The sequence below is a fragment of the Xiphophorus hellerii genome, chromosome 23 (assembly GCF_003331165.1).
Source record: "Xiphophorus hellerii strain 12219 chromosome 23, Xiphophorus_hellerii-4.1, whole genome shotgun sequence".
Classification (NCBI taxonomy): domain Eukaryota; kingdom Metazoa; phylum Chordata; class Actinopteri; order Cyprinodontiformes; family Poeciliidae; genus Xiphophorus; species Xiphophorus hellerii.
The window spans coordinates 28,527,054-28,599,142 of record NC_045694.1 but is presented as its reverse complement, the minus strand read 5'-3'; the positions used below and the strand labels follow the sequence as shown (position 1 = coordinate 28,599,142).

Here is a 72,089-nt window from a genome sequence, read left to right as displayed (position 1 = left end):
TGAATGGGTGTATAACTGGTTTGCTTTGAACAAAGATAAACTGTGAAAATTGTATTGCAATTTTGATTGGCAAAAAATATGCTCATATTTTTCTGGTGCTTTTAGTAGCCGTCAGCACGACATCACTTAGTCATTTACTCCCTGAATTTTTCCAGATTTCTATAGGGCTCAAAATTTCCAAGTTTCAAATTCCTTTTATTAGCCTTCAATTTCCCAGGCAGTGCTACTGAAAGCACATTAATACGAGTTACACTTCTCAGTGGCCACCGCAGCGGATAACTTCTATCAGTCGCAGACATTCCTCGAGCTTCTTTCAGAGGCAGCCGGTGTGTAGCATCAGCGGCGCAGCTAGGGAGTTGGGGAACGTGTTCAATGTCACCTTGTCGGCATTAAGGAAAGCAGAGGAGCATTACTCACCCCGTCTGTGCCGACACTTTCTTTCCTGTTGGCCTGAGCTTTTAAAATTCGGGGCCCAAGGGTTCTAGATCTCGCATAAGCAAATACACCCGGCGTGCATCGGCCGACTCATGCCGCCAAACCCAGCGACACAGACAAAAGCAAGCTCAGAAAAATAGCAAATTTCAGTGTGAGCAACAGTGTTTTGAATGGAAGTGACAAATGGAGCCCTGAATTCGATCGGCGTATTGTTGCACCCACACTGCCGACAGGACACAGAGAGAAAATGGCTTTTGTGATATCAGGGTTTGTATTTTCAATACGACCACGAGCCGTCTACGCTGACTCAAAGCTCTTATCTACAACACCACACTGGATCTGTTTTTATGAGAAAGCTTTGTAGCCAGAGCAATAATCACGGAAACTTCAGCATGCTTATTATGTTTAATATGTGTCATTTTGCAATGATGAGTTGCAAAAGATGAACAAACCTTATGTTTTATAGAGTAGATTTTAAAACTGAAAAAATTCTAGAAATTTATTTTTTTTAAATTTACTGTTCATGTAAAGATTTTTGACTTTGATATTTCTCTTTCACCTTTTATAATGTGTTCAAACATCAAACCCAATCATTGTTTTATCAAAACGTCTACTAGCTCCATTAATTTGCCATGAACAGACATTTCACTGTAATCTTCCTCCAGAATCACGGAGTTTAGTTCTTCTCAAATACTGAGGTTTCTGCTCCGTCTTAACCCAAAATTGAAATCAGTAACTAATTATAATGAGAAGGAAACTGTCTAGAATATGTTCTCAAGTTCTGAAATTATGTGGGTTGGGACTCATTAGATTTCAACACTTGAGTGTTTAGTACTTTGCTGAAAGTTCCAGATCTCTGCACCACGGGAGTTTTCAACCTTTGCGTCAAAAGTGCTTTACACTTCAGTGGTAATTGAAAGGCGACACACACACACACATGCCACACAATTACTGGTTTCTGTGGGAAAGTGGGGACTAACTTTCTCCTCATCATTTGTGGGGACCCTTTCATGGTTCCACAGATTCTTTAAAAAAAAACATGTTAAATATTTAAAGCTGTATTACCCTATACACAACTTGGAGAAACAGAATTTCAAAAGTCGGGTCATGAACTTGTCTAGACCATTCTTCATGAGGACTTGTTAACTTTCTGAAAACAACATGACGGATGGGGACCAGAGTTCCTTCCAACTCTTGAGATACTCAGTCAGCCACGTTAGATTTTATTTTATTAGGTTTATCTGATAGGGACATACACAAATTAACATACAAACTGAATAAATCAGCAGTCCCATGCTTGCATTATAGTGCTTCTAGCATGAGCTAATATTGCAGCACTTGTCCCTAGACTTAAAGCAAATCATGAATAACTTAGCTCTAATATATCAAAAAGAGCTAGTAAAACAAAACCATGCTACCTAAAATTTCCAGAGAGCATTTGACTAAAGATGCTTGGAAAAATGTCCTTGCTTATCTGTAAATTAACGACTTTGCAGTTTCTTTTTGTTTGTGGTTATGCTGTTGTGAACATAGAATTTGACATTTTTCCATGTTCTGTTTTTTCAAAGCACAAGGTCCAGCCTTTAAACACTTTTCACAATCACACAGTCCTGGTACAATGAAAGATTTGATGAAATTATACAGGTGCCTTTCCACAGTCTGCAAGTCTTCTGAGTCCATTCAGTTCTCTTCAGCGGCACATCACCTTAAAATGTTCAGATAAGCAAACTAAGAATCCAAAGTACCAATTTATTTTAATAATAAATACATTTATGAATATTGTGATATTAGAGAGCACAGAAAATTCTATTAATTGACAGTAATATTTTTTTTAAACTTAAAATGACTTTTTAATCCATAATATTCAGAAAACATTTTTAAATGTAGTTAATTAATGATGCAAAATACTCAGCAACACACCCAAAAACAAGTGTTTTCTGAAAAATGTTTCAAATGTGACATTTATTTTATGTATTTTATTTACCAACCTATTATTTCATCCTTATCTGCCAGTAGAATTAGTACTTTTTTATTATCAATATTAAGTAATATTGATATTATTGATTAAACAAAGTAAACATTTCTTGATGAAAAGTTACTTTTAAGTTAGTTTTGTCTTATTTTAATTGCACAAGATATTTGGAGTAGAAACTAGACAGAAAATATTTGGTAAAATTATAATTTTTTTGGTCTAGGGCTTGAAACCCACAGGTGGCTGCTTGCAGTTATTATTATTATTGTTGTTTGCAAAAAATAGACTAGAAAAGTGGGAAGTACATCCAGGCCCTTTTAATCCAATTTACTTAAATAAAATACAGTACTACAAACAGACTTCAGGCCACACCTAATTGGAAAACAGAGTCCATCTCTGTGTTTCAGCAGAAATCCAGATGTTTGGTGAAAGGACAATATTTGACTTGGACAGATCTAGCCTTTTATGGAAGAGGGTTAAGGAGAAAGCTTTTGCTGAAATGAAACAGAAAGTTGGCTAAAGTTGGTAGGACATAGCAATAATGTGGTAGGACCTGTGGTTAGATGGAAACCTGATGGCGCGCTTCACCCTGAATACACCACCTGTGACACGGTGTTGGTGGAACGGTGGAGCTAAAAACAAGGCAATCCTGGAAGAAAGAAACCTTCTGGCCAAATTCTGACCATGAACTATGAAGCTATGAACTATGAACTGGAAGGCAGTTTTACACCTGCAGATCCACCTCATCCTGCTGATTCTCACGCTACTTATTTTTTCTCCATCACACACATTATCTTCCCCATCTTGTGATAATGAATGGCAGCAGCCATCATGAAATGAACCATATGTTTATTTCTGCTCTGTAAATATTTCCTCACTTTTTTGTTCCTTTCTGGCCATTTGGGCCACAGGAGAAATGTAATAAAGATTATCGAATACTGTAGAAGAAGGGAGTTGAAGATGAGTGCTGGGAGCAAGGGAAGGGTATTTTAATTGTTTTCTTTCTTGTATTTCCTCAGGGAAAGCAAAAATTAGGCTAGGAAAGCAGACATAAAAGGTAAAGAGAGAAAAAAGAAAGAAAGAAAAGAGGAGTCAAGGGGAAAATGCCAGAACAACTTCTGTTGAACACAAATGGGGGAAGAGTGCCGATGGGGCTTCGGGGCTGCCGGGATAACCAATACAGCAAAATCCTGAGACCAATATCACAATGTTGTCCACACTGACAAACACACGGCAGAGAAAACTGCAGACATTTACTAGACTGAAAGTTCTAGAGGCAAGAGTGGAGAAGATGCGAGTTTGGATGTAGATCCAGGTGGACAGGAACTCAGGCAGTTGGCTTAAAAAAACTTCCCTTTACGTCACACTCCTATCGGCTAAAACAGCTCGGTGAAGCGTTGCATCTTCAATTCTCTTTTTATTCATTGCTATTCTTGCAGGATTATGGATCTTTACAGAGATGGACATCAGATGTGAGCAAAGGCCTCCATGGTCAGGCCAAACTGACTAAATCAGTTCTCATCTCAATTGCATGTTGATGAAAGTATATCTCAGTCTGGAGCGTTTTCTATGTGATTGGGCTCGTCTTTTTGTTTCCAGCCTGCCTCAAAACAATCCATCAACTTTAATCAGTTTATTTCTGTTAAATGAGAAAAGACTTTCCTATGAGACCCTGAAATTGTAAACATTAAGTAATCTGTAAGTTCAACTAAATAGCTTCTGCCACTGGGATCCTGTAGATGCTTGTGTGAATATGGTCAGCCTCACTGTGGTGCCGACACCACCTTCTCATAGGTGGGTGTGATCATTCTGGTCACACACAGTCCACAAAGCATGGGGCTATGGAGTTTGGTCTGATTCATACATATAAAGCAGACCCCACGGTTGAGCGAATGCAGAAACTGGCTCTGCTGATAGAAGTTACCCTGCGTGGCGTTAGCGGATGTGCCAGATAAGCAGACTGATCCATTTATACATACAGAACACAAGCAACTTATCTTTCACCTCTGACTCCATCAAAAGTAAAGATTCAGACTTTGCATCAAGCCACAACCTTGTGCTTTTCCTATTCTGGTAGTGAAGAGCTTAATTCTGGACTGCTGAAAGCAAAAGCCCAGAGTTATTTGGCCAAGAAAAATCTGTAAACTGTAGTTGATTTACATTGTCAAAAAAAAAGCTAAAAAATAGGGTTTGGTTGTTACCCTGCTACTCACATTTTTTCACAGTTACTGCAGTATTATCTGCAAAATAACTATTATTGATAATATTCCCACAGAGTCTCACTTTCACTTCAAAAAAGTCCAAGTTATTCAAGTAAATTGTAAATATGTTGGTGGTAAGCCATTTTTATTGGTGCAGTGAAAGAAAAAACTCTTAAAGCAAAGGATTCGTTCTATTGGGTGTTTGTGGAAAGATGTTAACTTAGGTCCGTCTAACATTTTGTCAGAGTGAAGCCTCTCACTGCAGATAGATCTCTGCTGCCTAAAACAACTTAAACTCTCAATGCCGACTTACCTCTACAGGTTAAATTTAAGTTTCAAGCATAATTAGTGATGACATGCCTGTGTGGTTTACTTTAAAGGTTTAAATCTATGCTTTAAGTTTGTGTTTATTTGAATACTAATTATGTATTGTAATTTTGTTTTTACTTTGCTTACAGTTTAACCGGCACGTCTACGTAACGCACATGGCAATAAGTAATAGTAACAAGAACAACGACTACCATATGTTCTTTGTAATAATCAGTTCGAAGTCAGGACTCTATAACATTAACTTTACTTTCAACCTAAGTCTTCCAGAGATGTGAATAATGTGGAGCTTAGCTGTATGTGGTTGGCTGTTTAATGGTGCTTCACCCAATTCTTGTCCAACCAGTAGCGGGTAAACCAGAACCTTGGCCCTAGGATCTGTTGTAGTGATAAAACAGAGTTTGATATTTAAAGAACAGAAACACTTTGGGTCAGGCATTCCCACCAGAGAAATCAAGTAATTGTAGAAGAGTGTTCAATGACTTTGCCTCTGGCTTTCCCCAGCAGTTGTTTTCCTCAATTCACCACGCGCAGCACGGGGTAGAGATTGGACGACCTTGAGACGTCTTCACGTAATATGAGGCATTAATCCTGACCCCATCCGCTCCGCATTGCACACAGCCAGAGCTCCATGGCGGCTCCACATTAGTAAAAGAACTAACATGTCAGAAAGGTTAGATTAAAGGCGATCTCTCCTAATAATCTCATTAGCGGTGACGAGGTAGATTTCCGTGGAGGTCTGGCAGCCTCAGGTTTACTGCCCACGGGGCGCGGCACTGCACACGCCGATAAGCTCAGGAAGAAAGACGGCTAACTTCAAGGCGCCACTTGTAACGTAAGAACATGTGAATTGTACATGAGAAAACTCAGTAATTAGATTATTTTTCATAAGGCTTAGAGAGTTTGTGCTCTTTGATCAATACGTGTGTACAGTTATTTGATGTATTCTTTGTCCTGCTGTTGCCACTCCGTTTCTATTTCATCCTTTTGTGATTCTCCATACATGTGGAATAAGTAATGATCGCATGGCACATGTGCTTTGTTTTCTATGTGGTCTTCACTTTTCAGTCTTGTGAAGATTGCGCAACATTTCCCAGATCCTGCATACAATCTTTTAACCCGTTTGCTCTCTTTTTGTTTCTTTCCGAGGTTGAAATTGCTACAACTTTACATCAGAAGCAGACAGGAAACAATATTATGATATCTTGTTTACAGCTGTCAACATTAATGCATGCGATTAATCGGAGAGTTTTGATGCACTAATGGAACATAAAGCAGATTTATCAAAAGCCGATCTTCCTGGAGAGGGTTATGTAGGTCACAGCAGCGAGTTATAGGAACGACAAACGACAGTGAAAGGTACAAGTTCTATCTGTTTAACAAAAGTTGAACATTTTTCAACTTTCTTGTGTCACGTCTGTGCACATCTACATGCACATGCTTGCAATTTCACATGCATGACTTAGTCCGGTTGCTCGGATGGATGAGGACAAGCGCCAGCCACAGGTACCAAAGGAATCGAATGAAAAAGTGACATTTCTAAATTAACATGTAAAGCAAAATGATTTCTTTTAAACCTTAACGAATATAAAAAACTGGAAGACTGAGATTCTTCAGACATGTTTGGTTTGAGACAATAAACCATTTTCGAAGGACTTTTTCGAAACATTAATATGGTGACGGTTTCTGTTATGGGCTATCTGGATCTAAACGAGACGTTTCGCTAAACCTGAACCTAAACGAGAAATTGTTTTGATTTCATAGAAATATACTGACCTTACATCAGAATACTGAAGCATTATCTATTAAATGATGTCCAAGACACGGGAATTTTTCACTCCACAACTTGGATTCATTGCTAAAAAACAACAAACACGACCTCCAGTTATTTTTAGAAATAAATCTGCATGCAATTATCCACAAATGAGCTGCGTCTAAAGGACCGAGGGGTTTGGCCGAAGGGGCCGGTTGTTTTTTCCAGGTAAGTTACTTTTCTAGGACATTTCCTGTTTGTTAGAAATGTAACATTTATGTATGTCCTCTGCCGATTATGCAGACAAACACGGGAGGTTTCTGCAAATCGTGCTATGATCCATTTTTAAAACAAGCCTCGTGTTTCATCACCGCTGCCATCCTGGAGTTCGGAGACAATGTGCAACAACAGTGTGTCGAGCCAGCACTAATTAGATAAGATGGAGGCTAATAACGCTTTTGTTTCTGCAACCAAATTGCATGGAAAGCAGAGCGGATGTGCATTCATCAGTACAGCGTCTGGGTGTTGCTCTGCCTTGGCTTCATTTCTTTGGAGGGAATAAAAGTGAATCCCTGAAAACAGCCCAAGGTCAGCAAAAAGCTGGAAGTAAACAAAGTAAACGTACGATTCGTTTACTGCAGAGGCACCAGGGAGCTGTGCATTTGCTAACAGTGCTGCCACTCGGGAAAATAATAAGAAAGCAATAAGGAAGGCATTCCTAAGCCCTATGATGTGAAAAGTTTCAAACAATTGTGTCTTCTTTTCTCATTAAAGCACATTGGTTGTATTCATCCCTGCAGAGAGAACCAATGGGGGTCATTTGGAAGCAACTCATTAAGTTTAAAAGTGCTAGTCTTTGCTTCATAAAATCAATATGGTCAGTTTTAAGGACTCACATGAGTTGGTTTGGCAGGACATACTGCTGACCGGGGTAAGTATTGTGTCCAACTATGAATTTAGAAAGACATTGCTTCTTATTCACGCTCAACATCTGTTTGTTGCTTTTTTGTGCAATAATAAAACATTGAAACACATTTAGAGGCATTTTATCAATACATCCCAAGATCCCATTTGTACTGATAGCATGCACTTTCAACTACTTAAACCTTTCCCTATTTTCATAAATAGGATAATAGGTAGTAATCAACAGCGTGTGACGATTTTAGATGTATCCATGGACGTTTTTTGTCGTTTAGGTTGTGCGTCCACACGGAGTTAAGAGTCTCTACAGACCAGAAATGCTCGTTTCTGGTCTCCGGAGTGGATAAAGTTCAGAAAGCCTGTTTTAACATTTTTGTGTTTTTGCTTATTGGGACTTCAAAAGGACTTGCACTGCAAAAACACAAAATCTTACTAAGCACCTTTGTCTACTTTATGGTACACATATTTTACTACACCCAATTTAAGACAAAACTAACTGAAAAGTAAGTTTTCAGCAAGGAGCTTGTTTTAAGTCAATAATTCCTTAATGTTGACGAAAATGCTTTTCCACTGACAGATTATTTCACATATAACATTTTTTCCCCGCTGTATGTTAGCCCAGTGGAACTAGTACTTTTCCCATCAACATTAAAGAATGGTTGACTTAAACCAAGCTCTTACTTTTGTTGAAGTTACTCGTAGGTTAATTTTGTTGTATTTCAGGTGTACTAAGATATTTGTATTGGAAACTAGAATAGGGTTTGGTTGTTACCCTGCTATGGGTTTCTAGAAACTTCTTACACAACTAAATAATCTTTTTGCAATGTGACTCTTAGAACACTGCCAGACTTGCTTTTTGTTTTTGTTTTTTGTTTTTTTGTGGCGCCATATTTTAACTCGGAACAACAAAATACGACATTGCAGCCAAAAGGCTTTGCTGCAACAAATAAAAAAACTGCTTTTGTTTGTCTGAAAGACCAAGAAAGTGGATACCCCAAACCAAACCAAATTTCTCTTATATGTGACATACTTTCCAGAATAAGGGATTTAAAAAAAACATTTTTTTGGTCAAATTTAACATTCCAGACCTGCACTACATCTGGAATTCATTGTCTGAAAGCGTCAGGTCATGCTGAAGGGGACCAGAAAGCGTTCAGGTTTCTGAAGCCAATATGTTCCATTTGGGCTCCACTGGGTTGGAGTGTACGGCAGTATGGAGGCAGGGAGATGGAAAGGAAGCAGAGGGCAGAGAATAAGCAACTGAGTAAATTCTATCTCCCATCTCGGAAACGGGCTCAGTGATAAGAGTCGTGTCTGGATTCAAACCGGGCAAATTTACACATCCTCTTGTGGACAAACCCTAAAGAACATCCGACAGGAGCAGAAACATCAGGTGCTTGCATTATCTCGGAGCGGGGGAGAAAGGAAATCAAAATGAGAAGTGACGTTATTTAAACGGCGAGTGCGATTTGGTGTATTTTACAGACGCTTGAGTTTTGGGAGTTAAACACTGATGAACAGTAATAGTCTATCAGGCGAGCAGTAGGAGGCAGAACTTCTTATTTTCTCTCTGGGACTTTGTTTGTATGCGAGCCTCAGACAACAACAAGCTCCTGAACATTCACTCCATTTTTCTGAGTATGCTGAGACACCAGGCGCTGGTGTTTAACGCGTCCCCTAGGGAAACTAACAGAGGTGTACAGATCACTGCTTGTTCAAAAACTTTCCTTCCTTTCCACTCACACACGCACACGCCTGTGTTCGTGTGTGTGACTCATGCTATTTGTGAACCAACGTGGAAGTGTTGCCACAGGTGTGTTTATAGTTTCTTTACCTACAGCATATATCAACCACCTGCTAGGAGCTTTTTTTTTTTTTTAAGTGTGTGTTTTCAGACTGAATATATTGTTTGCTTGCGTGCGTCTGTGGTTAGAACAGCCTGTGGCCCAGCGTGTGTGTGTGTGTGTGTGTGTAAAGAGAGGCATGTTTCGCCCCAGAGAGTGTTCCTGTGACTTCCTACTGATATGAACTCTTAGCGACACTCGTCCCCTTCCGGCTCCACTCCTCACTCCTCCACTCTCCCATCCAGTCGTTTCTCATCTCTACAATGAGTCATTTCTCAAGGTTGGCCTCTGTCCTGTATTGGTGTTAAAGCTATTTGCACAAATGGACATTCTAACATGTTGTTTTATGTCATGTGTTCATTAGATGCATGTCTCACTAATTTAATATTTGGTGTCTGTTTAGTTTGAATAGAACTTTAAAAAAAAAACACATTTACCAACTAATTTCTCAGATGTTCACCATGGAGAAAGACCCAAAGCTTTACATTTCCTTTGTTAGCTACTAAGCTAACAATGACTTATTGTCTTTTTTTCCAGTTTGGTAGTTTTTTTCAGTTTGTTCATTTTATATTACTAATTAGTCAAATAATTAAATAACCTAATAAAATAAATAACCTTAGTCTTAAGGTTATTTTTTAGTTTTCCCCTCCCTTTATTAAAATACACTAGTTAATTGATTTTATTTTTGATTTTTAACCCTTTCCTCCATAGTGGTCACTGCAGCAGACAGCTATCTACAAACCATTTTCTTCTGTTTCTTGTAGATTTTTATGTTATAAATGCACACATACCTCTGAAGTGGGCACTAATGCGTCATACAATACACTGCCAACTACTGGCCATCCACTGCAAGTGCATGACATTTTTTGTTAAATCCAATGTGGCAGACGGACGAAAAAGCAACTCAGGAATATCCAGTCCCTCCTTCTACTGTAGACGACTCTTGCAGGTAAAAAAAAAAAAAATAGCGACATCAAGTAATCCCCAAGGACTAATAATATTGATGTATTTTACAAATAAGTAGATTTGGAGAAAATTACAACTGATCACCTTTTTCACACATTTGTTTTCCCAAAGGAAGTGAAAGAAAATCCTTAAGAAAATCAAAAACACCTTGGAAATAAATGCTGGCATAAAGAATCATACTTCATGCATGAAAGGGTTAATTGTCTGTGGACCAGTTGATAAACTGCATAATTAATAGTTCTGGTATGGGAGATATTGGTTGAATATTTTGACTGAACGTTAATCTGTATTCTCATGTTTATGACAGAATTTATTTAAGTAAGTGTGCAGTGTTGATGATCCAGTGAGGCTGAATTTATTCCTTTTTGAGAGACATTTGGCTAACAAATCCTGATTCTCCAATAATGCCATGACTTCTTTTTTTTTACAAAAAGAAATCAAATAATAATGAATTCTTAATCATAATTATTATTAGTTACATAAGCCAAACATTGACGCAACCCCTGTTCCACAGAGCAACTTGGGTGTCAGTGCAGTTCATTTATACACTGAAAAATGAAAACAAGTGATCCAACCGAGGGGGAAAAAATTATTGTTAATTTGCTACAAGCAATCATGTTAAGTTTACTCAAGTAAAGATATTAAGCTTATGAAGTTGTGTCGGAAAGAGCAGACGCTTCTTAAAGAGACAGAGGCCCAAGTTCATGGTGTCAAATTACAAAGTCAAACCTTTTTAAGTCATGTTTGATATACACATCACTTTTATAACAACTGAATGTAACATAGTTGCTTCATTGTGATGTAAAATGGCACTATGTGCCTACAAAATGTGTAACGCTGCTTCTTTCCGCTGTTTTTATCCAAATGAAAAGAAATACAAGATTGAAATTTATCATTCTGTCTGAAATGAGTTTCTATTATGAGTTTCACTTTTTGATACACTCTAATTTACCCAGATGGATCTGCAGCTGTTCTCTCTATGAAATAGTTTGGATGCAATCACCTTCTTTTGATTGACTGAAGCGAGCAATCTTAATAAATGTTCTGTCTGTCCTGAAATAAATTTCCTGAGCACCTTTGAATCAGAAATGCTGTCATCAGAAATAACCAAGGATTGTGGCATTGTCTTATCTATAAGGAGACTTACTGTGTGTGTGTGCGTAGGGGTGGGGGCGTGTGTATCTGTGTGTGTGTGGCCTACTCTCAGCGGGTGGTCCTGTGGATCACTTTGGGCAAATTTAAGACAGCAAAGCAGACTTCTGCATTATTCATCAAAGTCTCGCTCCCTTCCCTCTTGGCCTTCTTTGTATTTTTTTTCTCTGCTGCTCATATTCACTGTTTTCTTCTCATTCTCTTTCACCTCCTTTCTCTCATTTCCTATATAGCTGCCCTTCATCCCCTTAACGCCGAATGTTTCTGGTTATTGAAACAACATGGCTAATTTTAGCGAGACAAACAAGAGGGGTGGGGATGAACTCTTGAGTTTTGACACACGTTTCCCAGTTCTGATCTCAGCTCTGCTCAGAATGAGTCGGCAGGTTGGCGCGCGACGCTTTCCAAATGACAAATCCCCCCCTGCATGAATTTTGTTATCAGTGATGTCATAAATTCTTCCCCTCGTCTTTGTAACAAGATTACTGGAATCCAATTTTGTGGGAGCCATTATGAAATGCAAATGCGAGCGGCCGGTGAACTACCTCAGATTTTTTATTTTTTATTTTTTGGCTCGGCCTTTCGTTTTTAGAGAATAATGTATGAGTGGGTCAAGCGCTGATTTGTTGGAGGTTGGCGGGAATCTGTTCAGATAATGGAAATGACGAGAAGAATGTAAATGAGAAATGCAGACAAATGTGAGCCTATAATTCTGAGAGAAGCCTTACACTGGTAATACCTTATAATGTCTATAAAACGTTCTCCTCCCCCTAGACGTTTTACCCTTTTTGGGGGAATTTTACAAGTCAATGATGTCTAAAATCAAAAGTGAAAGTGTTTCCTTTGCAGTTTTGATACGGCTGAAGAAAAAAAAGACACCTCTCCCAAGCACCAAAACATTTCATAAAATTTTTTTAGCGAAATTGCCATGTTTTGATTAAGCAAATTTATTTTCGAAATATCAGATTGCACAATGGAAACACAGCTACTGTCAGCTCCGTAGATGATAGGCCACAGCGCCAGGCCTTTGGAGTTGTGGGAATGAGACACATGGGGGTGTGATTTAAAAAAAAGAAAAAAAAAAAATTGGTTGTGAGCTGAAGCTTACACCCTCAGTCTCTTTCTCTCCAGAGGACGGTTTATTTATAGGCGGGAATATGTCAGGAGAAAGGCAGAGAATGGATGAGAGCACGGTGAACTGCCGAAAAGTTTTATTTTTATTGAAACTATGTAGCTGCGGAAGAAAAATAGGATTTTATTCCTAACGTTCAACAATGCTAGTAAGATTGTAACTTGCCTGAAATGAGAGTAAACCTTCAGCAGCCAGACAATCGTCTTGTAGTGACCAACCGGATGCCTGTGTGGTCCTCTGGCTCTCACCGACTGAAACGTTTCAACATTTTCATTGGTTTATCTTTCTGTTCATATCTCATGGTCCAGTGTGGGAGCCTCGCTAAAGGCTTTTCAGGGAAGGAGCATTTTTGTCAACCAATTTCAACTAATTTCATGTTTTCAGGTTTGTAAGCAGATTTTTTTTTTTTCATTTAAAAAAAAAAAAGAGAAATAAAAAGGTGTGTATCACCACCATGGATTGTGGGAGCCATTATAAAATGTGGTATGTTATTTACAATTTCATATTCTCAAATCTGTTGGACGAGTTTTTTACATGATCTATTGTTGTTCCAACGTTAGTGCAAACCAGTACACACAGCAAGGACCTCACCAGTATAGATGAGTAAGCTGGAAGTTTAAGAACTTGACACCTTCTGGTTGAATTGGAGCGAAGATTGTGAACAATGCCTTCTTGTCCAACATCAGTGTATTTCCTCACAAACACACTAATGGAAGAATGGTCAGAAATTGTCATAAGCACAGTCATAAACCTTGTGTGGTACAATAACCTGATGAACTGAAGTGACATCCCGAACTTAATCCATGTGTGAGTGACAACCAGTGTTGTATAGTAACGAAGTAAAAATACTTCACTACTTTACTTAAGTATATTTTGGAGTACTTCATACTTTCCTCGAGTATGAAAATTTTTGATAACTTTCACTTTTACTTCACTATATTTCCGATCTTAATTGCATACTTTTACTGCGATACATTTTCAATGTGTGGTTTAGTTACTCGTTACAAAAAAGCGAGAGAGAAACGCAAGTGTTTTGACCCCACCTACTGATTAGCAAGTAGCAAGTAGGCTACCGAACAAAGTCGGTAGCCTACTTGCCTGGGCTTGTTCATCACCACCAATAGGATACACCTGTTTCGCTTCTCCCATTAAACACAAAGCAAGTCTCGCAATCAGCAGCAGCCACATGGAGGAGGAGACGGAGACCACAACGACTGCAACTACGTCGGACACGGCTCCAGGGGAACCACCAGCTGGTGATGAGAGCCCATGGCCTTATTTAAACACAATACACTCTTTCGTGGGTGTTAAAGATTCGTCGTACCGCATGCAGTGTATGTTATTCCTGCCCGAAGATGTGGAAATTCTATCTTACAAAAACTCCCCGTCCAACTTGAAGAAACACATCGAGGTAACTTCTTATGAAATGGTTATAATCCTCCTGTTTCAGTAACTATAGCTTGGTCACTAGACACTACTGTATTGTGAAACGTTGACCATAAATGAACTTTGTTTGGCATTGTTTCAGTTCCACACATGGTGTATTTAGCTTAGGCCTAATGTTGACTGTAGCAGGCTACCTAGACTCCTCTGTTCAAGGGGGGACAGAAGCCATAGCGATAGCAATTTAGACTAAATTTAACGAATATAGGAAAGGCATGCAAGTTCAAAACCAGGTTTACAGATGCCAATAAGCTGCATTTCCCTCCCAATTCTTTTTTTCTTTTGCATAATGACCAGTTGTGTGCACCACCTACTGACTGTAGGATTGACTGATTCAGTGATTTGTGAAGTAGAGTAATCGTAACAGCTCTTTTTCTTCATGTTGGCCGCATTTTCTGTACTATTTATTTTTCTCATTTTCAGCACTGACCTTACTTGAAGGGAAAACTTAAGGCTTACAAAATCTTTGTATTTTCTGTCCTGGAGGGTATACTAAGAAGCTGGTTCAGTTGTAAAGCAGGTTAAGTTAACCTTGTGCTATAGGTAAAGCACCTAATTTTCTTAACTAAATGATGCCTGCAGGTATATCTATTAGCAGGTTTAATTTTGCCTGCACTTGGTTGGGTACATTATTTTAAGTGTATTTGACAAGTTTACCAAAATATAAAAAATGTCATTCAAACTGCATTTGCCTTGTTTTACTTTTTACTTGTACTTTTCATTACATTACTTGAGTACATCCATTTTTACAGTAATTTCCATACTTAAGTACAAGAAGTTTCAGATACTTTAAGACTTTAACTCAAGTAACATTTCAGTCAGTGACTTGGACTTTTACCAAAGTCATATTTTGGAGAGGTACTTATACTCTTACTTGACTCTGAGATTTCAGTACTTTATACAACACTGGTGACAACAGTCAGCAAGTGAAGACTTTGGAAAGTTCAACCGAGGTCTTTTCAGCCACCGTGTTTGACAAGCTTGAAATGCTCAAAGGAAGCAGAGGTTTTATTTTTTGAATAATCTGTGGAAATGCTTTCATATTAAACCATGAGAGTATAAATCCCATCATTGCCCCTGAATTTATGCAATATTAGTGCTCAGCTACAGCGTAAAGTCCTCAGCAAATGAATGATTTCATCTTTTATCACCACTTTTCTTTCAACAGTCTGAAGCGGGATGAAATAAACTATATATATATATATATATATATATAAAGTTGAAAAAAACCTAAGTATTTTTTTCAACGGGGGCATGTGTTCAAACACAGATTATTCACTGATCATTTTACTTTGGAGCAGAGAAACCTTTAAGAAACGTATTAGAATTGTGGGCCACACTGAAGGAAAGCTTCATTTCCAAGCCTAATTAATCCTGGCACATATTTATAACCACTGTGACAGATTCTCTGCCAATTTTAATTTGTTTTTAAATAGGTCATTTTTCTTTTCTTTTTTTTTGTAATTTTTCCTTATCGAGTTCATCGAACAGACTAGGGTTGTCCTGGCCTCATTTGCATGGCAGGAGTTGGTAAACTGGGTGAATAAAGTAAATATTAGCCTCTGTTTTTCATAGAACTTAAAATCTATTGGGAAAAGCAATAAGCAGTGTTAGAGTTTCCCTGATGTTGGACAGTTGTTGGAATTATGTCTTCAAAGTTACAGGATTGCACTGTACTCTTACTTCCTCTCCAAGTCCAAAATTTGTGTTGTTTTTTTTTTTTTCAAATCAAGCTGTGAGACTATTCTCTATCTTTCCAGGTGTGCTATGGAATTGAAAAACAAATGTTGAATAGGTCTATATTTGGGGAAATCAAAGGAATATTTCTGAACATTTAGTCTTTCCACATGTTTGAAGTATTGCCATTAAACTTCTCTTTCTGAAAAGTGTGGGTGCATAAGTATCAAGGGTGTGGACTTCAGTGTTCTGCTGTCTGAAGATGAGGTCACATTGGGTTTGCTAAAATGTCAGTCTTATTTTATGTTTTTTTATTCATATATAGTGTTCATACAATAAACAATACACTGAATGTCTAAGGACTTATTTGTCCGTAAGTGGTCGGAAACTTCTAAAAGGAAATATTCAGAAAGTGAGTTGAGTCTCATTTTCACTGATCGTTTCAAGCATCTGGCATCCTGAGGAGAGCGACTTTTCATGAATGAAAAATACCACTATGCAGCATCAGCCTTTGTAATGGTATTATTATCATCTGGGGCATTAAGTTTCAAAAGTCGTTTTAAGAAGATGCTGTGGGGAGACTGGAAACAGGCAAGAAACCCATCAAACATCTCAGATTTGAAAGTGAGGATTGGGGTAAACATTCCTCAGACTGATGCTGCGTTCCAGTTACATTGGAAGTCACAGATGGGTTTGACTTCACACGGACTTATTTGTCCTTAAGTGGTCGGAAAATTCTAAAAAGAAATAACAGCGTTCCGGTTAACATAGTCAGAGTAGTTGGGATTTCAACATGGCGACGCCCAAGAACCCTTTGTGCATGTTTGAGAAATCTTTTAATCTCCGTGGCAACCATTCAGCTGCACCAAAGACCTGGTTGGACCTAGCTCTGTTGTTTGCAGAACCTGGTGTTCTAGGCTGTACTTTCCGTAAGCACCACCACTTTTAATTTGTTCAGTTTATAGTTGCAGGTGCTGCACCTTACATTGATTTTCAACGCAGTCTTACAGGTGTAAAATAAACGTGTTTCCACAACTACTGTTGATGAGAGGAGTATGGAAATGTAAAGTCGGCCTTAAAAATCCTGACTTGGGGGTCGTTGGAGTTTCTCCGACGTTCCAAGCGAGAAGTCTGACGCAGGATTCAGTGGCGTTCCAGTTGATTTTTATCCAAATGGAAACTCAGAATTTGAGTTTCTACTACAAATTGAAGGCAGCATAAAGTCAGAGACTGATAGATGGATACAGGAAGTTATGTCACTGATCCGTTTTTGTTTGTATTTTGTGTTTGATCAGTAAAACAAGATACATCTTGGATGAAAATGGCACCCATTTGGTGGAAGCAACCATATATTTTGTTGTTTGATTGCAAGTAAATCACCTTAGAACTACATAAAACAAAGAAGATCCTTCATCAACGTGTGAACATTTCTTTAAAAAGAGCTGAAGAGTGGAGAAGTGACTTCAGGATCTCATTCTGCTGGTTTGTCAGTAGAATAAGGAACAACAATGGTGAGATAAACGATCAGGACTAATGAAAGGCTGCAATAAAGAGGAGTTAGATTAACAAGTTGAAAAAGCAACATACCTTCATATAACATGTATATAAGTGGGAGTATTTGCATAGGGGGAGCCTAACAGCATGCCAGAGTCACTTTCTCCTTTTATTTTCCTGCTGTGCTAAAAATAGCCACACCCAAATCACATTACGTACAGAAACAGACTCCATCACACCTCTTCGCCTCTGATTTAAGACCTACGACTGTTTGACAGCTTGGCCAGAGGGTCATTTTTCACCCTGAGTTTGCCATGTTGGGATATATATGCAAGTTTTTTTAGCAAAAGCTCAACTGCGTGACACACACGCTATATTCAGCAATATCTACCGTGATACAGAAATATTTTTTCCTTTTTGAGGGCGAGATTGTCTGTAACTGAAGACAAACACACACACACACACCCGCACACACGCCCACACACAAAAAAATCTCTTTCTCCCATTTGTAAATGTTTGATCGTACGTCTTGCAGAGGTATTCCCAGTCTTCCCATTAAACCCGGAAGGGAATCACAACCCAGTCCTAATGAGCAGCAGGAATAACATCCAAACAGCTGAGAGAAAAAGAGAGTCTGCCCCAGCAACAGACTTGACATCCTACATCTCTGGGAAGTAAACAGTTGTGTGGGAGGCAGAGACACCGACGGGAGGTTTAGTTCTTACAGTCTTAGACCCTTGATTTTGTTTTTTTTTTCCCATTTCAAGAAAATGCAAGTAATTTTCTCTAATGGGACATGTGGTTTGAGGCGAGATGAGCTACACAATAAACTCTGAATCTGTTCAGTGAAACATACAAGCTACATGAAAGAAAACTCCCCTTTATGGGCGAGCGGAGCTTTTAGTCTCTACTCCACAGTGAAATTACTGAAGCAGCGATCGTAATAAACTTTCTTGCTTTCACTCTCATTGGTGGCTCATTGGTGCTTTTGTTAAAATATGATTTGGCCTTTCAATGAAGCTGGAGCTGCTGCAGAGTGGATAGGCAAAACTCAGCATAAAGAAAATTGTTCCACAATTTTTTTTTTTCCATTAGAAAAACAAAGTTATTATTATCTAAGCTATTGGGATTTTATGTGATAGACGGATACAAAGTATAGCAGACCTCCTTACTATGAAGTCCACTTGCGGGTATGAAGATGTTCTCTGAAGGCCTCAGCGGTTCGGTAGAGAACAAACAGCATCATGAAGACCAAGAAACTCAGCAGAAAGGTCAGGGAGAAAGTTGTGGAGACGTATAGCATAATAATCTTAAAAACAACCAAGAGTCCTTCTGTAAACCTGAAGGAAGAAGAAAAAATATCCATAACTCAGGAGGGGGAATCTGTTCTCAGGACCTTGTGAAAGAAAAGCAAGAAGAAACCTGCTCTGGTTAGATTATACTAATATTATCCTTTTTGGAAAATATGCAAAATGAAGAAGTTTGTGGTGGAAAACTACAATTAAAACAGAACATCACACTGAAGAGAACAACCCTGTCATAAAATATGGCCTTTCTACTGTCCCACTTTCAAGTCTGTAACAGCCTTTCTTTCTGTTTAACTCTTAATGATTTTCTTTTCACAAAGCTGAAATTTAAAGGGGCAGTAATATATAAAATCAACTCCTTTTTTTTTTTTTTTAAAGCTTTACGTCGTTAGAATGTTGTTCCATCATCAAAAACATACCTGGAGTGTTGCCTTGATTTCTTTGTGCATGTTTGAGAAATCTTTTAATCTCCGTGGCAACCGTTCAGCTGCACCAAAGACCTGGTTGGACCCAGCTTTGCCTTTGAGGACGAAACGTGTTTCTATTAAACTTTTTGAGTCATACTGAATGAAGTATTGCACTTTGTGCTGAGTTACACAGCTTCTTTCCAGAAGAAGTTGGTTTTACAAGTCCTCCACCTGAATTTATCATTCTGCAGGAGCGTGGCCAGAGAGTAGTAGTTATGATTAATTGATCATGGGGCTTCTCTCCGCTCGCTGCCAGCTGTAGGTGGAGTCCATCTGCATGTAGAGATTGTGCCCTGAGCGACAGCAAGGCGCCAGCTGGCCGGGACTCACATGCAGCCCTGGACATCGCCCAGCAGCAGGAGAAGGAAGGGCCGCGCCGGGTGGTTGCATAGGCAAGCTCCTGATTTATGTGTTCATCGGTACGACTCACAAACCATCACTGTCACATTCACACGCGCTCCGTCTTGGGTCAGCTCTTAATACCTGGTTTTATGTAAGCCACCTATACTGGCACTACGGCCGTCTGAGAGCAGCCGGTTTGATTTGGATGTGTTGTGTTTGACAGCGCGCCTTGGACGCAGCTGGCTTTGCGGCGTTGTTTTGTTGGTCCACAAGGGCCGTAACTGTGGAATTACAGACCTTCCAGTGTCTTACATGGATCAGCACTTTTGTTTCTCACCTCATCTAATTTCGAATGATCCGACTCCCAACAAACCTCACAGCTACACATTTCCACAACGTGATAAGGGAATTCTTCTGAATAGTTTTACTCAAATCCAGCAACAACATACAGTCAGATCAGAACATTAATAATGTTTTTTTTTTTAATGAAAAGCAAGAGCAGGAGCAGTGTGAGGCTGAGTCCATATTTATCTCTAGGAGTTTAAAAAATTCCAAGAGAATGCTGTGAATGCCAAGTAGAGGAGCTAAACTTGCTGAATTCAGAGCAAACTTTGGGGCCAATGCCATTGATTTTTTTTTGCCACTGTTTTAGAATTGTGGGGCGCTTATGCAGGGTTGTAGTTTGACAACAGCAGCGGAGAAAGTGAATGAAAAGGTTCGGTCCACGTTGGCAACGCTCCCAAATATCAAGCAATTAAAGTCGCAGCAAGAGGAATGCTTAGCAGGTTTTACTGCTGGCAACGATGTGGTGGCCTTACTCTCAACGGGGTTCTTTATAGCGCACGCCATTTCTGGTAAACTTCACAGTGTGGCTTCCTTCACAGTCTAGCCGGCGTATTAAATATGTCACTGCCAAACGTTATTGATTGGGTAAAATCAGATCTAGTCATTTCTAACTCCTACAAAGCAATCGTTTCTCAATAGCAAAGCATAGTACAAGGGCTACTACTGTCCCTGGGATAATAGTGTAGTGACTGAGCGTGTGTGTATGGCGTTCATCCTTGTGTGTCTTTACGTTGGGTGTGTGGATGTGATTGTCTGTGTGTGCATGACGGTGGGAACGTTTGGTTATTTTCCTTCAGCTTTACACCTATGCAAATATACTGTGTCGATCTTTTACATAATCGATTTGATAGTCTCAACTCGGCAGAAGGGTAGGGTGTACATGTACAGCAGAGTCTGTGTGGGCTTTGATAGGTTTAGCTCGCTGTGAGTAAAGCAGCTGCGTAAGGAGAGCTGTCAGGGTTGTCAATCAGCCTAACCTCATTGAATTCATTAAGAAGTAATGAAGTAATTTGGGCATGAAGCCCTTGAGCAACACATCCAGCAACAAAGTGATGGCCCAATGGAACATCAGCGCATTGTGAAGCAGCTGACAGATGCTAATATGAAGCTGTCTTCTCATTTGAAATCAAATAAGCTAAAAAATGTGTGTTTTATGTAATATATGCCAAGTTCTTGCATGTTGGGTTTATGCTGATTAGCCAGTAACCAGATAACTACCTGAAATCTTTGTGATCATGTCGACTGGAATTATTAGTCCATGTTTGGACAAATTCTTGCACATAGCCAAAGTCCATCAATGGCTGATACCTGGGCATTGTGTCTGCTTTTCCATCACTTTTTACTGTTGAAAAAATTTGGTTGATAAACCTATGCTAAGGAAACCAACCTGTCGGCACTATCTTGTAAACCAAAAGTTAAAGGAAATTGTGGTTGAATGTTGTGGTGGAAATAAGCAGGTAAATTTGATCAACCCAAAAGTCACAGCAGCAGTCTGAACATGAGATCAGGATTTGGTTTCTACAAGTGACCAGTAGGGGGAAGTAGTGTGCCTGAGTGGCTGCTGGACTGCTTTAAAAATTCCTCCATCATCAAAAGCTGTAAAGCAAATGGAAGAACAAAGTTAAAGGCTGTTTCCAAAAACAAAACCAATCGGAAATGGGAAAACGTGAGTTGGCAGACTAGTTTGTTTTTTAAAGCAACTTGTTACTGTTTCAGGGAATTTTTTTCTCTTTGGAGTATCAGTGGGTGCTGGCCACGTTACCCTCTTCTATTGCCGATGATTTTAAAGTAATTTTCTACCATTTATACATGCATGTGGTAAGGAAATGTGTTTATTTGAGCAGAGAGTTCTGGGAAGTGTTGTTGCTAGATTAGTGGCAGGTGTAGTAAACTCTAATGACTCAGAGTCTGTAGGAAGAGGAAATGACAGAACAAAATAATCAAAATATCTTCAAAATAACAGTCAAAAACTAAATACAATGTAAAATTTATTAATCCTTTACATGTATATGAGTTGGCTTCTTCAGAGTTCTGCATACCTAATCATATATAACATGGTTACTTAGTTCTTGTGGTCTGGTCTCCACTAATACTTATGTTGATATTTTCCTGTGTAGAAAAGAAAAGAGAAAAACTTCAAATAACTGCATCATGGGAAAGGCTTCATGTTGCTGCTTGTTCCTGAAGCAGAAATATATTTGTACATTAACCTTGCTCTGAAGTGTAATTTGTTTCAGCTCGCCCCTTCCAAGCAGGACTGTTGAGTTGCACTTCACAGGCAGAATCACACACACTCACCCCGCTCACACGCCCACACACACCCCCACACACACACACACTATAGATCACTTTCTCTGGAGCAGTTGCTGGGTTTGCATCTTATTTTCCTTTGGTATTGAGCTCTCGCCTGGCACGGCGCCCCGCTCCTCCCTCGCCACGATGCCCACTCTGCCCCTGGACGAGGCAGGAAACCAACCAGCACAACTATTAGATCGGAGATTCTTTCTGTCCGGAACAAACAGGAGCTGGTTGGTTACCTAAAGCTGATGAAAATGTTCAAACAAACTGAAACCTTCCCTGTTTGCCCCCAATGTTTCTCCTCTTTCTCTGGACATTCTCTGGACTAACAAAACAAACAACACACCCTGTTTTGGTGGGAACTGAGCAGCATTAGAATCATAGAAATTAAATCCAGTCACATGTACACTGAGAAGGCCTCTGGTTACGGATTCTGAGCTGTTGCAGGCAGCACTGTGTGAAACGTCCCAGGGGTAATTGCGGTGAAAACAACATGCTGGTGTTTTACACACACTGTAAATAAAAGAACAAACGCCAAAACTTGGCTTGCTGCTGAACAATCCACAGAATGTTACGGGCTGTGTTTGTCTACAAATATAAAATCAATCATAAGGCCATTTTAATATTTTGAAATGCACATTTGAGCAGCACACAACAATAATGAGAGGCATATTCTCACATTATTTTGCTATTCAAAGCAGGTTTATTCAGTAAGTGTTTACCATTGATGTGTTTTTCCATTGCACAATACTTTTACTGCAGCTTGTAACAGTCACCACAAGAATAAATGTAATATCTGTCATTTCTACTGGCTATAGTTTTACTAAGCTCACCTTAATTCAAGAGTGCTACTTAAAAACTACCTACGGCAGTAGTTGTAATTGAATGGCTGGTTTTACCCCTTCCCCATTAGTAAGATATGGATGGCGGTTTTTCTTCAAAAAGATATTCCGTAATGATACCTAGAGTCCTACAATTGTTATTTGATCTCACCAAAGGTTGCTTCATTACCCAGAGAAAGAATCATCTAACCCTGAAGGCTTCACTGAGTGAAGCAGGATTTCTGTTTTTTTTTAATCAGCTCAGCAGTTATTTCTGTCTGTTAACAGCCAGGAGTAAAAAAAATTTTTTTTTTTTCCTTCGGTGTTCAATCATACCTATGTGAAAATGCATACAGTGAAATGTGTAATTACATATTCGGGAATGTATTATCACACAAGAGCTGCAATTAACTGCCAGGACCCACGTTGTCACTCGGCCGTCTGTCACAATGAGAACGCCTGAAGGTGGGCAGCCTGTCTCTGTTCACACATCCACCGTCTTCTTACTGGAGCAGGTAGAGAACTCCTCTGAAAGCAGCTACAACTGCCTATTTTAATAGCTCAAACACCAAATATTGCCTCATGTGCATTGATGCGCGCAGTGGAAGTTGTCATAGCTGAAAACAAATACAACTTCATGCAGAAGACAAGTTTGGATGTGTTGTTGAGAGTTATTATCAGATCATAAACAAGGTAATAGGCATAAATAAATACAATCAGTTTTACTGTTGATCAGAATTTTACTCGAACTTTGAGTCGGTGCAAACATCTTTTTTGTAAATGAACTGTGTGTCTTTGCACAAGTAATTGCATGTTTCTTTAGGTGATTATATTTTAAAATTTACTCGTTAATAAAAACTAAACAGTAATAGCTAATGGAGCAGCTTAATTTCACTGTTTTATGGACGTGCAGCTGCTAGCAGCTAGCTCATAGCTTCTGAAAAACACACAAATCAAAAGCACACAACTGCAAAAGGGGTTATTTTTGTTGTGAACATAGAAGAAAGTAAAAAAAGTATATATAAGCAATTTAAATGAATAATTAATGAATATTGATTTTCTAATAAAATACACCATAAACAAACATTATCAGCATAAACAGTTCCAACATGTCGCTTTCAGAACAGCTATTTATGGTTTACAGGCCGTAAATATGAACAACTTTTATCTCCGTCTGTTATTTGCTGCTTCCTTTAAAGAGAGCCGTCTGGACTCATCTTCATTTGTGCGGCTGATTGAAAATCTTTATTTAATCACTTTTGTATTTACTCTTCCTCCCCTGTGATATGTGCCAGCTGACAAAAGTCTAATTAGCTGAGTGGAGCAAGCAGTAATTGTTCTTTTTTTCCCATTCTAACCTTAATAAAGATAAAGGGGCTTATAATGCGTTGAGACAAATGAACAACAAGTGCAGCGGATCAAACTAATTGGTATGAAGTTTTCTCTGCTGTATTGACTCAGAATTTCAGCTATGACCACTTCAGCAGTGTGTTAGCTTTCTTCTGACATTGTTGAAACCATAGTTCAGCCAATCAGAGGAGCAGTTGGCATCTTCTTCAAGCCTTGGCGCAACAAGCCTGAAGCATGTGTAGCCATTGGGAGTGGCTACGTCTTGGAGGAAACTGCAGTCGGCCACTTTACAGAAGAGCTGGATTCAACACATTCGAATGACACACAACTTTTTATGAGCTGTGACGCGGTGAGAGCTCTGGTGGAGCCAGAGGCACATCGTCCAAAACAGACAAAAACAAACCATCATACTCCTAACACTTCCTGTAGTCTTCTTTGGCGTTTCATCCAGTAGTAACATCCGGCTGTTGATGGCGTGACTTGTGTGATGTGAAAACAGTTTTGCAGTTGCAGTTTTGAGAGATGCATCCATTTTGATGAGGCTGAAAAACCACTTCATCCTGGCGCAGAAAACTTTTCATAAGTTTTTTTCAAAATTGGGAATTTATTTTCATAGCTCCAATTTGCGCAATTCTGTGGTTAACGGAAATTCAGCTGCTAACAGTTATGGCAATTCGTGACACTTCAACCTGAATCCATGTGAACTTAACCCTGATATGAATTTATTCTCGTAACAATCTTATAGCTCAACTCCTGGGTAGAGAACCAACCTCCTTCCTGCTGGACAGCAGAAAGGATTTTCACTTTACTGGAGCTGTTTCTTCATTATATTAGGATATAACTGGGAACTCTGAATTCAGACACGTCTAATTAAAACATGCATGAGCTCCAGAGGGTTTTGAACTGTAAACATGCTTCTGGTATTCAAAGATTCTTACTGAACCGGCCCTACATGTCTGTGGGTGGCGCTTTGTGAGAAACGTGAACCCATTGTTATGGGACATGCGTTCTCACGAGAGGCAACAAAGCAAGAAATTAAAGAAAGTCAGGCGTCAGTGTGAGTTCAGGGCTGGGATGAAACGTCCAGCTGTCACGACGACACGAGACGGAACAGAGACAGAGTAGGAGGGACAAGAGGCATCGGCGCAGACCCAACTAAAACACCGGGGCTCGGGAGACTTCACGCAGGGAAGAATTAAAGACGGCTCTGTTGCTCAAGTCAGAATTCAAAGTATGATGGAAGGCCTGCCATTTTGTCCTTTTACTCCATCTTGTTCCTGCTTAGGATGTACTTACAGGAGGCCAATGAGGAGAGTCCTTAACCCTACAAAAGCCTTTTTTTAGTCCCCACTTATTTTTAGCTCTGTCTATCATTGAACCCCTTGTGACACATGCCTCCCGAGGTTTTATGAAATCTATTTCTTGCGGTAACCTGGTGACAGTGAAACAAGATGAAAGAATTGTGACCGTGTGCAGCCTGAGCCACAGGGGGATTATTTATACCTAATCCTTTGCTGCCTAACAGCAAACTTTGGATTTTCACCTGGCTTGTCGTCCTCCTCGCTGCGTGGGGTGCCAAGTTATTCTTGGGTCTCCGTCCAGCTTTGTTCCAATTGTTTTAACCTTTTTAAGGTATTGCTGCAGCTGCGGACATGGGCAAAGTTAAGAACGGCTTAAACAGGTGCCGTCATTTTCGTCCATGTGTTCATTTTGTTAGATTGAGTGTTGAACCACAGTTCAGCAGCAATGTCTGATTTTCATTGGTTAATTTTCAGTAAATCTTAACTTCTCTTGTTGGTTTCAAATTATTTCAGTGATCTATATGGGGTTTTTTTTTGCATCATTAAAGGGGCAGTATTTTTTAAAATCCGTTTTTTTGCGCTTTACATCATGTGATTCCCTCATCAAATGCATACCTGATGCGTTGCTTTGATTCTTTCATGCATGTTTCAGAAATCCTATAAACTCCTGTGGCAACCGTTCAGCTGTGCAAAACCTCAGAGCAGCCTGTCCCCGCCACTCCCCCACTCAGCTCCTCCAGACTAGCCAGCAGCAATTAGCAAACACCTGGTGAAACTGCACATCTGCTGAGCTCATTATAGGAGCTACTTTTCAATGCAACACTGGTCAAAACATTGTTTAACAATGATAATGGGCTCTTTGCACCTCAGCTTCCGCGTTCGGGGAAAAGCAGCTCAATCTTTTCCAATCTATTGAAAAAGGCTCTTTACACTGGGTGTTTGCAGGGCTTCCTCTGCAGGGGAAGACCTGCTCTTCTAGCAGTTGTCACTGTGTCCATCAGCACCAAGAGGTACTTCTCACCTCTCTTTCCTGTTGTCCCCATTGGCTCTGCTACATCCATGCAGACTGAACCCCATGGGACTGTGCTCTTGATGAACAAACCTTCCATCCGCTGCCCTCGGCGACCTGCGTTGTATTGACCACACACTTCACAGTCCCTCAGCACGCGTTGGACTTGTTTCACTGGGATCCAAAGATCTTGCTCCTCCAGCTCCTTACGGGTAGGTCGCACGCCTGCATGTCCAAGGGCCTCATGCACGCTCCGCACGACCTCGACCACGTACTCTTCTGGGACCTCCCGTCCTCTGGGAGTACTGTCCCACTTCTCGGTACCGACAAAGACGATCTTCCTTTGTTGGACATAACAGTCCACTTCATCATTTCCACGCCAATGAGCTCCCTCATGCGTGTGTGCTCTTTGATGCTCAACTTCGTGCCCCACGTTGGGCGCCACTTGTTGTTGCGCAACACCCCCCCCCTCCTTTCTGTCTCTACTGTCTCACTCTCTGCTTCCTCTTCTGAGAGGGGAGATGTGCTACCAGCTCTCCTTCTAACGGGTTAATTGAGTTTCCTAAATCTGCCGGGATTTACCCTGCCCAGAACTGAAGTAAACTCTGTTTAAGCTGGTTTCGAGAAACGATTCGCCTGGTTATCTGACGGCCTACATCCAGGTGTCCCACCCTTCTTCCCCCTGTGAATTAGCCAGACTGAGCAGCCTACAGCCAACTAGTTTCACAGAGCACACCTGTTAACGGTCGCTCGTTCTCTATTTTACAACTTGCATTTGTTATTGAACCAGGTAGGTTTTAGTGACTCGGGCGAGTCCCAAGGATGACGTTTTAAATTTGGGCTACCAGCAACCTAAAAACATTTTAAACTTTTTCCTCTCCAGAATCAAACATCACAGCTATTTTACAACCATCAAAGAACTTTAAGGTGACTCATTAACTGAATGTCCACAACATCTTTTAGATTTTCTTTATGCTAAATATTTTATTAGTAAGGCAGTTTTGCAAGGGTCAGTACAGCTTAATTCAGTAGCAGAAATAATCAAATAAGTAAAATCAATCATCTAGTCTGTCTTTCCCTACTGCTGATACTAAGAACTAAAAAAAGGAACCTTTGAGAGAGACGGACGGAGTTTGACGTTTCGAACCCCAGACCTGGCTTGATGATGAAGAAGGTGCTGCAGCAGGAGGAAGATGTTGATCAGCGAAGGCAGGAATCTCTGTGATGATTGAAGATGAAGAAGGTGCTGCAGCAGGAGGAAGATGTTGATCGGCGAAGGCAGGAATCTCTGTAGGTCTGATGAGCTTCTTCTCCGCATGGATGGTGAGGTCACACAGGACTTGGTGCTGGCAGGAAAAAAGGCACCAGTTCTTCTTCTTTGTCTTTGCCTTTGTCTTTATCTTCATCTTTGTCTTTGGGGTCTGAACCCAGCCGATGAGAGAAGTGCGATTTGAAGCCACAGGTTGTGGGCCTGACGGGTTGGTCTCCATGAGAAGGACAGTCTTCGGCTCTGTGGCCCCGGCTCTTCTTCAGCTGCAGAGTTCTTTGTCCATCTCTTGGCTCGAAGCTGCCCGGAGGATCCAACGAAAGGTTCCTCTTTTGCACCCACCTTATATAGGGTTTATCCACCCTTTTGGTGCGTTTTCATTGGCTGTCTGCTTAGACAGATGACCTCACATCCATCACTGTCCTTCAGACATTATGTCCTGATGTCTGTGCTAATGTCTCAGAGTTGCTCAACCTCCTGTCCATTGCCTGCACAACCTTTTACCTAAATAAGGCGTTGATCATCTCTGCTCTCCTGTTAGTTCCTTGCCTTTCACCTTTCACCTACTCTCTACCTCCAACATATCAGTGATGTTTAATTGCATTTACACCTTTTACACCATTTCAAGTTCAATGTCAAAATCACATTTATATCACATTTATTTTCTTCAGCTTCTCTGATTTAGCATTCATTTATGATTTTATAACCATAACTTATTAATTATACTTATTATAATCCTAATGTGAGTTATTACAGATGTTTTTCTGAAAAGAAACCAAGAATAATCCATGATTCTAATTATTTGATACTAAAGTTACAGTTACTTGTTTTTCTTATAAGTGTTCTCACAAATGTTCGTGTAAATATTATTACAAGTAAACCATTATTAATATAAGTATTTTACTTTGAATCTTATCAAATTACTCAAAATGTTTAGATTTAATTCTTTAAAACTTTCATGCTTTAAAATAAGGAATAGTCTCAGCTATTTTTATAAATCTGCAGGCTGGAAACTTACTTCCTCTTTTTCCAGGAAACCTGCTTTTCCTGTTTAATGACTCTCTCTGACTGACTATGATTTCTTATGATTAGATAGAAAAAAGTAGAATTAAAGCAAAGTTTGCTTTAGACAAAAACAACACACACAACCAGATTTATTTTATTGACACTTAAGTCTACTGTTGGGCCTTGATGTCACTTGAGTGATTCATTTTAAAGATAACTTTATTTATTATTACTGTTAAACTAACTTTATTGACACTTAAGTCTACTGCTGGGCCCTGATGTCACTTGAGTGATTCATTTTAAAGATAACTTTATTTATTATTACTGTTAAACTAAAATCTCCAGCATGGGGAAGTGGGATGAGCTCGGATTTTCTTGACACAATTAATGATGTACATCGATCCGAAGCCCCGACAATAAGCTGGAGAAAGGTTTTAAGATGTTCGCCTCATTATACACAGATATGAAGGTGAGTTTTACTTTCTTTAAACTTTGTGGCTAACATTAGCTTTAGCTTATGCTAGACATTTTTCTTGTAAAAACGTGCTATTTAAGTATCTAAACATTTTTCATCCATTCTAACGGACAATGTTTTTACCTTGTTCTAAAGTATATTACATGCGTTTATTGTCGTTGGTGTCAGAGACCAAGTAACGGGGGATTTTACGGTTCAGGCTTTTTGCTTCTGAAGCCTGAGGAACAACAAGCCCATAGCTTAACAGTAGAGCAGCTCTGGTGTCAGAGTTCTAGTTCAGCTGACGGTTCAGGTTCAGAGTTGTTGCTTTTAGAAAAATATGGCCGTGTTCCTTAAGGTCTCCGTGTTATTTCGCTTTATTAGTTTTGCATGCTTCTTGTGAAGCAGGACGGTGTTTACAGCAGTGTGTACAGGCGGATCAGTAGCTCGGCTGTCTGGCTCTGGTCTGCTCTCTGGTTCCCATAAACTCTCTTTAAGGCTGAATACAGAAGTGATTCCATGGAAATAACACAGGAGGCTCCTTTACCTTCTTCTTTAGGCTGAAGAAGTTGATCCGGAGTGAAGTGAAGGCTGTAAACTTTGCTGTGCAGCGTTAGCTTTAACTGGTAGCGACGAATATTTACAAACCACGTCTTCTTAATTCAGGACCGCTTGGAAATCCATGAAAACTTAAAAGCCCATTATATTAGGAAGACAGCAATGTTCATAGTATTGTTTTATTTGCGTCTGAAATAAGACTTTGTCTTGTCTAGCTGTCATGGTAACTCAAAGCGGAAAAAAGAGAGCCGCATTTGCTCATGCGGTTGTGACGTCAGCGCGATAGGTGCAAAGAGCCCATAGAGAAGAAATGTTGTCATGACTCCCTGAAGGCGGAGTTTCAGAAAGAGCAGGAGCTTCTTAAAGACACAGAGACCCAATTTCAAGGCGATAAATTGCACAGTCAAATTTCTTTCACATCATATTTGACATATACAGCATTTGAATAACAACTGTATTTAACTGAATAGTTGCTTATGCTATAAAGTGACACTATATGCCTGGAAAATACACAGCACTGTCCCTTTAACAGAGGCATACCAGCAGATTTTTTATATGTATTCTGTCCACAAAACTCTCTCTCACTAGGTATGTTTTTCTTTTTAGAACATAACAGATAAGCAGTTTTGGCATCACTGCATCTAGAACTTCAATACTTTTTGTTCATATTTTTTCTGCTTTTTTTTTTTAAACTCCAGCAAGACATCTTACCCAAATATCTCTAAATGCATTGAGTTGGTGCCATATAATTATCTGATTCACTATTTGAGATAAATAATAAGAAGAATAAAATCAATTGAAATGGTGTATCTTATAAAGTGGCCTGTGAGTGCATTTATTTTTAGCTGAAGTTTATCTGCAGAGTAGAGCTTGCTGCTTCTCATCGGTCATTATGGAAATGACCTACTTAGGCTTGTTGTTTTATGTCATTAGGACCTGAGCCACAGAGATATCCACACTCATTTACATGACCTGGCCAAATTTGCTTCTGATTCAGGCAGATTTTATTTTATTTCATTTATGAGGTGCCTCACCACTTTATTAAGAGAGGATTTTTTCCGTCAATTTCATCTCTGGTACTTTTATGCACACATTTCATAACACCAAGTCTTCTTTACACATATTTCTGTCATACTCTCCTAAAAAAAAAACTACTTATTCATTTTCTACCTCCAGCTAAGACCTTTCAAACTCACATCGTGCTGTGAACAGAGGTTTCAAGGCTTTAGAAAAGCCAAGTTGTCTTTATTTTTTAGTTTTATTTGTACTGCAACTTCCTCAATCGGCAGTGTGGTAGAGTTTTAGTGAGTGAAAAAAATGTACTCACAGAAGGTGAAGACGAATGATGAAAGTTGCTTTTATTGAGACTTTTCTGGCAAAAGTCTTCAGAAACAGAACATTCCTTCAGTGCTCATCCATTCAGGCACATTTACTGAGATCGTTCTCAACTCTAAAAAGTGCAACCTGAGTTGTCTACATGGTTCAGTTTTTTTTCCCGAATACTCCTTGTCTCTCGAGCTGATCTTCTCATTTTGAATAGGTCCTCACCCAAGATTGTATTATTTACGCTTACACTGAAAACATAATGAGGCAATGAATTGCAGTTATTGCCTTGGTAAAATATCTTCTGGAACGTGTTCTCCTTTGGTGAGAAAGTGATTCACAAAAGTCTTGGAACGACAATGAATCAATGGTTCGCATTGATCAGGAGGATTCATTAGGATTCGGGACTGTTTATGATGATGATCATGGACGAGCCCGAACAGTAGATGAAGATTGAATATTTGATGAAGGCACTAAAACTGAATGGCTTTCCGACAAGGATCTGTGAAAAGGCTGATCTCATTATTCAGCAGTCGGCTGAAAGAAAGGTATTTTCCAAAGGATTGATTGTTGCCCATTTCATTTATTTTACGGCTACACAACCAAACAGAGACACACTTGGTGACATATGGTTGTGGCTGACAGCAAATAGTTAAAGTGCCACTCAGATTTTTATGCTTTTTAATTGGAATCTTTGCACTGAGTTCAAATCCAGCTCTGGGTGGGCGTGGTTGCTTGTTGTGTGTCTGCAACGGAAATTTGACTTTTCCATGTCGACCTTTGGTTCATTAAACATTGATGACCCCTGACCTCGCACAACCAGGCCTGGGAGGGAGGAAGGTATAAACACTGCATGTATAATTATTATTATTAGGTTCATAAGAGGTCCCAAGGTGAAAGTGTGTTTATTTAATTGAAAGTATTTTTGATTTCTTTGTTTTCAAGAGTAGAGTAAAAATGTTCCACATCCCCAGTTCAGTTTTGAACAACATGTAAAAGTTTCAGTCCAGGTTTTATTAGACCATATGTTGGATTTTTTTCCACTTTTAATGTTAATGTCCTAATAAGAAATTATTCAACATTTTCTCGTACTTCCAGAAATAGAATAGAAGTTTCAAACATATTCAGGAAGCAATCCAGTTGAGGTTGGCTCCAGAATTTATCACTCAAGTTTATTTGTGTGGCACATGCCAGAAACACGGCAGTTCAAAGTGCCTTACACCATGAAAACATAAAAAAAACATTTAAACACATCATGCGGTCACCAGTTGTGAAAACCAATAACATACATTTTGTCATGTGCTATTATTAAAATCATCAATTCTAATTAAATATGTTGGCCAATGTTCTGTTTATTATGCTTCAAATGCAACATGTTGGGTTTTAGTCTCGATTTAAAGGAGCTTCCAGCTGTTTTATGGTTTTCTTGAAATTTGTTCTCGATTTGAGGTGCAACGTAAACATGAAACATGTTCAACTACAAATAATCAAATGCAGGTTCATTAAAAAAATGTAAATAGCTTTTTGATGAAGTTCAGATAGCAAGCAGATTCTAATGTTTGCACCATAGCATTTTTTCTTCTTTTGGTGTAAATAGTGCCATTTAAAAAAAAACAAAAACTGTGACACAGGTTTATGAATGAGAAAATTGAGATTTTAGTATAAAAACAATTCTTGTCATGTCTTTGAAGTATCTGTTTCTCTTTTGATTTTTGTGAAAACCTTCTTTCTACAGATATTAATGGGTTTCAGTTCATAATGTTCTATGGCAGGATAACCGGGTGCCTCACTTTTCCCTGACTTGACTTTAGTTTTATGATCTGTGAGTTCCCCCAAGTGGTCTAATAATTATTAGCCAAATAAATCAGAATGGGACATGAATTAATGTTCACTCTCAGTTTCAACCATCTCGTGTCCCTGGAAGGTAAAGTGAGAGATTATTGGCTTGAGGCTCTCCAACACATAATCTAATATATTGGAGATATTTATCAATATATCTAAGTCCCAACTTTTATAGTCAAAGTAGAGCGCTTGGCATGAATTACTGACTGTTCACTTCCACAACACGAATTTTACAATTCACACAGAGTATCGTGAGGGCTAAATCTTTGTGACAAATCAACAATGTGGCCCCTGCGGTTTTCTACATGCTAGGTCAAAGTTCGTCAAGTCTGTCCTCTGAAATCCTTGATTTAATACGTTGTTACATTCTGCGAGTCTGGCGCTCTGAAACATCAAAGGGGGAGTCTTTAAATTAAAACCTGTAATTGTGATTAGCATACCTTCATGTGGGGCTTTCTGAATTAAAAATTTGACTGAGGGCCATGCAAATCCTGAAACAATCCACACAGCACCGCAGGTAGCAGTCAGGCAAAAACAAAAGACCAGCGTCAGAAGGTATAAAAGTTTCTCTCCTGACAGAGCTATTACCATACGCTTAATTAAATATGAGTGCACTTTGAATTAAAACACTTAGTTACACTGTCTATTAACAAGCTTCCAGGCAAGGGACTGACAACACTGTGCAGGGTAATTTGACTTGCAAGTAGAGAAAGGCATAAAATCAGAAGAATGACAGTCGCTTTCCTTTCCACACAACTTCAGATAAGAGGCTGAACTTTTCTCTTTAGTTTTCTATTTTCATATATGCGTTAAATAAACGGAGTAGTGTGTGAATCGTTTAAAGTAAAACTTGCAAAGCTGAGCTGAGCTAAGTACAACTGGAGATAAACCCACTCGCTCATATAAGTTTGAGAACGAATTTGCCGCAGGCAATCCTGTGGGAGTTCCTAACTAGAAGGAGCAGAAACTTTTCATTTTCTGCTTCAGAAACGTGGCAGGCAAACATCAACGTAACCTCGGTGATGTAACAGCTGAGGTAAAAGGACAAAAATAAATAAATAAATCAAAGTTGGAAGGAAATTGCACCTTTAGGTTTCTCTTAAATAATTTCACGTTGCAGATTGATATTTTTCCAGAGAAATAGTTTCTTGTAAAGGAAATTAACTTCATCATTACCCAGTGCACGTTTGTCAGATTTAAAGTTTGTCCTTACGATTTGCAAAACTGTCGAAGTAGCTCAGGAGGCAGAGGTTCATCCTGTCTCTGGAGGGTTGATGGTTCCAACCCCTGCTAAGTCCGTCTGTTACCCTGGCATCGCAGGCTGCAGTGACACTTACCGCTATCAGTGTGTGAACAAATGATCCAAATACCTCAGAATGAAAAGGTTCTGTAGTTACCTGCTGACAAACATTTATTGGTTCAGGTGTGCTGCATCTATGAAAAAACTAAGCAATGCAGGCCCTTGAGGACTGACTTTGGACACCACTGCTGCCACACAGAGTGAAACAGTTTTGAGTTTCAGATTCTCTTTGTGGAGTTTAATGTTCTGCCCATCCATTACAGGGGGTTTCTTTGTACTTACTGCTCCAGTCAAGACTGCCAGATCTGACTGACAGCTTCCAACCCAAAAACAAAGGAAAACTGAGCCAACTCCAAAAAAAAAACCCTCCATCCCAAATCTCAACCTGTAATAAAACTCACATTAAAAGCGCCAAAATAGACGTGTGATGGTTTTGATGGTCTGTGTGACGTTCTGACTGGAACCAGATCTGGGACTGCAAGGATTCTTTGAGTTTTTTGTAGCACTATGTGTTTTTAAATTATGACGTAAGGAAATAGTGCCTAACAGTTCACTGTGATGTCTAGGATTTGTGCTTTACAATACTAATACATAGTGACGCTTGATTAATCAATGGCTAAGCATTGATGATGTCACATTCAACAGACTCTAGGCGTTTCAAAATGCATAAACTAATAAGATAAAATGCAATAAGACTACATTTTATTAAATGTTTTCTGCTTCTCTGCCATACAGTGACAACTATTTTGAATGAATTTTTTTGGAACACTTTCTATAAACTACATCAAATGTGAAAAGCAGCCGAGATTTCAACAATTCACCCAAAGCGGCTTGTTCAAAACCAGCCCGATTGGGCAGAAACACACCCAATCTGGCAACACTGTGCTCTGGCTTCCTCTCACAATTAAAAAAAATAAAATAAAGTATGTTAGGTCAGTCCTACACAGAACAGGCAAAATCTGCATGAAAGATTACATTGTGCAACTCCCAAACTCAACATGTTGAAGTGAAAACCCATTCAAACGAAGTCATCATTACTGTCAAACCATCTTTAATCAAGCTTGACTGTCAGCGTGACTTTCTTTAGGTTTAATTAGGACAGAATGTAAAAGCATAAAACTGTCAACTTTCATATTCTCATACCTGCCCTTTGTTCATATTGAGCAAAACATGAGTTAAGTTATTAAGAGTGATCGCTGGTGCCTCCTTTGGTTTTTAAATCATAACCCTCAGTGTTTTTCGGATCAATGCAATGTACTGGCATTGATCAGCAACAGGTGGGGGAGGGACAACACCATGTGCACAACACAGCTAAAAGGAACTCTGCTTACTTCGGTTTGTTTGGCTTCTTATTGAAAGGTTTTTAAGTCACAGTAATGATCCATTCTGTGGATTTAACACCTTTGTATACTTTGATATGGTAGAGTCAGTTAGTGGACTAATCCTTTGCTATCCACTAAACTATCTCTAGTCGGTCAATAAAACATGCTGCAGAGATGGTATCTCATCAACATATGTGGGAATTGATAAGTTTCTTATGACGTATTTGCTGACTTATCATAAAACAGAATAGTCCTTTGTACCAGAAAGCACATAGATGAAACTTTAAACAACAGTTTATCACATAATTTTAGAAATCTTTCACTGTTCCTTCTGTAGCAATTTATTTATTTATTTATTTTTGTTACAGTCTCAAACCTTATAAATCAAGTTCAATATGTTCTTCATCAAAATGCCTGGTAACCCCTCGTTGACCTTGGAACTCATTGACACTCAAAGTGAAAGAGCCATTTCTGTTTTACCTGTTTCCTTTTGGTCCTGCCGCTTTTTGGGTTTATGAAGTACCTTTGCTTTTGTGAAAGCATAAGCAGCTCTCATGACACTCTGCACAATGCAGTGAAAACAGCTGATTTACAGCCATTTAGCTGCTGACTTGTTTAGCCAACGTGCTTGTGCCGACTGCGAACGATTTGTCCGAAAACGAGGTGGGGGCTTAGACATCAGGAAAGTCATTAGTCAGGTAGTTATGTGCTTTATAAAGCAGCTAAATCTCAATATGCAGACATCCACAATATCTGAATGTGCAGGTACTCTACAGCTTTCACACAAAGAGGCACGCAAACATCATCATCAGCAACATCCTTTGGTGCTTAGCTGTTGAGGACGCTCTAGCGTAGCATATCGAACAGCCCGGCGCAGCTTTATTTAATGACTCTCCATTTTGTTTCTGTTTCCAACAGGCAGGTCAAGCTTCTCCGACGAGAAGCAACTGCTGATAACAGATCCCATGGCTACAATGCAGGAAATCACTCAACAGAAAGAACATATTGAAATGAATATTGAGAAAGATTGAGATGTCCATCGTTGGAAAACGAATGGTTATGAGCTGCACATGAATCTTACAGTGAGCATTCACATGCATTTGTCTAGGAAGAAACATAAAGTGTGTACATTTTGCGTGCAGATGTGCCTCATGTCTGTGTGTGCCTCGCTGACGGATACGGAACAAATCAAACATCACCGTAAACAATTAGGAAATGTTTGCGGCCGACTGCCGTATGGCACGCTCACGCGTTTGAACAGCTTTGCAGAATAAACGAGGCTGCATTTAGCTGATGATGCTGAGAGACTGAACACAGATGTCTTAAAGCCTCTCCATTCAGGTGCCGTCAATCACTCTGGCTTAAATATCAGTGTGGAAGTTGTGTGAAGCTCTGTGGCACAGCGTACTGTACGTAGTGAACGCATTACAGCTGGTGCCTATGACTCCAGCACATATGGCCGACACCATGCAGAGTCAGTTGTTTTGACATTTCGACTAATGACGGTGCACATTCAAGACCTTTTTCTCCCTTTCCTCGGAGGTCTTTGTGATCATTTTTACCGCGCACATTATTGTGCTGTTCGGTCGTTTCATTACATTGAAACTCTGTTCTTTCTTGTATATGTTGAAAGGCCCTTTGAGAATCTAACATCACTTTTCTTCTCCATGTGAATTCGCACAGTAGTTGTTTATCCAGGTAAAATACCAGCGCCGAAGTGGAAGCTAATTTTAGACACAATGCTAAGTCAGACGTGGTTCCAACATATTCAGGTAAATAACCAAATTTAAAGAGCATCTGTGAGGTTCTTTTAAATAGCAGAAAAACATTGTTTGAGGTAAAACAGTATAACTTTTAGTTCTAAATACCTAGTAAGTATTTACAAATCTTAGTGGGACATGATTAGTTGTGAAAATAGACTTCATTTCAAAAAGATTTATTTCACTTAGAAAAAAAATCAGTGCGGTAAAAGTATTGAAGGCTGTTTAATTTTTATAAATTCAAATAATAATTTGTTGTTTAATTTGCAGTGCATCCTGGCTAAATGATGTATGCTAGGTGCTAACGGCACTAGCTCCGACCAATCTTGAGACGCTGCCTACTTTTGTTGCCACAGCGACGTAATAGGCGAAAAACTACGCCCCAAAAGAAAAACCCCAAGCACTCACTGAAGGCAAGATGACAGAAGCTGCTGCATGCTCCCCCACAATTTGATATAAAATATTTTATCAAAGCATGCAGCTTGATCTCAAGTAGGGTGCTATTAACTCTGTTGGCGTTTTGAGTTACCCTCATGATGTAATAGGTGACAATAAGACTATTAAACTATGCCACAAAAGCCCCAGTCAAGTCAATAGGGTCAGATTTTGAAGAATCCTGAAAATCCACTTTTTTTTAAGGACTCGCTGTGCCATCATGGCTTCACCTAGAAATGCCATTCAGCGTTTAGTTTGTAGATACGTCTGTGCTCTGTACAATAGTGAAGACAGGAACTCAGTACTGTTTACAATTTTTCCACATCTTGCCTCTAAGTGCACCAAAATTTTTGTTTTTTTCTTAAATTAGAGTGTAACTGCAGCTCAACTACGGGGTGAGACAGCCTGGATTTCTGACTGCTGAAGATTTTTCAACTCACCCTCATACCTACAATTATTGCTCTCTTGGCCTGAAATATGTTTATGATTTTTTGCCGAGGTTCTACTTTCATAAAATCTTTTTTAAAATTGCTCTAGGACTCGCATTTTTCTGTTAAAGTGCTTCAGAGTGTATTAAAGTCAGAGGGAAAACACTGAGACCTGCCATTCATTTTCTTCTCATTGTCAAAAATTCAAATGGGCGGTGCACACACCCTTTCTCTCTCAACTGTGCTTTCACTGTGATTGAGATACAGATATGAATCTTGGTACTACTGAAGAAACCCTGACACACGCTTCAAACTGTTTTTTGATCCGTCTTAAGCTTTCTGACAGGGAAGGACCTGTTCGGACTGCTTTTTTTCAGTGAAACTGCCTATTTTGTCTCCCTCTGTGTCTCACTCTCATGTCAGCTGGCAGATTGTAATTACCATAGCAACTCAGCACTGAGGAGGACAGAAGATCAAAGGAAGTCAGTTCCTTAGGATTAATGAGCATCTATGCACCACAAATTTGGAACAAACTTCCAGAAAACTGTAAAACAGCTGAAACACTGACTTCTTTTAAATTTCAACTAAAAACCCACCTGTTTAGAATTGTATTTGAAATGTAATCAATTACAAATTTATGGATGGAACTTGACTTAATGCTTTGTTTTGATTATTGATTCTATCTTGCATTGTGTTTCTGTGTTTGTAATGATGTGTAAAGCACTTTGAAATGTCTTGCTGCTGAAATGTGCTATACAAATAAAATTTGATTGATTGATTGATTGAATGAGACTTGAAGCTCCTAAACTGACAACCACACTAGACCTACAAAAAGAGACACACACACACCCTACAAAATAAAAGCCTTGATATTTTTAAACAACAGCAATTTGCTGATTTAGACTTTATAAAGTTAGTATAATCCAACAATCACTGTTACACATTAGATTGGTGTGGTCAGGTAAAATTAAGCTTACTGAAAATGTTAAAATAAAAGACTTGATGTTCCTTACATATTCTCTACATATTAAGCTTTAAAAGAGTTCAGTGGGCTATTGGCATAGGAAAAAAAACTCCATAATTGTCATTCCACAGATCCAACTACACTGGACTTTCGAAATAAGATCCACACATATGCTACGAAGGAGAGGATTGAAATGCCCTGCAGCGGAAAGTGGAAAGAACGTCGCTGATAGGGAGCAGTGACAACAACAATGGGGACTGATAGGTATTTTTCCTTTCGAACCTATATAAAATAAAGAACCACAGACAACGTATTATGAATTTTATAGCCAAGCTTTTGCAAAAGGAGAAAACACAGCGAACTGCTCCTCTGACCAGTTCACCATGTGTTCTGAAACTCTGCAGTAGAGCTTGTCTTTTTATTAACACAAAACAAAAGCAAAGGGGGCTGGTGCTGATAAGATTAGGAGCCCCCTAAACGAACACAATCAAACACAGTTTTACGACTAAGGAATTTCTACCTAGGGGACAGTCAGGAAAAACAACAAAGGTCGTAAAACTTCTGATACAATCAACTAGCAACCCAGTTCCTAGGTGTGATAACTAATCAAAGGTCTGAGAAACACATTGTTAACTGTTTCACATGAAGATAAACAGACAGTAGTGACTTCCAGGTCAGTTCATACACACATAAGGAAGAGAATCACTTTAAAAGAAAATCACAATGTTCTTTAGACTGAATGTAATCTAAAGGAATAATAAAATGATAATACCAAAAAATCTCTAACAGGGACTCCTTCCTATAGCAGCTGAAGAAACTCCGGAGCATATTTCCATCTTTCTAACAATACATTTTACGCCATCTATCCATTTAAATTATTTAGTTGTCTGGTTTTATTTGTTGAATGCATACAGTTCACTTCTGTCAAATTAAATCTTCCATAGACTTACAGTGAACCCGTGAAGTTAAACTGAAAATGATTGAATTTTTCACATTGAAGATACGTATTCATCCTGGACAGGATAATATATGACAGAGTTAATGACAAAGACAGCAACCAACATCCATCTACAGCCAGACAATAAAAGATAAGGAATTTGCATTAATTCAAATCTTTAATAAACAATGCCCAAATGAACAAATGTACAGATATCAGAAAAACTTGAACATTAATTAGAATTCGGGATACAACTGTGTTGACTTAAAACTGTTTTGAAAGTCATTTCTCCCTAGTAAACACAGATGAGCTCTATGACTTTTCAGTACTTATATGGAACAAGAGCTTACATTTTTTTTAGTATTGACACAATTGTAAAAAGATTTCGTAGGATAAGCAGCAAAGGACACACAAGATAAGTTTCAACCAATGTCATCTGTTGTATTATCCTATTTGCATTTAGGATATTGTCAGTCAACAGGGTAAATATTGGCCAAACTCAACAAAATGGATACTGGGCCTATTACTCAGCTGTGCTCTGTGAGAGCAATAGAGCGTGGACAGCCAGCTGATTAGTCAAGTGAAAACAACCATGCATGATCTGGCCTTGAAGTTTAAAAGGAATACAAGTACAACATACTGTGAGCTGTGCAGGACATGAAAAAATCAAAACAGAGGCCAGTTTTTAAAAGAGGCTGATAGCACAATTATGTCTAGTTGAATTTAAGAAAGAGGTTAAAATTAGACCTTGAGCGAAGATGCTGAAGCTGATGAAGCTGGCAGAATGGCACAAGAGTATTTTGCAGACATTGTTTACCATTTCTATTTTGTCAAAGAACTATTGACTGGATCTTGGCTGGAGAAATGAAGAATGCACCGTTAAATCTAAATTATTGTGTTTTTACACATTGGGCAATACATATATACATTGTGCTCTGCACGCACAGGTGTGAATCCCACCCTTGTCGGAGACGTTAGGTTGGGAAATAATGTGGCCTCGAATAGTCTTTAACTTCATTTTCTCTGGAAGAGATCTACTATAGATAGTTCAAAGAAAAACACAACGTGCTATACAAGTTTGGTCAATGCTACATTGCTAGTTCTTTTAATTCTCTCATGAACTGTTACAATGTCAAGAAAAGAGCAAAGAACACAAAAAGGATCAGAAAATCTCAGGATTTTAACTTAGGTCCATTCCAACAAACATCGAAAGACTTCTGTGCTTCTGCCCTTCAAGCAATGATGAAAGCAAGGATGAGGTGGCCGAGTGGTTAAGGTGATGGACTGCTCATCCATTGTGCAAAGCACGGTGGGTTCAAATCCCATACTCGTCGCATACTTTTTACCTTAGGAAATAATGTGGCATAAAACAGACATCAACTCTGTTGTCTGTGTTAATAGTCTACTTTGGATAGTTCAAAGACTATCTCACGGAATGTACGCTTTTGGTGAAGGCTCCATTGCTAGTTCTATTAATTCTCTCATGAACTGTTACTATGTCAAGAAAAGTGCAAAGAACCCAAATTTGATAACATACATTGTGGGTCATGAGTCTAGACTCTTGAGGAATACTCCAGTACTTCACGAGATACTCAATCTTCATTGATGGGACTGATAAAAGAAAAGCAGGATAATAAATGACTGTCTGGAGAATGTGTGCATCATCCCACTACCTCTCACATGCAAAGCAAGCGCTGTACCACTTGAGCCAATTCCCCACACGCTTGCAAGAAAAAGGATCAGAAAATCTCAGTATTTTCAGTAGGTTTTATTCAACAAAATATCAAAAGAGCTCGTTGTAAATCCTTGACCCAATCTACGTCAGACTGTGGTACTTGAAAAGATACTCGATCTTAAGAGAAAAGCGTAAGTTGCCTTGAAAAGCACTTTCTGGAGAATGCGGGTATCGATCCCGCTGCCTCTCACATGCTAAGCGAGCGCTCTACCACTTGAGCTAATTCCCCACACACTTGCAAGAAAAAGGATCAGAAAATCTCAGGATTTTAACTTAGGTCCATTCCAAAGAACATCGAAAGACTTCTTTGCAAAACTTGATCATCTCCCCTTCACTCAATGATGTAAGCAAGGACGAGGTGGCCGAGTGGTTAAGGCGATGGACTGCTAATCCATTGTGCTAAGCACGCGTGGGTTCAAATCCCATCCTCGTCGGATACTTTACCATATGAAATAATGTGGCATAAAACAGACATCAACTGTCTGTGTTAATAGCCTACTTTGGATAGTTTAAAGACTATCTCACGGAATGTACGCTTTTGGTGAAGGCTCCATTGCTAGTTCTATTAATTCTCTCATGAACTGTTACAATGTCAAGAAAAGTGCAAAGAACCCAAATTTGATAACATACATTGTGGGTCATGAGTCTAGACTCTTGAGGAATACTCCAGTACTTCACGAGATACTCAATCTTCATTGATGGGACTGATAAAAGAAAAGCAGGATAATAAATGACTGTCTGGAGAATGTGTGCATCATCCCACTACCTCTCACATGCAAAGCAAGCGCTGTACCACTTGAGCCAATTCCCCACACGCTTGCAAGAAAAAGGATCAGAAAATCTCAGTATTTTCAGTAGGTTTTATTCAACAAAATATCAAAAGAGCTCGTTGTAAATCCTTGACCCAATCTACGTCAGACTGTGGTACTTGAAAAGATACTCGATCTTAAGAGAAAAGCGTAAGTTGCCTTGAAAAGCACTTTCTGGAGAATGCGGGTATCGATCCCGCTGCCTCTCACATGCTAAGCGAGCGCTCTACCACTTGAGCTAATTCCCCACACACTTGCAAGAAAAAGGATCAGAAAATCTCAGGATTTTAACTTAGGTCCATTCCAAAGAACATCGAAAGACTTCTTTGCAAAACTTGATCATCTCCCCTTCACTCAATGATGTAAGCAAGGACGAGGTGGCCGAGTGGTTAAGGCGATGGACTGCTAATCCATTGTGCTAAGCATGCGTGGGTTCAAATCCCATCCTCGTCGGATACTTTACATTATGAAATAAAGTGGCATAAAACATACATCGTCTGTGTTAATGGTCTACTTTGGCTAGTTTATAGACCATCTCCCGGGATGAACAATTTTGGTCAAGGCTCCATTGTTAGTTCTATTAATTCTCTCATGAACTGTTACAATGTCAAGAAATGTGCAAAGAACCCAAATTTGATAACATACATTGTGGGTCATGAGTATAGACTCTTGAGGCATACCCCTGTACCTCACGAGATACTCAATCTTCATTGATGGGACTGATAAAAGAAAAGGAGAATAGTAAAGAACATTCTGGAGAATGCGGGTATCAATCCCGCTGCCTCTCACATGCTAAGCGAGCGCTCTACCACTTGAGCTAATTCCCCACACGCTTGCAAGAAAAAGGATCAGAAAAACTCAGGATTTTAACTTAGGTCCATTCCACAGAACATCGAAAGACTTATTTGCAAAACTTGATCATCTCCCCTTCACTCAATGATGTAAGCAAGGACGAGGTGGCCGAGTGGTTAAGGCGATGGACTGCTAATCCATTGTGCTAAGCACGCGTGGGTTCAAATCCCATCCTCGTCGGATACTTTACCTTATGAAATAATGTGGCATAAAACAGACATCAACTCTGTTGTCTGTGTTAATAGCCTACTTTGGATAGTTCAAAGACTATCTCACAGAATGTACAATTTTGGTGAAGGCTCCATTGCTAGTTCTATTAATTCTCTCATGAACTGTTACAATGTCAAGAAAAGTGCAAAGAACCCAAATTTGATAACATACATTGTGGGTCATGAGTCTAGACTCTTGAGGAATACTCCAGTACTTCACGAGATACTCAATCTTCATTGATGGGACTGATAAAAGAAAAGCAGGATAATAAAGGACTGTCTGGAGAATGTGTGCATCATCCCACTACCTCTCACATGCAAAGCGAGCGCTGTACCACTTGAGCCAATTCCCCACACGCTTGCAAGAAAAAGGATCAGAAAATCTCAGGATTTTCAGTAGGTTTTATTCAACAAAATATCAAAAGACCTCGTTGTAAATCCTTGACCCAATCTACGTCAGACTGTGGTACTTGAAAAGATACTCGATCTTAAGAGAAAAGCGTAAGTTGCCTTGAAAAGCACTTTCTGGAGAATGCGGGTATCGATCCCACTACCTCTCACACGCTAAGCGAGCGCTCTACCACTTGAGCCAATTTACCACACGCTTGCAAGAAAAAGGATCAGAAAATCTCAGGATTTTAACTTAGGTCCATTCCAAAGAACATCGAAAGACTTCTTTGCAAAACTTGATCATCTCCCCTTCACTCAATGATGTAAGCAAGGACGAGGTGGCCGAGTGGTTAAGGCGATGGACTGCTAATCCATTGTGCTAAGCACGCGTGGGTTCAAATCCCATCCTCGTCGGATACTTTACCTTATGAAATAATGTGGCATAAAACAGACATCAACTCTGTTGTCTGTGTTAATAGCCTACTTTGGATAGTTTAAAGACTATCTCACGGAATGTACGCTTTTGGTGAAGGCTCCATTGCTAGTTCTATTAATTCTCTCATGAACTGTTACTATGTCAAAAAAAGTGCAAATAACCCAAATTTGATAACATACATTGTGGGTCATGAGTCTAGACTCTTGAGGAATACTCCAGTACTTCACGAGATACTCAATCTTCATTGATGGGACTGATAAAAGAAAAGCAGGATAATAAAGGACTGTCTGGAGAATGTGTGCATCATCCCACTACCGCTCACATGCAAAGCAAGCGCTGTACCACTTGAGCCAATTCCCCACACGCTTGCAAGAAAAAGGATCAGAAAATCTCAGGATTTTCAGTAGGTTTTATTCAACAAAATATCAAAAGAGCTCGTTGTAAATCCTTGACCCAATCTACGTCAGACTGTGGTACTTGAAAAGATACTCGATCTTATGAGAGAAGCATAAGTTGCCTTGAAAAGCACTTTCTGGAGAATGCAGGTATCGATCCCACTACCTCTCACACGCTAAGCGAGCGCTCTACCACTTGAGCCAATTTACCACACGCTTGCAAGAAAAAGGATCAGAAAATCTCAGGATTTTAACTTAGGTCCATTCCAAAGAACATCGAAAGACTTCTTTGCAAAACTTGATCATCTCCCCTTCACTCAATGATGTAAGCAAGGACGAGGTGGCCTACTTCGCTCACGTTAGTCGGTGTTTCTCCTCCAATGGCGCTTGCCCCTCTCCATTCTCACATTGAACGGTTTAGCCAATGTCGTACCGCCTCATAATGGACCGAGCCTATCAATGTCCGCGCTCACAATGGAAATCGGCCAATCACCGTGGCGACATGCGAACCTATCAATGTCCACGCTCACAATGGAAATCGGCCAATCACCGTGGCGACATGCGAACCTATCAATGTCCGCGCTCACAATGGAAATCGGCCAATCACCGTGACCCCTCCCTCCCTCAGACGCCCTCACGCCCCCCACCACCACAAACAAAACAAATTTCGAATTTTATTTTTAAAAATAAAAACCGTTGGAAGATTCTGAAAGTCAGATGTCAGTAGCCTAGCTTCGTTGAAGAAGGATTCGTCATCACATCATTGATCTCTCGACCTAAACGATCTTGCTGTGAGTACCCATTAATATTGTTTATTGTCTGTTGTCGTTCAAACAGATTTCGTATTTATAATTGTACATCAGCTAAAATAATATATTGTGGGTTAAATAAAAGGGCGACATAATGATGTCATGTTCTGAGTGCAAGAGTAAGGACACATTTTATTTTATAATATAGTAGTAACATTTTAAGTTAAAATGTAAATGCATACTGATGGAGCGGTACCGCCAGGCTGGGGCTGCACCTCCAAAGGTGCTGTATGTGGACTGTGGCTGCTGTATTAGTGAAGGCCTCAGCAAGCTGCAGGCCAGGTTTGGAGGGTGGCCAGATATTTACATTCGCCTGGACATTTGGCACTTTATGCGGAGGCTGGCTGTTGGTTGTACCACGGATGCCCACCCTCTGTATCCTGCTTTCATGCGGGCACTGTCCTCCTGCATTTTTGAGTGGGATGCAGGGGACCTTGACCTTCTTCGACGAGCGAAAGAAAGGCAGCTCCAGCAGGAACAGAGGCCAGGTATAACCAACACCATGGTGGACAGGCAGATAACCAAGAAGGAGTTGAGTAATTTCTGTCGTAGGAGGACACGGGGAGAGGACATCACTACTGTCCTTATTGAACGACTGCTGGAGGAGCTGAATGGTCCAAAAGGGAGAGATTTGATGGGGGTTCCCTTACTGGATGAAGTCAGGATAAAACACATCTGGGGTGTCCAAAAACGGCATGTGAAATGCATTCAGGATGTTGCAGGGATTCAGTTGTACACTGAGGTGGGCAGTGTCAACAAGAGCGGAATCAAGTTGACACGTTATCGCTGTTCACGAGGCTCTACATCCCTGGAGTCATTTCATTGTCATTTAAACAGGTTTATTCCAGGTAAGTCGCTTTCTAACATGACTACAACACTTTACTGTATATTTTTTGCAAAACTGGATCAACCAGTATTGTTTCAAAGACATTAATATGATGTGTTGTTTTTTTCCTTTTTTTACAGGAACCAGTGCAAACTTACTGAATTTCCAGCTCTACCTCCTGGAAGGCCTGAATAGATGGAATCAGGATCGGGGTTCTGCAGCAGTGACCAACAAACCATCGTCTCTTCTGACATATGCTGGAGACATGACTCAGTCCATAAATCAGAACAGCTTGAAGGTGCTGGGACGAGAGTACGTCCCACAATTTATGCCCCCTTCAAAGTACACAGGTACAAATGAAATATGTGAAGGATAAACAGTTTAAGATAAACTATAGTATAAAAAAATCAATAATATGTAACATGTTTTGGAATGTTTTACTATCAATATGTTTGATTTTCCATAGGTGAGCTACTGGGCGTTGACTACCTTCTAAGTCAAACAGGAAAGCCACTGAAACCCCAGCCTGACTCAGAAGAGACAGATGTTCTGCTGGAAGATGTGGAGGCTAATGTAGCAGAGGAAGATGAAGGCTTTGTGGACGAAGAAGCTTTGGACTTTCTAGTATCAGAGCTAGACGATGAGACCCTTTTCTCAGCTACATCACATCTCGAATCCTCCTCCCAGCCTGCTGCCTCCACCCAGCCAGCTCCCTCCACCCAGCCAGCTGCCTCCACTCAGCGTGCTGCCTCCACTCAGTCAGCTGCCTCCACTCAGTCAGCTGCCTCCACTCAGTCAGCTGCCTCCACTCAGCGTGCTGCCTCCACCCAGCCAGCTCCCTCCACCCAGCGTGCTGCCTCCACCCAGCCTGCTGCCTCCACCCAGCCTGCTGCCTCCACTCAGCCTGCTGCCTCCACTCAGTCTGCTGCCTCCACCCAGCCTGCTGCCTCCACCCAGCCAGCTCCCTCCACCCAGCCTGCTGCCTCCACCCAGCCTGCTGCCTCCACTCAGTCAGCTGCCTCCACCCAGCGTGCTGCCTCCACCCAGCGTGCTGCCTCCACTCAGTCAGCTGCCTCCACTCAGTCAGCTGCCTCCACCCAGCGTGCTGCCTCCACCCAGCCAGCTCCCTCCACCCAGCCTGCTGCCTCCACCCAGCGTGCTCCCTCCACCCTGTCTGCTGCCTCCACCCAGCGTGCTGCCTCCACCCAGCCTGCTCCCTCCACCCAGCCAGCTCCCTCCACCCAGCCAGCTCCCTCCACCCTGTCTGCTGCCTCCACCCAGCCTGGCATTGCTGAGCCTATGTCAGAGGTGGGCATTCATAGTAAGCTGTAGAATTGAAGAAAAATTTAATAAAACTTCAAATAACTTCAACATTATTTATGTTTTCTCAGGGTTTAGATGAGGCCGGTGTACCAGGCCTGGACAAAGTTGACAGCTTGGCTGAGTATCTGGTGGAGCTAAGGAGCAAAACCTCACTGGTGCTGACCAACCAGGAGGTCAGTAACATGCATTGTTGCTTGCTGCAGACATGCACACGCCTTTCACCTCACTTGCATATTGTTGTCCTAATGTAAAATTGTTTTATTTTCCTGTTTAGGTGAGCTGCATTGTTGCTCTGTGGCAGAACCTGCTGGAGTTTGATAAACAGAGAACGGTATTTGCTGCAAGACATCAAGAAAGATTGAACACTGGGAGGTTTCGGTCCCCCAAGAAGAGGCAAGAATTTACTCCTGGGGTTGAGAGTGTAAAGAGGCATGCTCTAACCACTCCAGCCCCATCTGCCCAATGGCCAGACTGCTGCCGCTTGGTGGAGACCATCTTTGTCCGACTGTGCAATATCCATCGTAGTCCAAAGAAAAGAGGAGCAGGCACAGTCTCCAGGTGGGATTTGATCCTACAAGACTATAGAAAGATCAGGCAGCTCGTTCTGGCGAATGGAGCTGTGATGGGGCAGACACATTTGCAGCTAGTGGATGTTAGCTACACCACCCTGGTTCAGTGGCATAACAGAAGGGTCAAAAGGCAAGAGACCGCTGTGGTACTTCAAGGGCTAAACCTTCCCAGCCAGTTTTCTGTAGCTGCTGACCCGCTTCTGCCTGCAAATATACGCCCGCATTACGGCGTACCACATTCAGGGCCACTGCATACATATAGGCTACCATCCAACACTGTGGGGCAGTCAAAATTAAAAAGAAAGCTACAATTCACTGATGGGACAAATCCATCAGGACAGCGGCAGCTTCTCCCTGCCCCACCCAAAAGGCCTCAGCTAGTGGCAATTACTCCAATGGCACCACAGGGATCTGTTATCCTCACTACCCAACAGCAACAGAGTTTGTGGAACCTCTCCACCCCTCCTCCACATGCTTATCCTGTGGCCCCTGCTCTGGCCCCTGCTCTGGCCCCTGCTCTGGCCCCTGCTCTGGCTCCCAGAGCAGCCCCTGCTCAACCTGGTAGAGAACCTCGAAAATTGACTCGCAAAGTTTTGCACAACACATGCAAAAAATGCGGGCAGTTTAGAATAGCTGAAACAGGACACAGCCAATATAGAGGGCAAATTTACTGTCCCTCTAATGAAAGTCTCACTAAAGAGCAGTGGCTGGAACAAATTAAAAAGAAAAAATAAACATTTTCTTTATTTTAAATAACTTCACTGTATATAAGTTTTATTTAGTTCATAGTGTGTTTATTTTGTTTTGGGTTAATGATACAGATATTTATTCTTATTGTCATTGTGTACACAAAGTAATTCAACAAACCATACAGTAAAAGGATTTAAGTCCTTCAGCAAACCACAAATTTCTTGGTTAAGAAAAAGAAATGGGAGACTTCAATGGAAATGTGTTGCATCCAAATGCTACAATGTTTTGGGACTAACTAAAAATGTTTAATTCACTGTCTTAATTGTTGAATAAATATTTGGTTCTTTTAAACCGATAAGGTCTATGGTCTTTTGTGAGTTAATATTAGCTGCTTCAAATTCTGAATTATTGGTAATTTAAGCATACACTAGAAAAAAGATATCATTCACTTCACTCAAAGTACTTTAGGAAAGACACTTGCAATTTTAGTTTCAGTCACTGTTTTGCTGTGAAAAATGAAAATAAGCACTGGGTATGATTAAGGACATTAAAATATACATCAAGTATATAGTATACAGTATAATTTAACACATTAATTTGAATATATCAGAATAAAAAAGCAAAATTAATTAAGCAATTCAAAGTTTTAAAAAGAAAGCCTTTTATGACAAGTGTTGGGTTTTAGTTTACAGTACTACACTATCTGTACAAAAAAGCATTTAAAATGTTTTCAAGATACAAAAAAACAGCCGTTACTTCATAACACTTAAACATTAATTGTGGGAAATCTTTTCACTAAAACATAGTATGGCGACTGGTAGGATCGAACTCGCGACTCTGGGATCGGCCTCACTCTTCCCCTTTCTTCTCCCCTCCCTTTCTTCCCCCTTCCTTCCTTTCTTCCCCCCCCCAAGCAGACTATTGTTCCCCAACTTGTGGCCGAGTGGTTAAGGCGATGGACTGCTAATCCATTGTGCTAAGCACGCGTGGGTTCAAATCCCATCCTCGTCGGATACTTTACATTATGAAATAAAGTGGCATAAAACATACATCGTCTGTGTTAATGGTCTACTTTGGCTAGTTTATAGACTATCTCCCGGGATGAACAATTTTGGTCAAGGCTCCATTGTTAGTTCTATTAATTCTCTCATGAACTGTTACAATGTCAAGAAATGTGCAAAGAACCCAAATTTGATAACATACATTGTGGGTCATGAGTATAGACTCTTGAGGCATACCCCTGTACCTCACGAGATACTCAATCTTCATTGATGGGACTGATAAAAGAAAAGGAGAATAGTAAAGAACATTCTGGAGAATGCAGGTATCGATCCCGCTGCCTCTCACATGCTAAGCGAGCGCTCTACCACTTGAGCTAATTCCCCACACGCTTGCAAGAAAAAGGATCAGAAAAACTCAGGATTTTAACTTAGGTCCATTCCAAAGAACATCGAAAGACTTATTTGCAAAACTTGATCATCTCCCCTTCACTCAATGATGTAAGCAAGGACGAGGTGGCCGAGTGGTTAAGGTGATGGACTGCTAATCCATTGTGCTAAGCACGCGTGGGTTCAAATCCCATCCTCGTCGGATACCTTACCTTAGGAAATAATGTGGCATAAAACAGACACCAGCTTTGTTGTCTGTGTTAATAGCCTACTTTGGATAGTTCAAAGACTATCTCACAGAATGTACAATTTTGGTGAAGGCTCCATTGCTAGTTCTATTAATTCTCTCATGAACTGTTACAATGTCAAGAAAAGTGCAAAGAACCCAAATTTGATAACATACATTGTGGGTCATGAGTATAGACTCTTGAGGAATACCCCACTACTTCACGAGATACTCAATCTTCATTGATGGGACTGATAAAAGAAAAGGAGGATAGTAAAGGACTTTCTAGAGAATGCGGGCATCGATCCCGCTGCCTCTCACATGCTAAGCGAGCGCTCTACCACTTGAGCCAATTCCCCACACGCTTGCAAGAAAAAGGTTGAGAAAATCTCAGGATTTTAACTTAGGTCCATTCCAACAAACATCGAAAGACTTCTATGCAAATCTTGATCATCTCCCCTTCACTCAATAATGAAAGCAAGGACGAGGTGGCCGAGTGCTTAAGTCGATGGACTGCTAATCCATTGTGCTAAGCACGAGTGGGTTCAAATCCCATCCTCGTTGGATACTTTACCTTAGGAAATAATGTGGCATAAAACACATGTTAACACCGTTGTATGTGTTAGGGGTCTTCTTTTTATAGTAATGATCACCCTAGATGTACAATTTTGGTCAAGGCTACATTGCTAGTTCTTTTAATTTTCTCATGAACTGTTGTAATGTCAAGAAAAGAGCAAAGAACCCAAAATCCATATCATCCATTTTGGCAACTGGGTCACGAGTATAGACTCTTTAGGCATACCCCAGTACTTCACGAGATACTTAATCTTCATTGATGGGACAGATAAAAGACTGAGCTGTATAGAGAAGGACTTTCTGGAGAATGCGGGCATTGATCCCACTACCTCTCGGTCGAACCTGGTGTAATATAAAAATAAAAATGATTACAATGGGTATCTAAAGGAGAGCAGTTAATAAACAATAAGATTGAAAATAAAATGGCATATTAAATGCTTAATACTGTTGACGTTGATAATATATGACAATGATCCTATATGTCGAACTGCATAATCAAAATTAGAAAAATGTTATTTCCCGGATACAATACTTGGCACATTTCTTTATCTCTACTTTTTTTTTTTTTTTACAAATTTTCTCAAGAACAGACCATGAGAACAGAACAATTACTCATAGTTATCTTGCGTCAAAGGGGAGCGGGAAGGGAAAATAACACGGGGGGAGGGGGGTGTACAATATGGGATATTTACGAGAAAATAATAATATGGGAGCATGGCGTTGAAAGGGGGTACACAAGTGTAAAACACGTCGGAAACAACATAACTCTTAGCAAGCCAAGGTTACAAAAACATTGCATTTCTACTTGGAAAAAGCCATTGAAGTTTGCTCTTTTTACTTACCATAAACAATAATGATGGGTGTTCTTGGCAAATCCAGAAAACATCACCTTACAACTTGCTTTCACACAATTCAAAATATATTTGGGTTCATTACGATGCAATCTGCATTACAAAACACAAGCTTTCAAATGCATCATCGACACAACACAGCTGTGAGGTTAGCTAACTTAAAGCTTCAACCTGATGTCAATCAAGGCAGAAAAAAAAATCAGGCAACACTTATTGGACGGTTCACGTTAACAAAGCCGCTTTTCCCCAAACACGGAAGCTGACGCGCAAGGAGCCCATTCAGGCGCCTTGATGTGAGACGCTGCTTCAGACGTCAGAGGGAAAAAATGCTCACTTTTGAGATTAGATGTTTTAAAAGTCATTCAGTTTTATTTTCTATCAAAAAACAAATTTTGTTTCCATATGACAATAAAATAAGAGCTAATAGAACACTAGACTATTTTTATCCTTTTATGATTTTTTTTTATGATTATTGAAAATGTAATTCATTGTATGAAAATATTCCCCCCCAAAAAACAATGTAACATTACCGCATACATTCATTACCAGGCACAAATATGAAGTGAATTAAAAGCTGTACTATTATCGATAAATAGATGTAAAAAATTACAAAGTTTGACCATTCTGAACTTTCTGAAAATGTTAACTTAAAAAAACACTGCAACCGGTGCTTTATGGTATGTTTAGGTACATTTCTCAGAGAAAAATATTACAAATCACTGTTTTCACTGATTAATTTATTTATGGCAACGTCACATCAAATCAGCAGTTTCAGATCACTTTACAGTTTAATTTAGGGCTGTTGCAAACAAATATTTTAGTAATTGAGTAATCTATCGATTATTCTTACGATTAATCGAGTAATCGGATAAAAAAATAAAGTAAAATAAAATACTGGTAATTCATCTACCTCCGTCATCCTCCACTGATCTCCGCCGTCCGCGTACGTCAGGGATGTGCTCTTGCGGCTGATCAAGGCGAGAATCATATCACTATTTCCTCAAGATGGACTCAACCACAAAGGTAAAAAGAAAAAACAAAATAAAAAAAAAAGTTTGAATTTCTTTTGAATTTACAGTTTTGGTTATGCATATTGTCACTTTGATTTTATTTACATATACCTTTTACACTCTGAACTTCATTTAACCTGATATGTATTATAACCATAACTCAGTAAAAAGTTTGTAAAGGCGGCACAATAAAAAATAATTTTAAAATATCTACGGCGCAAAATCCAACATAACTAATGGTATAGGATGAATATATGAATCTGCTCCTGCGAGCGGCTTCACAAAGTGGCAGACGAACCGCGCGACGCACAGGTTCGTGGGTTCGCGACCCGTCTTTGACAGCTTGAGATAAACTGCTTTAAACCTACGAACTACAATAATACGCTGAAAAGCTGTCCAAGCATCACCACTCCGTGAAAACTCGGCCCCTCTGGCCTCTTTTTTCAGAAGTTTGGGCCCCTTCCTATGCGAAGCGAGCGCTCTACCATTTGAGCTAACTCCCCCCAAAGAAATAATATCTGCAGGGATTTCATCAAGTTGAATTGTTTAGTACTAGTCTGTAAATACATTTGTACATATCTAATACAATTCACTGTTTTGCACTATGTGGTTTTCAGTGTTTATGTTCACAAGGTACCATTTCCCTCCAGCAGTCTAAACAAGAATCTTCTGATCTTGACAAGTTCGGCTCTAATCTTCTGACCCACATGCAGACTCAACAAGTCCAAGTCTAGAAAAAGGGATTTATTAACAAAAGATCGAACAACAATGACAGGTCCGCGTAGCGTCTCTGGATAATGGAAGTGATACACGAATGGCGGCACCTGGAACAGAGCTGTGTTATTGGTGGTCAGAGGTGAGTTGATCTAGATGCAAATAGAAACCGCTTACTTGTATGACGGTTCTGGTGAACTGTGGGGGAAGGTTGTCCTGGAACCCGTGTGGAGTTTGGTGAGGGTAATGTGAGCCAAAGGTACAGATGGAGTTAAATGATGGATGGGGATGGGCGGAGCAGGCAGGCAGATTCTTTGCAGGTAAGAGACTCGGGAGGTGAAAACAGATGGACAACTTAGTGATTGGCTATCTGAGGCCAGGCTTCGAGGCGTGTACCGAGTAATAAGGGGGCATGTCTGATGAAGCCCCGCTTTGAGGCTTGTGTCGTCTTGTTGAAAACCACGTGACTGGCAACAAACGAGGCCTGGCATTGCATGGGTCACGTGACTGCTTCATTTTGCGTGTCGGTTTTCAAAATAAAGGCGTGATGAGCCACTGCTTCTCGGGTTATTGTATTTGATCCCATCAGGGGATTATTTGTCTTCAGCAGTGGCCGAAATGAAAGGAACCTTTTATAGTTCATGTGTATGAATGATTTTGATGATGGCACTCATCAAAATGTAATGTTTATTGATTTTCTCAATTGTTGATTATGGTATATTTTATGACATATTTGTGTGTTTTTTATTATGTAAAGCTTTGAAACTGCAATGTTGCTGAAATGTGCTGCACAAATAAACTTGATTGAAAAGGAGCCAGCGAGGAGAAAAAATCTGACATCTGCGAATACTTTGAGATGATCATTCACAAGATTCTTAAATAAAAAAATAATTAAACGCTTCACCTCCAAAATTCTCACCTTCTTGAAATTTCCACTTCTTTGTTCTGCAAAAATATATCAGTCTCTAACAGCAGAAACAGACTAAAGCTGCTGGAAGAGTAAAATTCTGGCCTGATGAGTAAAAATATAAGGGATCAGATCAGAGAGCCAATAGGAATCCAAGAAAAGGAGAACTTTTGAAGAATTTTAGTTTTTAGGAGGCAAATCAAAACTCAAAGAATACTGTCTGCCCCAACAAGCACTGCACTCCGAATACACTAAAACAAATGTCTTTGTCAAATCAGTCGATGACAAAAGAAAACAGCCACTGACAGTCAACATATACCAGGATTGACTACAAATCATTTTAATAACTAAAAAAGATGAGTTAAATAGGATTTAATTGACTCTCCTGTTACTAAACATGAGTTTGACAAAACCTTTGTGACAATATTGCATTTACTAATTGTTTTTAAATATGTCTGTCTGAGTGACAAGGCTGCCACAGTTTGGACAGCAGATGTCACTAGTGAGAAATGAATGAACCACCGAGTAACGAACCTTTGGGCAAAGCAACGGGCCGGAAGCTTCATTGCTTCATGAGGCTTCATTTGGCCATCACTAGGACAACTCCTTCTTGGAAATTTCCTTTATGAACCTGGAGACAGCAACACAAGGATATGAAACTCTGATGGCAAAGCTCGAAAGACTAAACATAAGCTAGAACTAGCAGACAACGAGAGAGAGCCAGAGAGACTACCGGTAGCATTAATCCTCCAGCACTGACTGAAGGCTCTGCAGCTCCTTTATTCCCACACCCTGATGAGGCTGATGATCTCCACCTGTGTCGACTGCCCTGGCTCCTCACCAAGATCCTTGCTAGAGAAGACGTGTTACTTACACACACACATGCACACCGGTTCCTGACAGATCTAGCGTTGTTATTGACTAACTTTTCACATACGCATATATTTAATATATGTCACATAGGTAGATGCTCTGTCTACACCACAGAAGATTTGCTCAACTCTGGATGCTGAATGCTTGAAGTAACTGAAATTGTGCCCATGTTCTGATATGTTCATCTAATCATCATTTGTACACATCGGTGCTCTTATTTTGATTATCTCTTTGGCAATGACATGTTGGTGTAGTTTTTAGCAAAACTTTTCTTTCACTTTTAAATTTTCAGAGTTCTTCCTCACAGTAACTTCAGCGTCATGCTTGTGTAAAGGCTCAAAGTGAAAAACAAACTGAATCTAATAAAGTCTCAGATTCTGGACCCATCTCTGAAACCACGGTCACATCTCCATGAATAAGGGATTACATCCGCTACTTATTAATAATTAATGATGGCTTAGCAGGCTGGGAAACTAATATGCAGAGCAAAGTTTGAGCTCTCATCTAGGAGACATTTTTGATTCTTTCGCCTGTAAATGTGACTGTGCATATGTGTGTGGGGGTGTGCATGTGTGTGTGTGTCTGGACAACTAAAGGTTATATTTGCCATTTGTCTGGGTTTTGGGAGAGGCACGGCAACAATGTGGAGCACCAGAATACTGATGGCCACTGTAGGGATTCTAAAACATTCACTGGCGCAAAGAAATATGTTTATTGAGAATTTATTTAAATGTCAAAGTGGCTGCCGTCTCACTGGGAATCCACAGGAATCCTAACCCTAATCTCAAAGGAAAACCTGGATTCATAAAAAGTCAACCGATTACTATTAACACAGAGGAAATACCTGGAAGTGAATTCCAGGTAATTCACAACAGTTTTAGAACAACTGAAGTTATTCAAAGCTCATTTTCAAAGCTGCAACAGCGGCTTTGAAAATGGACAAATTTAAAGAATGCAGAGGTCATGTTTGTTTGTTTGTTTGTTTGCCTCCTACTCTCTCCTACTTCTAAAACACCAAAAATCTAAATCGTTTCTCTAGCATCTTGTAAAAGTATCCACGCGTTAAAATGTCAACCCTGCTATGCACCATTCATTTTCCTTGGCACAGATTCCCCAAATGACGAGGAAAACTTTGGATGTAAGCCTCTGTGGTAATGCCAAGATGGTTTCCACTGTGTGTAATAAAGCATATTAAGGCATATTTGTTGTTTGTGTTATTAAAATAAGCAGTCATAAGCAGCTTATTGTTGGAGGTTGTTCTGGGCATACACTGCTTATAGATCAATTCCTCAGAGACCTGTGTTTTCAAGCTTTTATTTATGATTATTATGATTTATGCTTACAGCCAATGAAAACATGACACTTAAGATTACAATATTACACCAGACCAACACATTTCTAACACAGAAATGTGGACTTAAACATAATTTTGTATTGCATCTTTTTTTTTTCCGCACCTGCCTAAAACTTTGACACTACACTCTGGTTTGGGTTCTGTTTCTTCTTCTCATTAAAAGCTTTATACATTATAAAAATCAGACATGAAGTGAATATTTTTCAAACATCCAGCTAATGGTTTCGGTACTTCAGCGTCTCGGAGGAAATGAGGTGACGCTCTGGCTTTGAAGCGCCTTGTAACTGAAGGCAATTGGCTGCGTGAATGAAGTTTTTAAGATGTATTTTTCATCGCTTTTGATCCAACTCTCTTTGATGCCTATGGTCACAGACCGCTGACGGGTTGATATGCTGTAGACTGTCATTCTTGTATTTTGTTTGGCTCTATTTATAGAACGGGGGAAGGAGGGGAAAGGTTGACAAAGAGGCACATTCAAGTCCTTACATGAAGCTGAAGCCAACATTTTGCTTGGTCAGTTTAAACCAAGAAAGCGTTTTAGGCCCCTGAATATTTAGAGAAGTGTTGGCTAATATGAGTCCACTAGCACCCACGTTGACAGTAAAAAATAAATGAATAAAACAATCCACTGCAATATCCCAATAAACTGGAATGGACTATGAAAACAGTCGCAGTGGAAATGAATATAATTAATGGTAACTACACTAGAAGACTACAGTAATTTAGCCACATAGTTTATGAAAACTACCAAATCAACATACAATTTCCATAAGTTCTAGTGCAATTTCCTTACTTTATTCTCATAGACCGCTTACTTTGTAAACAGTTACTTTAAAGGGGCAGTATTATGTGTTTTCCTGGCACATAGTGCAATTTTATAGCACAATCAAGTAACTATGTTAACTTCAGTTGTTATAAAAATGTTGAATATATCAAATATGACTTAAAAGAAATTTGACTTTGATATTTGATGCCTAGAGATTAGGCCTCTCTCTCTCTTCAAATCTCCTGCTCTTTCTGAAACTCCGTCTTCAGGAAGTCACCCACAACTATTTCACACAGCTCAATGGTTGGCAGGGGATATTCAAGGATTTCTTTAACATGCAAGAAAGAATCAAGGCAACACTGCAGGTATGCTTTTTGATGAGGGAATAACATTATAGCGTGATGTAGAGGTCAAAGAAGTTAAATCATTGTTGGCCATGCAGTTAAAAAGAGCAGTGTAGATGAGTGGGAAATAGTAAATGAGGTAGAACAACACTGTGGGATATTGTAGCAAGAAAAGTGATAAAGAGTTAACTGGAAAAGAACTGGAGTTTTCTTAGTTAGCTTATGTAGACCATAATTATGACCACGATGTTGGCTGAATTCTCCATAGTTCGCCAGTGTGCAGCATATAGTCAGTACTTTTGATTTATGAACGAGGCTGTAGAACAGATTTAAATGTAGCTGAAACTCATTAGAGATTTTAGAAAGCAAGGCTAAGCAAGGTTTCAGCATCGTAGTGAAGGTTATGTAATATCAGCATAAAGGCTAAGCACTGGAAACCAAATTTTGCTAGGCTATTAGTTCAAACCATGAACTGCAATGCTGATTTTAGCTGATTTTAGCAACTTAAAAATAGCGCAAAATGAAAGTGTTCATATCCTTGAGGTACACCTGTTATGCTAGCAGATATTAAATGTCTACACTTTCACAGAAACTTTTGAATGTTGTTGGTGATTTCTCAGCTAAACGGATGTCTTGCTACACTAATTGACTATACTAGTTGTATCAATCTGCCTTATGAGCTGCAACTCGTCAGACCACTCCAGCTGGGACACAAAGACAATCCCTGTGGTCAAAAGACAAAGTACTGATTTCTTGGGAAAGTCTAGATGTTTAATATCTGCTGACATAGCAATGTATCCTTTGTACATCATTTTGTGTTTCAGTTTTAATTTAAGGATATAGTCTGAAACAGAGGATTTGCTTGGCTAGCTGTTAGCCTTCCACTTCTCTGAGGATTTTTTTTTAACTATTCTATAAATTCATAGGCATTGTTGAAATCATATTTACATACACTAAGAAGACACAAACATGTTTTTTCTTGGTGTCTGATGTTAAATCAGACCAAAAACTTCTTGCTTTAGTTTTCTGGAATTTTGCTAAATGGTGAGATTATTATTATTTTTTTTTTAGACTTTTTTGATACTGTCCTTGAATTCTACCCCTTTAAAACATGTTGTTGCCAATTTGTTGGGCGTTTATCAAATATAAATAATTTTGATAGTTCTAACCTAGCTAAAACAAGAAAAATATGTCCTAATTTAGACATGTCTGTCTTTTTAAACAATGTTTGTATAACTGGTTTCAACTGTATATGATATTCTCTACAGGTAAGGAGGCTATTTCCAATAATAAAATACCTTCACCGCTTCAACAAACCTAATCAAAATGGGGCTCCACAAAAATAATGACAAGATCTTAAAATAACTTTAGAATCAATTCTCATCGTTTCATATAGTTCAGTACTTAGTTAATGTGGAGTTGGGTATTAGCTAAAAATGTGAGGATTAAAGACGTGCTTTATTGTTTGTGAATGGAACAGCAATTCCAACTAGGGCTTTTCAGTAGTTATATATACTATATATATATATATATATATATATATAAACAGTATATATATATATATGTCTATATATATATATATATACAGTATATAGGCCTGTCACGATAGCAAATTTTGCTGAACGATTGTCTCAAAAATTATTGCGATAAACGATAATATTGTTTGAAGACCTTTTTACACTGATTTAATGGAAATGACATAATAATCCATGCGATTTCTTTTTTTTTTTTTTTTTTTTTTTTTTTTTTAATATTTATTTATGATTTTCAAGAATAAACAGGCAAATTAGAAGACAAAACAACAAGGATAAAAAAAAAAACTAACCAGAATCATCAAAACAAAAATCCACAGAACAGAACAATCAAAACACTGTCAGCTAACAAAGGGTCTGATAAGAGGATAAAATGCACATCAGATTGTAGAGTGTTATCGAGCATGAGACAGAGTCCAAGCGAGTAAGAGACATTTCTGAGGACATTGAAACAAACAGCCCACCATGGAATATGGAATAACAAGAAAAGATGAACACAAGTTATAATCACAATAAACATGACGCAACGGTAAATGAGTAAAATAAATTATTAGAAAATACAGGTCCAGATGTAAACGACAGTTATTTTAGCCTATTATTTTGTATGTATCTATTGAAAGGACCCCACACATCCAGGAACTTCTGATGATTGTCAGACAAAGAGTATCGAATCTCCTCAAGATAGATACAGGACACCATATCATTAAGCCATTTCTTAAAACAAGGCGGGGTAGAGGATTTCCATTCCCGTAGAATAACCCGCTTTGCTACCACTAAACCAAACATTAGAGACTGTTGTAGGGACATGGGAAGAGCAAGAGAGGATTTAGAGCAACCCAAAATGATCAAATGCCTATCCGGACATAGAGGATTGCCATAAGCATTGCTATAAAATTCAAAAATCTTGCACCAGAAGTCCATTAGTTTAGGACAGGAGCAAAACATGTGACCCAGAGTCCCATCATCTAATTTACATTTGTCGCATTTTGGTGAGACGCAGGGGAATAGCCTATTGAGTTTAGTTTTAGAAAAGTGCAGCCGATGGATAACTTTGAATTGAATAAGTTGCAGTCTAGAGTTAATGGAGCAGGTCTTGATTCTTGAAAGAGACAAATCCCATTGCTCATCTGAGATCTCACCAAGTAGATCAGAAGCCCAGGCCTCTTTTATATGCCTAGTAGATGGGGATGAACTGAAAAGATTAACAAACTGAGAAATTAGGTTTTTAGAGGTAGGGGGCTTTCTTATAAGCTCGTAGAAACTATGCTGTGCTGGTAAGGTTTCATAGTGGGGGAGGTGCTGTTTTACAAAGTTCCGAGCTTGCAAGTACCTGAAAAAATGGCTAGAAGGAAGACCAAATTTTGCTTGTAGTTGCGTGAAGGAAGCAAAGTGATTATTAATGTATAAATCCTTAACAGCAACTATCCCCTTATTTAACCAGTGCTTAAAAACTACATCCATATTACCTGGCTTAAATGCTGAATTCTGACAAATCGGGGCATAGATGGACAAGCCAGGGAGATTCAATACATTCTTTAACTGCTTCAGAATCCTGAGTGAATTTCTTAGTATAAAATTATCCTTCAGCAACTGAAAGGACAAAGAAGGATTGGAAAACAATACTGCAGCTGAGGAAGAAGAAGTAAGCTCTAATAACGCAAGGTTTTCGTTCAATGGCCATTTGGGTAGTAGCGAGTCAACCACCTCACCCCTCGAACAGAACTGAGTCCAGAAAACCCAGGATCTGGCATTACACGCCCAGTAATAGTATCGAAAAACAGGAAGGCCTAGGCCCCCCTCCGCAGTAGGTTTCTGTAGGTGAGACTTTGATATTCGAGGGTGCTTACCAGCCCAGACAAAAGGGATTATAATAGAGTCTATCATCTTAAAAAAGGAAGCAGTGAGATAAATGGGTATATTTTGAAAAAGATAGGTAAATTTCGGAAGGAGCACCATCTTGACAACATTGATGCGACCAATCAATGAAAGAGGAAGGTGCCTCCACATGTCAGCCATGGATTTAATTTTGTTGATTAAATCCAAAAAATTATATTTAAAAAGGAGTTTAGGGTCTCTTGTGATATTTATCCCCAGATACTCGAAATGACTAGTGGAAACTTTGAATGGCAGATTGCTAAGAAAAGCAGCGTTCAGACCATTTGAAAGAGGCATAAAAAGACTTTTATCCCAATTAATAGTAAAACCGGAAAGCTTGCCGAATTTATTTATAAGTGTAAGAAGTGGAGAAAGAGAGACTGTAACGTCTGAAAGGGTCAGGATAACATCGTCTGCATACAGGCCAATGGGACTATCTGTAGCATAGTCTGAAATGCCAGTGATCGATGGATGGTTCCTGATGGAAATAGCAAGGGGTTCCATGGCCAATGCAAATAGCAACGGAGAAAGACAACACCCCTGTCTGGTTCCGCGATGCAATAAAAAAGAAGCAGACCTGTCGTGATTAGTCAGAACTGAGGATCTTGGCTGAGCATAAAGCATTTTTAGTAAAGTCATAAATTTATCGCCAAAGCCAAATTTTTGGAGAACCAAAAACAAATAGTCCCATTCAATTTGGTCGAATGCCTGTTGAGCATCTAATGAAATAACTGCGGAGGCAGGAAGGTTGGACTGGTACATAACACTTAAGAGTCGACGAGTGTTTGAAAAGGAATACCTGTTGGGGATAAAGCCAGTCTGGTTGGGATGGATCAGATGAGCTATGCATTTATTTAAACGAGTAGCAAGTACTTTGGCTACTATTTTTTGGTCACCATTTAGTAAGCTTAAAGGACGGTATGAGGCAACATTAGAGCAATCCCTGCCCTTCTTCAGGAGAAGACAAATATGTGCATCATACAAACTCTGGGGAAACACTCCCTCCACCACAGAAGAGTTCACCATACGCAGAAGAAGAGGGGCAACCAGATCCAAATAACATTTATAGAAATCTATTCCAGAGGGGAGCTGCGGGAACATCATGGAGTGAAGACGTGCTTCTCGAGGCTCCGCAAAAGCAGGGACAAAACATTTATTTTAAAGCACACCCCTCTTTATAAATCAGCCTCGCATATGTATATAATGGTGCGCTTCTAATCCCTGGTTCATTTGACACCTTTTTTGGTCGATAAGTCGTTTGTTTTAATAACTTTTTGTAACAGGCCGCGGTCGTCGCCTCGAACCTAGCCAGCGTGCACTAGCTACATAGCGCCCGACCCGGGCCCGAAACGGACTGGTTTGTCACTTTTGGGTTGATCCCTTGTCCCCTGCACGGTGGTACTAGGACTGATATTACTGCGGGCACGGGTGAGCATAAAAGAGTGGTTTCCGTCCTTGGATGGTCCATTGTGCTAAAGCTAATTATTGGTTGCGCTCGCTCGTGTCGCTGAACTGTGACGTCATCGTTTACGCCAACTTTCTTCGGCACTGTTTGGGACCATTTTCGGTTTTAAAGTACTGCGACTCTTGTAAAATGGACAAGAGGGAAACTAAGGGACCTCGTCAGAGACGTGCTGCCGCTGAGACGGGCTCTGGATCGGGCGCGCTCCGGATGGATGAGACGCCGCTGGGGAGCGACGAGCGTGGATCAGATACACCGCTCAGTGAGGCAACATTCATCAAAGCACTGCAAGGTCTGAAGCAAGACATTTGTGATACTTTTGACAAGAGGATCGACTCTCTTACTCTCACATTAAGGTCAGAAATTAAATCCGTGAAGGCTGAGCTTAATGCTAATATAAACTCCATCCAGTCTCTTGTTGAAACTCAGGGAGCCACAATCAAAGAGCTTGAGGTCTCTGCTACCTCTTGCAGTGATGATTTGTCCTCCCTGCAGACCTCTGTATCCGTTTTAGCAGGGGAAGTTAAACAACTACAGGCTAAATGTGAGGATCTGGAGGGGAGGTCAAGGCGTAATAATATTCGTCTCATCGGGCTGGCTGAAGGACTGGAACTGCCCAGTTCTAGAGAATTCATCTCACAGCTTCTGCGTGACCTTTTGGGATTGGAGGATGTGCCGCTTCTGGACCGAGCTCACAGATCTAGCAGGGAAAAACCTAAAGAAGGAGCTCCACCTCGACCAATTATCATCAGAGTGCATTATTTTCATGTGAAGGAACTGATTCTGCGCCGGGCAGGAGCTGCTGCACCTCTTCTCTATCAGGGCAGGAAAATTTTTATCTTTCCAGACTTTACGTCATCAGTGGCCAAAAAACGCTCACAATTTGGGAATGCCAAACGTCTCCTACACTCGTGCCCTGGCGTTAAGTTTGGTCTGTTCTACCCTGCTGAGTTAAGAATCACACTGCCAAATGGAGTTGTGCGCAAGTTTTCCGACCCCGAAGCTGCCACAGACTTTATTAAGAAACTGGGAGGTGGTGCTCCTTCTGACTAATAACTTTGACTTGGTTTGAGGCTGATGTTCGTTATTTCTGATTTATATTTGTGAAATGGTAACCTAACTGAAGGTTGGTTTTTTTTTTGTTTTTTTTTTGTGATTTCACAAAATGTAGGGGGTGCTTTTAGTACCAGATTTTGTTAATTTTTTTTTTTTTTTCTTACATATTTGATTCTAATCATTTACTTATCTTATTTATGATGTTTTATTTATTTTTGTTTAATTTTTAAAATTTATTTTATTTTATAAATATTACTATATTATTATATTATTTATATTTTATTAAATCTCCTTTTTTTTTTTTTTTTTTTTTTCTTTCAAATACCTTTTTAGTTTTTCTATCCTTACTACTGATTTATTTCCTATATATACTTTATTTGTTTATTTATATTTCTGTGTGTGTATGGGTATGTAGATGCATATCTATTTATACACTTAATTAGATAATATAATTTGATCCACTTTTTTTTTTTGTTCCTGCTTTGCACTGGTGGGAGCTTGAGTTCTACTGGGTCCGTGGATGCTTGGGGAGAGGTATCTAGTAGTTAGCAAAAGGGGGTATGCGCGCATCTTGTTTGGGAAGATGCTTCAGCAATCAGGGGTAAGTTCTAACGTTCTTGTTTTGTCGTACTGTATTTCACATGTTATTTGGTCTTTAAGTGCTATCAATGGGTCATTCTTTACACAGATTGATGGATGTCACAAGCTAATTGTGATAATTTACTAAAGGGTCAGGTTTTCAAGTTTTGTAGCTGGAATTGTAAGGGTTTAAATCAACCCATTAAAAGGAGTAAAGTGCTCCATCATTTACAGCATTTGGGTGCTCAAATTGTGTTTTTACAAGAAACCCACTTGAAAATTTCAGATCATTCTAGACTCCGGAAGGGCTGGGTTGGCCAAATGTATCATTCAACTTTTCAAGGTAAATCTCGAGGTGCTGCTATTTTAATTCACAAATCAGTACCATTTGTGTCCTCTAACATTATTACTGATCCTAATGGTAGATACATTATTGTTTGTGGGAGCATCTTTAATACAAAATTAGTTTTGGCTAATGTGTACGCACCGAATTGGGACGATTATAATTTTTTTAGTTCCTTTTTTACCAAAATTCCAGATTTATCTTCACATTTTCTTATCTTGGCTGGCGATTTGAACTGTTGGCTGGGCCCTTTGGATCGGTCATCAAATAATGTTAACAGACAATCACATTCTTCCAAAGTTGTTAATAATTTTCTTAAAGAATTCTCAGTTATTGATGCCTGGCGCTTTCTTAACCCTACTCGTAAAGAATATACATTTTTCTCCCCAGTTCACCATACATACACTCGTATTGATTACATTCTTTTGGACAGCCGACTGATACCGCATATCCGATCTTGTTCTCACAATGCCATTGTAATTTCAGATCATGCTCCTGTGACATTGGACCTGGTGATGGGAGGTGGCTCTCCTTCTGTTGTTCCTTGGCGCTTGAACACACGTCTGTTGTCTGATGATAAGTTTGTTGCCTTTGTTACTTCAAAAATAGACTTCTTCATTGCCACAAATGATACTCCAGGTACATCACCCTCTCTCTTGTGGGAGACTTTTAAGGCTTTTATACGAGGACAGATTATATCCTACAGTAGTTTCGAAACTAAACAGAGAAAGGCAAAGTTGTCAGAACTTACAACTCGAATTCTGCAGTTGGATGAACTATACGCAGCTTCCCCCTCACCCGAGGCATACAATGTTAGGTTGTCTTTACAGGCAGAGTTTGACCGATTGGCATCAGTACAAGTGGAGGAGATGCTTTTGAAGTCGCAGCATGCCCAATATGAATATGGTGACAAGGCCAGTAAACTACTTTCTCACCAACTTCGTAACGCGTCAGCAACACATTTCATCCCACGGATCCAAACTCACAATGGCATTTCTTCGGATCCACAAATAATTAATAACCAGTTCCAAGAATTTTATTCGTCATTATACGTGTCTGAATGTCCATTTGATATTTTGTCTCTGGACTCTTTCTGTGATAACCTTGTTTTTCCTGTATTAGACCGAACTTATAGTCTTAAAATGGAAGAGCCCTTGGCTGTAGAAGAAGTTCTGCGTGCTCTTAATAATATGCAAAGTTCAAAATGCCCAGGACAGGATGGATTTCCTGTCGAATTTTATAAAAAGTTCAGTCTTAAATTGGCTCCCCTCCTACTGAACATGTTTAGGCACTCATTTGAAACTGGAACTCTCCCAGCATCCTTGTTACAGGCTTCTATTTCTTTGATCCTGAAGAAGGATAAAGATCCTTTATCTTGTGGCTCCTATCGCCCAATTTCTCTTTTAAATGTAGACTATAAAATTCTCGCCAAACTTTTAGCCCTCCGTTTAGAAACTGTCTTGCCATCTTTGATCAGTCCTGACCAGACTGGATTTATTAAGGGGAGATATGCCTTCTCCAATGTTAGACGGTTATTTAATGTGCTCTATAACCCCACAGATTCTTGTGAAGCTGAATTTGTGATTAGTCTGGATGCGGAGAAGGCGTTTGACAGGGTGGAGTGGGGTTACCTTTTTTATGTACTTCAACGTTTTGGATTTGGTAATAAGTTTGTTTCATGGATAAAGCTCTTATACACTTCCCCACTTGCCTCTGTCAAAACAAATTCCATTTACTCTAAATACTTTCCTCTTTTCAGAGGCACTAGACAGGGGTGCCCCATGTCCCCATTACTTTTTGCAATAGCTATAGAGCCATTGGCCATCTCACTTAGATCCAATACACATTTAAGTGGGGTCACAAGATCAGGCATTGAACAACGACTTTCCTTGTACGCCGACGACTTGCTTCTCTATATTTCTAAACCAGCCTCTTCAGTCCCTATTGTACTTTCAACTCTTGATCAATTTAGCCGCGTCTCTGGCTATAAACTAAACCTTGGTAAAAGTGAAATTTTTCCATTAAATTCGGTGGCTCGAAAATATTCACTTGCTTCTCTCCCATTTAGGGTTGCCCTTGATGGTTTTACATATTTAGGTGTTAAGGTCAAATGTAAACTTTGCGACCTTTTTAAATTTAACTTTGAGCCGTTGGTGGACAAGGTCAAACAAGACCTAGATAGATGGTCTTTGCTTCATTTATCCGTTGCTGGGAGAATTAATACGATTAAAATGAACGTGCTTCCCAAGTTTTCTTTTCTCTTTCAGTGTGTCCCTGTTTTTATCCCCGTTTCTTTTTTTAGTAAACTGGACCAAATCATCACTGGATTTATTTGGGATCATAAACCCTCTAGAATTCGTAAATCATATCTTAGGAGACCAAAAAGTGTGGGTGGAATGGCATGGCCGGACTTTATGTTTTATTATTGGGCATCCAATATTAGAATTCTTAATTATTGGTTAAAGGCAAATGATTTGGACAGTGCCCCGGCTTGGTTGGATTTGGAAGCCTCATCCTGTATTCGATCGTCTTTGTCTGCTTTAGTTTATGCTCCCAAATTGCTATCAGGAGCTGAAATTCCGAACAACAAAATGGTGAGAGTGACTCTGAAAATTTGGTTTCAGTTCCGCCGCTATTTTAAATTAAACTTTTTTTCTTTACAATCTCCTATCTTCAAGAATCCTTTATTCCGGCCCTCTATGATCGATAATGCTTTCTCCGTTTGGTTCTCTCATGGTATCAAAAGCTTTAGTGACCTCTATGAGGAGGGTACATTTGTCTCCTTTGATCAGCTTTCTGCAAAATTCGACCTCCCAAAGAGCCACTTTTTTCGTTACCTACAGGTCCGAAGTTATGTTAAGGAAAAAACTTCTCTCTTTCCCTCTAAACCTCCTGTTAATGATTTGGATAATCTTCTGTCACCTTCCCCACCGAAAAAGGGTCCTATTTCATGTTTGTATGAGAGATTGTGCTGTCTTCGTGAGTCCCCAATTCTCTCAATCAAAGCGGCATGGGAAGAGGACTTGGGTTTTCTGTTTCCAGATGACTTGTGGGATAGAATTCTTTACCGTGTTCATGGTTCGTCACTGTGTGCCAGACACGGACTAATTCAGTGTAAGGTCCTGCATCGCACTCACTGGACTAAGGCCAGGCTTTCTAAAATATACCCAAACGTTAGTCCGGAATGCGATCGTTGCCATCAAACACCTGCCTCACTGATCCATATGTTTTGGTCATGCCCATCACTAAAGCAATATTGGACAAACATTTTTGCAGCCTTGTCTGAAGTAGCTCATATGTCCATCCAGCCTGATCCACTAACTGCATTGTTTGGTGTACTTTCTGAGACGGTTTCTTTGTCAAGACTTGAGGCTGATCTGGTTTCATTTCTCACTTTGTTGGCGAGGCGTAGAATATTGCTGTGCTGGAAATCAGCTTTACCTCCCTCATTTGAAATCTGGATTAAAGATGCTTTACACTTTAGTAAACTTGATAAGATTAAATTTACCCTACGAGGTTCCACAACTAAATTTTTAAAGATTTGGCAGCCGTTTTTTGATTTTGTTCAGACATTGCCGTCCCGTATGGTGCCCAACTAAATTTTGCTTTTGCCTGACCTTTTTATTTACATTATCATATTATTTATCAAATTATTTATTTTGTCATTAATACCCATTGATGTACCTTTTTCTTAAATCCTTCCCCCCCCCCCTTTTTTTTTTTTTTTTTTTTCTTTTTTCTTTCTTTCACTATTAAGACCTATATTTATATCATTGTACTTTGCACACAAGACTAATGTCTTTTTTATTTCTTCTTCTAACATATCTACTTTTTGTTTTTTCTTGTTTTCTTTTCTTATTCCTCTGGATTTTATTTGGGAAGGCTTATCCATGTGTTCTGTACGACTTATGTTCGGTTCTGTTATAGAAAAAAAGTTTACATATCTTGTTCATATATTTTTGTACATTTTGTATTTTGATGTTAAAACCTAATAAAAAAAAAAAAAAAAAAATAAAATAAAAAAAAAAGAAATCTATTCCAAACCCATCCGGACCACAAGCCTTACCAGGAGATAAAGAGTGTATCGCGGCTTTAATTTCTTCAATAGTAAAACTAGAGTCCAGGTGTGCCCTGGCGGATTCATCCAGGACAGGTACATTTAAATTGTTTAGAAAGACTTTAATATCCGTGCTGGTAGCACTACTCTTGGAGGTGTATAAATCACTGTAATAATTGAAAAAGGCATCATTAATGAGTTTAGGATCAGTTAACAGTTGGCCAGAAGGAGAAGTAACTTTATGAATAGCTCTATCTGCCAGAGTGCCTTTTATTTGTCTAGAAAGCAATCTATCAGGTTTGTCCACCAGTTCAAAATGCTTTTGTTTAAGTTTGCGAATGCAATTACCAACTTGTTCCCCAAGCATGTGGTTATATTCAGATTTTATCTTCAGAATGGCATTAAGTATATTTTCATCATTTGAGTTCTGGTACCTGACCTCCAAAACAGCCAATTCAGCCTGAATATCTGCAAAACGCTGAGATCTGGCCCTTTTGACCGAAGACTGATAAGAAATAATGTTGCCCCTCAGAACCACCTTAAATGTCTCCCACAAGACTGAATCAGACACATCACCTTTGTCATTAAAAAGAAGGAAATCTGAGATTTTAGCTGAAATGAAGTCCTTAAGTGCTTGATCCGAATTGATGGGGGGGATAAACTTCCAGTTGAACGATGGAGCATGAAGATTAAAGTGGATCTGAAGTAAGAGAGGGGCGTGATCTGAAATTAAGATCCCGTGATAGAGAGAACTGACTGTACGTGAAATCAATTTAGAATCAATTAAAAAGTGGTCAATTCTGGTAAAACTACCATGGGAGGGGGAAAAAAATGAGTATTTGCGATCGGAAGGATGCTGAAGCCTCCAGATATCCACTAAGTTTAGTGACTTAATGAGGTTATTTAAAACAGACACTGATTTCAAAGAAGAGGCAACCTTATTGGAGGACCTATCCAACACTGGATCGAGATAACAGTTGAAGTCACCTCCTATAATCATGTCCCTATTATTAAATTGTGCAATAATATCAAATATCTTGCAGAAAAAGTCGGGGCAGTCACAATTTGGGGCATAAATATTCAAAAGGGCAACAGGGATGGAATTAATTTCGCCAGTGACAAGCACATATCTCCCCCCTGGATCTGCAGACATGGAGTTAAAAACAAATGGAATAGACTTGTGGATAAGGATTGCAACCCCTCTAGCCTTGGAAGAAAAATTAGCCTGGTAAACCTGAGACACCCATGAAGATCTCAACCGTCTCTGCTCAGTTGGATGAATATGAGTCTCCTGCAAAAAGATAATATCAGATGAAAGTGATTTTAGATGTGAAAACACCTTCGCTCTTTTAAGTGCCTTACCAAGGCCTCTACAGTTCCAGGAAACAAAATTAATAGGACTCATGCTCGACTTAAAAGTGCTATTATCCTGCATTTATCACAACGTAAAAAAAGCAGCTGACAGGGTAAACAAAACAAAGGCAATTTAACAGCAACAACGCAGAAACAAAAACCCCAAAACTCACCCTTGCCGCAACATGAACAAAGCGGCATATCCCAAAATCTAGAGTGGAGGCTGCCGGGTAACAGAGCAAAAAAAAAAAAACACAAGTGGGTAATCTAAACACAACACGCCGTGTTTACCTCCAGAATTGTATAGATGTTAATATGCACCAAAGCTTAATCGAACTAGCAGACTAACTAGCACAGAATGATTAACAAAGTCATTTAATATGAGACAATGAATTGGCAAACCGCTCTGCATCAGTCGGTGAAGTGAAGGATTTCACAGTGTCATTTAAAGACACTTGCAGCTTGGCAGGAAAACGCAGGGAACATGTGGCTCCGGCCTCCACCAGCCTCTTCCTCACGGTGTTGAAAGCCTGGCGCTGCGCTGAAACCTCTGCTGTGTAGTCTGGGAATATGAAAACTTTCTGGCCGTGGTACATCAGAGGGGCTTGCTGTCGACTCAACCGCAGAATATTCATCACGTCGCGGTCATTGTGGACCCTGGCGATGATAATCCGAGGACGTTCATTAGGAAGTGGCTTTGGTCTCAGGGCACGATGCGCCCTATCAATTTTAACGGGCTTGGGAAAGCTGTCCTGTCCCAGCAGCTCAGAGATAAATTTTGAGACAAATTCTGCAGGTTGAACCCCCTCTACACCTTCCCCGAGGCCAACAATCCGAATGTTTTGTCTGCGCGAGCGTCCCTCCAAGTCGTCAACCTTTTTCTTAAGAAGGCCGTTAGCCGCCGCTAGCTCGCTACATGATGACTCCAGGGCCGAAACACGGGCATCGGTAGAGGTTAGAGCCGAGTCCATGTCATCCAAACGGTGCCGGACCTCACTGTGCTCTGTCTGCAGGGTTGTTAAACGAGCTTCAATTGAGTCCAGACGTCCTTCCAGTGATTTCTTGAGAGTATCCACGAGTGTGTAGACTTTAGAAAGATCATCTTTGTGGCTATTGACGGCGGCTAGTATAGTCTCGTTGCTAACAGCGGAGCCCGCCTGAGCAGTCGACTTCTGGGCTTCGTCTTTCCTAGGCATGATGTGAAATGCCAAAACTAAAATAAACTGAAGAGACGGGCTACTCACTCGGTGAAAAAAATAATATCTTTGGTGCAGTGAATAAGTTTTAAATGAAGGCAGTGACACGGAGCTCTGCAAAACACGTCTACTCCATTACAGCACACTAGCGCCCCCCCATCCATGCGATTTCTTGCCAAAGATATGTGGTGGGATGGTGTTCCACCCTCCCAACTATGTGCACCAGGTGTATCAAGTAGCGTGCAGTTGATTGGTGGGCGGGGCAAATAGCTTTATAGCTGAGCAGGCCGCTGCGAGGTGTGTGTCTTTGTTTCCCCTACTACATGACGGCTGCCCAAGTGGCTGGTGTGCTTGATCCGCTCATCTGAATTGTAAGTGCCATTTTGTACCATCTGGCTGGGATTGTGGTTAGGTTTTGGTGCTATACCTGCC

The 72,089-nt window shown here is 39.8% G+C and overlaps 9 non-coding genes across 9 annotated transcripts; 7 read left to right on the top strand and 2 right to left on the bottom strand.

Moving 5' to 3' along the window:
• Positions 1–42,043: 42,043 nt before the first annotated feature.
• On the bottom strand, positions 42,044–42,116 carry trnaa-agc (transfer RNA alanine (anticodon AGC)). The gene has a single exon. It is a non-coding gene; the product is annotated as a tRNA-Ala (tRNA).
• A 123-nt stretch (positions 42,117–42,239) lies between these two features.
• On the top strand, positions 42,240–42,321 carry trnas-gcu (transfer RNA serine (anticodon GCU)). The gene has a single exon. It is a non-coding gene; the product is annotated as a tRNA-Ser (tRNA).
• A 550-nt stretch (positions 42,322–42,871) lies between these two features.
• Positions 42,872–42,944, bottom strand: trnaa-agc (transfer RNA alanine (anticodon AGC)). Its single transcript has one exon. It is a non-coding gene; the product is annotated as a tRNA-Ala (tRNA).
• A 123-nt stretch (positions 42,945–43,067) lies between these two features.
• Positions 43,068–43,149, top strand: trnas-gcu (transfer RNA serine (anticodon GCU)). Its single transcript has one exon. It is a non-coding gene; the product is annotated as a tRNA-Ser (tRNA).
• A 497-nt stretch (positions 43,150–43,646) lies between these two features.
• On the top strand, positions 43,647–43,728 carry trnas-gcu (transfer RNA serine (anticodon GCU)). Its single transcript has one exon. It is a non-coding gene; the product is annotated as a tRNA-Ser (tRNA).
• A 751-nt stretch (positions 43,729–44,479) lies between these two features.
• trnas-gcu (transfer RNA serine (anticodon GCU)) lies at positions 44,480–44,561 on the top strand. The gene has a single exon. It is a non-coding gene; the product is annotated as a tRNA-Ser (tRNA).
• Positions 44,562–50,124: 5,563 nt separating this feature from the next.
• On the top strand, positions 50,125–50,207 carry trnas-gcu (transfer RNA serine (anticodon GCU)). Its single transcript has one exon. It is a non-coding gene; the product is annotated as a tRNA-Ser (tRNA).
• A 496-nt stretch (positions 50,208–50,703) lies between these two features.
• trnas-gcu (transfer RNA serine (anticodon GCU)) lies at positions 50,704–50,785 on the top strand. Its single transcript has one exon. It is a non-coding gene; the product is annotated as a tRNA-Ser (tRNA).
• Positions 50,786–51,291: 506 nt separating this feature from the next.
• trnas-gcu (transfer RNA serine (anticodon GCU)) lies at positions 51,292–51,373 on the top strand. Its single transcript has one exon. It is a non-coding gene; the product is annotated as a tRNA-Ser (tRNA).
• Positions 51,374–72,089: the final 20,716 nt, after the last annotated feature.